This window comes from Miscanthus floridulus, chromosome 7 (assembly GCF_019320115.1).
Source record: "Miscanthus floridulus cultivar M001 chromosome 7, ASM1932011v1, whole genome shotgun sequence".
NCBI lineage: Eukaryota > Viridiplantae > Streptophyta > Magnoliopsida > Poales > Poaceae > Miscanthus > Miscanthus floridulus.
Genome location: NC_089586.1, coordinates 60368160 through 60440248, shown reverse-complemented (window position 1 = coordinate 60440248; position 72089 = coordinate 60368160). Strand labels below are relative to the sequence as shown.

General features: G+C 42.6%; 1 long non-coding RNA gene and 1 other non-coding gene across 6 annotated transcripts; one reads left to right on the top strand and one right to left on the bottom strand.

Annotated features, from left to right (window-relative positions):
* Positions 1–48959: 48959 nt before the first annotated feature.
* On the bottom strand, positions 48960–63685 carry LOC136463313 (uncharacterized). Of its 5 annotated transcripts, none has more exons than XR_010760976.1 (12): positions 62478–63685; positions 62077–62268; positions 61798–61950; positions 61495–61691; positions 61067–61157; positions 60386–60517; positions 51230–51412; positions 50853–51130; positions 50676–50745; positions 50390–50602; positions 49926–50306; positions 48960–49843 (listed from the first exon to the last, which is right to left on the bottom strand). It is a non-coding gene; the product is annotated as an uncharacterized lncRNA (long non-coding RNA). The 5 variants fall into 5 exon arrangements; XR_010760975.1 differs by having other exon boundaries at positions 61798–62268; positions 62478–62588; positions 62688–63685; XR_010760978.1 differs by having other exon boundaries at positions 61798–62268; positions 62478–62853; positions 63016–63685.
* Positions 63686–70746: 7061 nt separating this feature from the next.
* On the top strand, positions 70747–70855 carry LOC136468156 (small nucleolar RNA R71). Its single transcript, XR_010761695.1, has one exon. It is a non-coding gene; the product is annotated as a small nucleolar RNA R71 (small nucleolar RNA).
* The last annotated feature ends 1234 nt before the right edge of the window (positions 70856–72089 follow it).

Here is a 72089-nt window from a genome sequence, read left to right as displayed (position 1 = left end):
ACAGAACAAGCAAATAGCCCGGATTTCTCCTTTTTCCTGAATTTTTCCCGGATTTTCCCAAAAGGCACTAGTAGGAAACAAACTTTTTTTTACTATTTTTTTTATACTTTTCTCTGAACAAGGATCACAAAAGATGCAACCACAAAAATTGGCACCTACAACTGAGGTGGGATGTGGTCTACAGAAATTCAGCACGTTCTCTGAAAAGCGTGCAAAAACTTTGACAATTTTTTTTCTATATTTTCCCGAATTTTTTTGGCAATTCTGATGAAACCAAACAGGGCGAAGCCAAGTTTGGGTCGGGTCCAAATGGTGTCAAGAAGCTGCACAAAAAATTTCAGATTTTTCTGATAAACGAGCGAAAAGTTATGCCTGTTTTACCGAAGGTATCTCAAGGTATGTTTTCCGGGAGGCACAACACGGCGGCGGCAGTTAGGGCAAAGCGTCCCTAAACTCTAACACCGATCACAGCAGTAGGTATTCGCCTGATGATGTAAGGAGGGCTGCGATGCAGGCAAAATAAGAGCGGCTGGCAACCTATCTAGGGTTTGCGCGGCGGCGAGAAGTTACACAAGGCGGCTAGCGGGGCAAGTCGAGTAATGTGGTGGCTTCGACTTGTTGTTTGGGAACGGTGGATGGGATAGCGGCGGAAAACAAAATCACAGCAACGGGCGATTGAACTACGACCACGAACACAATCCTAAACCAGCAACAAGACTCGACCACGGACACAAACTCAACAACACGAATCTGAAACGAAATTGCAAAGGCACAAAGGGCGATAGGACAGCGGAAATTGAAATATTTTTGGGCTTTTTGTGGACTCTAGGTAATGAACAAATATGAATCTAAGGCAAACGAGATTATACCTCACGGTAAACCTGAAATATCTGATACCAATTGATGAGTACAGGCCCGATCTTCCGAGAGGTAGCCGGTAAGTTCGATTTGTGGAGATCTCGACGTTGGCGATCCGGCTTCAAATCAGACACGATTCGAACCCTGCAACCGTTACACCACCGCTCCGTTGGTTATCAACCAAGCACAACTTGATTGACCTCGCCAAGAAGGCTTTTCCTGCAAGCGAATCGAAGAGCACAAGCAAGAAGGTAAAACACGCAATCTGAAATTGCAAATATGAATGACGCGAATATCAATAGAGGGTTCAAGAACTCGGTTCCAAAGGACTAATCGACACAGTGGAGGAGATCAAGAACGGGGGCCCTGGATCACTGTAAAAGGATTTGTCACCACAGTTACAATGAACGATTCAGTTTCTCGAGGGAAAACTAAACTCTAAACAAAACCCAATTGTGTAGCAGCGGCGGCGGCTGTGTTTATAGTCTAAGACTCGACCTAGGGTTGGGGACGGCCAGGGGTTGGGCGCCCACAACTTGGGCTTAAGGCCCGACACGATACATGGCCAAGTTGGCCCAAATAGGTGACGCAGCACCTTGCCGTGGTCACACAGAATGATGCCACGGACCTTCTGGAGCTGGGACCAGATCCAAAACGACGGCATCGTCGTCCCCTTTCCAACGCATCCAAGAACGGCCCGTTTCGATGTCGTATGAGGAAGTTATGACCGAAACAGTAACGACGTGTCTGCTGAATCCGAGGACGACGTGGCAGCTGAGTTGGAAACGAATTGCAACTTGGGGAAGACCATGGCGTCGGTGTGTCCAGCGTGGCGATGTCCTCATCACCTAGAGAGGAGGAATAACTGATGATGTACCAGTGATGTCTGGTTGAATCAGCTCTGATCTCTCAATGTTGACATCTGTAAACCTCAGGGAGGATTTTTAGTTCATGTTTGTTGTAGAGAAATGAGCTAAGCATATGACTTTCTTACCATCAGTTGTGTGCTGAACTGGAGAATCAATAGTTTGGATATCAGCAACAATAGGCTAAATCAAACGTCTGGGATAGTAGCTCCACACCTAGGGTGGATTGGGACGCAATGGTTGATAACTATGAAAAGGGGGATCAGAAGTTGAACATCAGTTCGAGGAGAATATGGATTGTTTACCTGAGCAGCTGATGGTCTCGTTCTATGAAGTCTTTTCCTAGTAATAGCTTTCTGAGTTGTCCCTTGGACCGCCTTGCGCTTTGAAGATTGGTATGTCACGGTCATGGGGGCAGCATGAGTTTTCATCAATTTCTTCAGTGAAGGTGTGGCCGATCCTATTCTTGAGACTGGGCATGGTGGTTGATATCTATAGGATGACCTTTTCTATCTAAGCTTGGAGGATCAAATTCAATATTCTGAAAGGGTCGGTTAGAACAGTTGGTAGGAGAATTCACCAAGTAATTTCTCTAAAAAGGGAATAAAAAGTTACCTCACTATCAGAAGCAAATTCCCTGTCTAGAGCTATGCACAAAGGATGAACCAACCCACAGAAGAGGTGGGAGCACCATTCTTGCCACCAGGAATCAAAAAGAGTGGAAGATAAGATAGCCCTGATCCAGTCATGAAAGCAAAGGGAAGGAAGATCTAATCCCAATTGAAAGACTCTGGAGGCTTCCATCACCTCACTGATATCTTCCTGTGGCTTCAGTGTGTTCTTGAAGAATAGTTGAGGAGGCAATTGACCGAGGCCAAATTGACGAGCCACAAGTGAATGGTTGTAAAACTCATAAGTTGGAAGGTTGCCTAGGATGAAGGAACCTGTAGCCATTTTGCCACGGCCATGACGAAATTCAGCTGGAAGGATGCAGAAGGAATTGAAGATTGCGGCCGCCGTCTCATCCGAGTAGCCTGATTCAAATCAGAATTTGAATGAAAAGATCAACTCATTGTTTTCATCCTCATCGTATGACTGCTAAGTCAGGGCATCTGCATCAAACCCTCTATAATTTTTTTGAAGAGATGGCCAACATCGACATCAATTACTATGGTCGATGCACCTTCGCCGTAGCTCGTGCACTGGCGGGTTCTTCCTTCTTCACCCTTATATTCCTCATCAAAGTTGGAGGAAGGAAAGATGAGGTTTCTGAGATCAAGCCTTACAATCTTGTGCATATACAGGTTTAACTATAGCTGTATCAACCACCAAGGGCCACTGATAGTATGCACTAGTTCATTCTTCAATAATTGGACAGTTACCTAATACATCAGATGATAAGCAGCCCCTAGCAGATACTTTCTAAGGGGGACTTCCTTGCCTACTGCCAGATGCTCTGCCATAAGCTTATGGTTGTAAGTTGGACCACAAGATGACCCATAGAAAATGAATCTCTCCAACCACATATTAAAAAGAGCTACATATTCCCTCTCAGAGACAGTTGATTCGTCTCCAATATGGTTCATAATATAAATTGCCCATCCTAAGCAATCTGATATTTTGGCTAATCTCTTAGAACCAGCGATCAAGTATTCATAAGGCTGCATTGATCCAGTTATTCTAAGGCCAGTCAACATGTAAACATTGGTCAGGGTAATGGTCATCGGGCCATGACCGAAAACGAAGGCGTTCAGGGCATTGGACCAGAAATAAGATGCGAAAATCAAGAGTGAATCATTCCTCTCCATCCTAGACAATGAGAGTGTTAAACATTGATTCAAATCATACACCTCCCAATCTCTATCCTTTTTCTCGGATACCCTACAAAACCAATCTCTCCACCCCTTGGGCATTTTAGGCCAGTTTCTGAAGGGGGTTTTGATTGTCTAGGAGGACAAATCTACCATAGATTGTTTGAAGGGGATTTGGTTGGTCTCTTGGTGGATAAAATCAGATGGGTCAGAGTCACCCATAGGCCCAAGAAAATAGACATTAGAAGCAACAGCCGATGGAATCAAGACTTTGTTCCTCATTTCCAAGAAATCAGATGAAATAAATTTAAGAAGAAAGGAAATACAGGGTAGCAGCCAATACTTGGGGAATAGAAGCTTGGAGGCATACCTTAGGGACATGGTCGCTAGTCGCCATTAAAGCCGAAGTAGATTTGAATCTGACGAAGAACGCTTGAATAATGGCTTGATAAAATAGAGGATTTGCTAGGGTTTGAGGCCTTGGCGATGACAGCGTCGGATATTAAGATTTGCTCAAGAAAAAGGGAAAAGGCAAAAAGGCCGATGGAGTTGGAAGAGGTACTGTTGGGATATTATATAAAACTCAAGCTAGGAAGTCAGGAATCATACGTATATCTCAAAATAGAACAGTTGCGGTGTGGTAAATGGATTAATAGGGATTTTGGAATAAAATCAGTTTTATCCCAAAATTGGGGGGCATGTGTTTACACCAAAATTTGGGAGAAGAACACGGGAATTCGAAGGCTTTCAAAATTGTGCCCATCAAGGAATCAATTGCATAAGGATCAATATCAGCTGATTCAGATATGATTCTAGAATCAGATCTCTTTAGATGATGTCAGGAGATAGCGATGATGAGCTACGGTTGGCGCCAGGAAACTACATATCGGACTCTACAAAAAGGGAAAGATTAGGGTCCAAGTTATCTTAAATTAGGAATGTTTTCTTCTATGCCAAAGATTGTAACGAGTTGTGCTCGAGTAGGATTCATGTTTAGGCTTCAGGTATAAATATTGGGCCCTAGGTATTGTAAAGGACACAATCAATCAAATATAAGTTCCTTACTTTTTTTTGGCTCTGGCCACCCCTTAGGAGTAGGAGTAGAGTAGATCATAGTGAGTTCTTTAGCGAGCAGGGCTGCATCGGTAAGTACCATCATGGCTTATACTTCTGTTCGTACGGCTGTATCGATCCGGTCGACCTCCACTGCAACTCTGGTATAAGCTAGGTATCGACTCTTGTTTAGTTCAAGTACGACTGCATCGATCCGGTTGACCTCCATTGCTTGAACTAGATTAAGGTCAAGTTATCGGCTCTATCTAAGGGTGGTATCCTTTGGATAGATTCATTAAGTTACCGATATTGCTTATTGCTTTCATTATTTATTTAATTACAGCAATATCACTTCGCCCAATTGGGATTGATCTAGATCGGCCTTATATCCTTTTTAACCCATCATTTGTTAATCAAAACAAATCTAATATGCATCTTAAACAATGAGTTATGTTTTATCAGCTATTTTATATCAATCTTGATCATGCATAGTGTGTGGTTAAGGCATGTCTGGTCTTGAATAGATCTATTGTCTAACAAAAACCGTTCCATGGCCTGTTATCATGGCCTGTGTGATTCTGCCTCACACCCCACTGTTAGCACTGTGGAATGGGGATCGTTATTTGGTAGATCTATTCCTGATAGGGTATGACCTTAACTGTGCGCTATACCTGAATCGGCTGTTTTAGCCGATATCGAGTGCTTTCACATATGCAGCTTACGTCACGAGACCATTGAAGTAAAGATAGGTTGAAAGATGTATTAGCCCCATAATCTTATTATTGTATTATGGCATGCATGATTTGCCTCATGCCGCACTGATATTAGTAATAAGTTAGGGTCGTTAAATCTATTATTGTTTCTACGGCCTGCATGATTCTACCTCATGCCCCACTGGTCATAGCGATATATGAGATCTAATATGTTCATTAGATTTATCCTTATTAAATGGTTAAATGGTGATGGACTACTTCTTTATATAAAAGGAATTCAGTTACTTGTAGTCATTGGCTTAGCATAAACTGATTATTGTTGACATCTTATTGCCATTAACTAATATTTGTCTAAATAATGATATTCATCCTGAATGATAACCAATTTTTCTTACACAACCCCATGAGTTTTAACTGATTTATTCTTATGAGTATGCTGGAATCAGCTATTTAGTCGATCTGCTTCCATATCGGCTCTCAAAGCCACATATTCGGGACTGTCTAGCAACACCGGCATGTTCCGCCTTAAATTACTGATTAGATTTCTCTCCTTGTCAATTATAGGGTCAAATTGACTAGCACGTCTCAGGAGGAGTACGTAGGATCGACCACCCCTGCGTTGAAGCTAGGCGGATCTACAGCTCCATCGAGCAGACCCTTCTAGCTTGCTCGTGTGCCCTCGGCATAGGATGAAATTTCATGTCGACACTATGTAGCTAGGAGCAACAGCCCCTGTAATTGAGCATACGAATACAAGAGCAGTCACACCACTGGAGTAGGGATTAGTGCGCACCGTGCCCCGAACCAGGATAAATCTCTATATCTCATGTGCTACCATCCGAGGTTTAGAGGTTTTCTAGACCTATGTGACAAGGTCTTCTTCTTAATGCAATGCCTGGGGGTGGTCATACCCTCGCAGGTCCAGTTTTTTTACCATCCGATTCCATCTACATGATCACGTTGCTGGATATTGCCAGAGCAAAACAATCTGATAGTTGGCGTGCCAGGCTGTAACACCCTAAAATTAGCTACTTTCTAAAAGGAGAAATAATTTCTGTTAATTATTTTGTGCTCATAAAAACATAGGTAAAAGAAAATTTTATTTAAATTAAAATCCAACATAAGGGTAGAAACATGTTTGCGCATACATGCCGCTACATTGGTACTTTTGTGATAAGTGGTTTGGAAAATAAATTCAAACCTCAATCTTTAAAATATTATTTTCAAGTAGTGGTTTAAAAAGAATTTGAAAACTTGCAAAAACAAAAGTTAGATAAGATGCTTTGTTTTCAAAATCCAAAGGCTTGGAAAAGGTTTTAAGACGCATTAGAACAATGCCTCTCTTTTCAGGAATCTTTGCAACCTTTTTTTTTGGGATTAAATTCCTATTTTTTGGAGCCTTATCTTTTTTCTCGATCTATCTAAAAGTCTTTTATGGGAGCTAAAACCACTTTGGTTGTGTTCCTTATCCTTCCATCTATCCCTAGGAATTTTTATGCAATTTTTCGGAGCTCAGAGATATTTTTCGGAGCCTAAATAGTAATTTCTGATTTTCTGTAAATATTTTAATTCCGAAAATCAATAATTCCTAAAATATCTCCACTTTCCAAAATCTCCAAAAGCTACGTGTATATATATATATATATATATATATTGACGTAGCCCTCGACGCGAGGATTCCATAAGTACAACCCGTTTTTCAAGCCGCCACTCGTAGCCCCGTAGATCGGACGCCGAAGTTCTGCATCTCATTTTCGGCGAACCTTCGGCGAGGTTTGCCTGCCATCTCCGGCGTCCCCTATAGAAACTGTCACTACTGAGAGGTAGATCTTGTCATCCTCTACACAGGCACATCCTTCGTTTCACGAATCTATGCCCGTTTCATTGTTTCCCCATCCCTTCTCTTTTTTCTCCGACGAACTCACCATGCAAGCCCTTTCTTCTTGTTTGCAACAGCTCTGGCCAGCCCTTCCTCTCAGGTTCCGCGCCCCTAGCCTGTGGCCTTGTGCCACACCCGACCTCACCATCACCGCTGACCCATGTGGCCCGTGTGCGTTGCGCCCCGGCCCCATGTCCTCCGCGCACGAGCGGCAGGCATGGCCACCGCTTGCTGCCTATTTGGCCTGGCTAGCCGCCGCTGCTGCCTTGTGGCGCGCGTGTGCAGCTACCAGCCCCCATGGCTAAGGCCCCTGCCTCGCATTGAGTCCCCCTCCGCGAGCAGCAGCAACAACCTGCCATGGCCAAAGCAAGGTAGAAGATGATGATATTTACGAAATTGCCACTACTTCTTTTAATCCCCACCGTTTAATCGTTTTAGCTCCATTTCAGTTCATTCTAGTCGTGTTAGTTTCATGTCAACAAGATCTATGCAATAGAGTTACTAGTTTATGTGTCACATGTTTATGAATTTATTTTATTAAAATATTAATTGTGTTATAATTAATTAATCGTTGTTTAAGAAAAAATGATTTAGGTTTTTATTTCGATTCGATTGCGTGAGTTTCATTGCAATGTGTGATACGTGTTAGCAGCATCATCCAATATAACAAATGTTTCCGAATTTTAATATAAGGTATTAATTTAATTTGTATTTATTCAATAGCTTTTAATTAAAAGCAACTACTTAGGGTTAACTTCGTTCTTGTCGTGTTAAATCGTGCCAATGTAAGGTACGCATTAGTGCAATGTTTTTCATGTCACATGTTTTTACATATGTAGCTAAATATTGAAATGATTAAATATGCATGCAAATAATTTTATAATTAAGTAATATATGTTTCATATCTCGGCAATTCATGTATAATACTAATATGATTAATTGTTGATATTAATATGCTTTTTCAATTATAAGATTGGTTAGTTTAAACCCATTGTATATATGGTAAACTTGTATAGGTGCTCTCACATGTCAACTTGTATTTGCAAGTTAAAATTGAATTAGCATAAATGGTATCGAGATATTTATAAATAAAATTTGATTCGTTAAACATGTTGCATATGTGATAAACTCGTTTAGTTGCTTTCACATATACTTTATTTTGCAAAGATGTAGCTTAACTTGATTAAATTATATGACATTGTTTAAGAATAAAACATGGGTAGTTTCAATTCGGGCTCCGGGTTAAATTATGTTTTAACTAATCCAAATTAATAACACCTTCACATGGTTTTTCTTAGTTAAAATAAATCAAGCATTTAGGCTTTCCTTTTATAATATAGAACTTCGATAGTCGTTTCTTTTTAATGATAGTTCCGTTATCGATGATTCTTGCGTTCCTGTGATTGTAGCGACGATCCCTCTCTTTTAGTATATTGTTTTAAAGCTTTTGGTTATGATTGGTGTATTGTTCTTAGCTGTCTTTGCTTTGTCTGTATGTCTCTTTGTGCTTGGTGTTTGTTACGAGTAGAAGTGAACCATACGTAAGCGTTGGAGACCAGAAGTTGAGTGCCAAAAGCTGTAATATTGAAAGATGAAGTCTAAAGATTCTCTAAGCAATTTATTTTGGGCGAAAAGCAAGTTTAAGGCAAGTATAATATGAGGCTCCTTGTTACCTATTCACTTTAATGCAATCTCAATTCATATGCATATGTTAATGAACCGCCTAGAGTCTATTTACCTTGATATTAATTATCATGTCCTTGATTTACCTATGAGTTTTGCATGTGGGTAGTGTGCATAGTTTGCTCCAACTAATATTGACTAAAGAATATAATTAAAGATATATGCAACATGGTATTAAAAGATGCTTTTTAGCAACATGGACAGGAGGGGGCTAGAGCATTGGGCCTTTTTGGGTGCCCTAGTCTGCCCTCTGTAAGGACTGAATCTTAAAGTGGTAAACCAGGACTTACCGTACAGCCACGAGAACTACATGGCTCTGGTCTTAGCCTAGTATCTTGATCTATTCTAGTTCGTCAGCAGCTTACCGAAAGGGCAAGAGGGGGCACTAGTTGGTATGTTTCTTTTCCTACCAAGGTGTGTACTATGCCATGACCATAATGCCACTACTAGAGGAGGGCTGCATACGACTAGATGGTTGAAACCTTAGCTGCTGCTACTTATTAGAACGACTGGTGAAAAGCTTTGTAGTGATCCCTGTCGACTTATCTTAGAAGTGAGTCAAGAGGCTGATCACCTCGGGCAAAGGGCAATCACGACTCATGGTGAAAGTGTACAAACTCTGCAGAGTATAAAACTGATATATCAGCCATGCTCATGGGCACGAGCGGCCTAGATCCTTTTTGAGATAGATGGTTCTATGGATGGTTTGGGATATGATCAACCTTGATGTTAAATATACTTACACCTTGGGAGCTTAAGCATAACTTAGCAACATAAGTTTAACAAATAAAATATGACCAACTAAAAGTGCTTACTGTAGTTCAGCCATCTCTAGCCTTTTGAGCCTTGCATCCCCTCATGTTATACTTGTTGAGTATGGTGCACTCAAACTTGCTTTACAATCAACAAAAATCCTGGATGGGTACCACATGGTGGATTCAAGTGATGAGTCATCCAAGATGAGTCCAAGAGTACTAGGACAGTGCTTCCCCTAGTCAACCGTCCCTGTGGAGTATGGAGCCCCAAAGAGAAGATTAAGAATAGTTTCCGCTATGCTTCTATAATAGTTGTAAGTTTTGTTGTAATTATGTTCGATATATAGTAAAGCATTGTTCTTGATATTCTCCATATTTGTTGCTATATGTGTCGTGTGGACATCTTGGGCACACATATAGTTAACGCTTGGTATTCTTTGGAAAACTGGGTGCGACACAGGTAGGGGCCTTTTGCGTTTAGATTTGTTTTTGTGCTTTAGATGGCTATTATTCATAGGTCGAGTAAAGGCATGATCAAGAGGTGATTGGAGAAGGACGACCGTGGCGTAGCCACCTTCGTGCGACCAAGGGATCCATGACGTGGCAACCCCAAGATTCACATGCGGGCTTCGGCATCGTCATTGCCTAATCAACTCTACCTCATCAAGCTCAGAGACACGAATGAGGCAAGACTGCTTCAGTTGGCACGTCATGTAAGTTGCTATGCCGAGTCTACTTTTTCTCAATTCTGTCAGGAGTACCTCCTCGACATTGCACGCAAAGTCTGGTGGGAATCAAATTACCCAGATGATGCACAACCATCGCCATCACTAGACGCTATTTTGCCTAGATTCTTTGACAGGCTCAAAAGCACTGTGATGGCACACACATGGGAACTCTTCCCAACTTCTGTGATCAACCCTAATAGGGCTAGGACACCCCGAATAACAAAGACAAATCATGGAACCAACTAGCTAAGCATCAAGTGAAGTCAAAAACTGAGTTATTTGGTAAATCTTGGCTATGCCATGAATCTTCCATACCATAACCATGGATCTCGCCAATGATTGTAAGATGTACCATGCGACAGCCGCTATAGTGACTCTTTCACGGGGCACCCCTCGTGGGGACAGTCGGCGGCACTAGGACATTCGAAATGAACCCTTAAATGAGTAATGACTATTTGTGCCCATACTAGGATCTAGTCAAATATGGGACACCTACCTATGATTCAGGAGGCTCATGCCGTGTCACCTATGGCAATGACCCGATTACCTTGGTCAGAGAACCGCATCACTTTCAATGAAAGTGACCAACCCGAACACTCGGTCGATGTTGGCAGGTTTCCCATAGTGGTCAGTGCAGTTCTTGAGACTATCCGTGCCACTAAGATCTTCATGGATTGAGGAAGTGATTCCAATCTGATATACTAGAACACTTTCGAAAGAGTAAAGATCGGTACGGATAAACTACGCCCTCCAAGGGGCCCAATCGCTAGGATAGTACCAGGGAGATAGTGATGCCTCTCGGTGTCATAGATCTATGGGTCACATTTGGTGAGGTAGTGAACTATCGCCAGGAGATACTCTCCTTTGAGATTGTGGGTTTCTAGGACACTTTCCATGCCATGCTCGGCATACCGTGTTTCATCAAATTCATGGCCATACCTCATTGAGAACTACTCGCTATTGAGAACACGGTCCAAAACTTGGATCTGGCGCAGCGCGAGCTAGATTATGTCCTCATGCAAAGTTAGGACTCAGGGGCTCTGACATAAGCGCCACCGCACCTTGATTTCCAATCTTCACCTCCCAAAGAAAAGAGGTTGTTACCAGCACAATTCACACCCTCGGTACCAACTATGGCTCCATCATTCACACCCGAGGAAGACTCAAGGAAGGTCTGCTTGGAGAAGACTAACCCAAGCAGGACCACAAATATTGAGAGGAGCCTAAACTAGGCACAACAAGATGAACTCGTCAAATTCCTAATTGGCAATTGGGACATATTCGCCTAGAAACCCTCAGACATGCCCGAGATACCAAGAGAAATTGTCGAGCGTTCCCTGAGAATCCGAGCAGACTCCAAGCCGGTCGAGCAATGCTTGAGACGGTTTGATGATGAATGGCATAGAGCTATAAAGGATGAGATAGCGAAGCTCCTCGATGTGGGTTTCATCAGGGAGGTCTTGCATCTAGACTGGCTTGCAAACCCTTTCCTGGTGCCTAAAAAGAACAACAAATGGAGAATGTGTGTCGACTATATGGGCCTTAACAAGGCATGCCCCAATGATCCTTATCCCTTACCCTATATAGATTAGATCATCAACTCCACCGTAGCATCAAAGCTACTCTGCTTCCTCGATGCTTACTCCGGATATCACTAGATCCAAATGAAAGAGTCTGACCAACTAGCTACTTCATTCATCACCCTGATTGGAGCATACTGCTATGTCACCATGCCATTTGGGTTCAAGAACATGGGGGCTACCTACCAGTGCTACATGAAGCACTGCCTCTATGAGTAGATCAGTAGAAATGCCAAGGCTTACATCAATGACATCATCGTGAAGTCATCAAAGGCTGGGGACCTTATTCAAGATCTTTCGGAAACCTTCAATAACCTCTAAAAGTTTTAGATCAAGCTCAACCCAGAGAATGTACCTTTGGTGTACCATCTGATAAACTACTTGGCTACATCATATTGGCTCATAAGATTGAGACCAATCCAATGAAGGTTAAGGCCATCCTCGACATGGGACCTCCTCGAGCGCTAAGAGATGCCCAAAAACTCATGGATGTCTAGCTTCCTTAAGCCGGTTCATCTCTAGGTTAGGCGAAAGAGGACTCCCCCACTACAAACTCTTGCGCAAGATGCTAGACTAATGATGGACCCTAGAGGCTCAAAAGGCCTTCGATGATATCAGGGACTTCCTCACCAAGCCCCCTATCTTGGCGGCTCCCAACAAAGAAGAACCCTTACTCCTATACATCATTGCTACCACTCAAGTGGTCAGCATGGCTATAGTTGTTGAGAGGAAGGAAGAAGGCCACATCCAAACCATCCAACGATCAGTATATTTTCTCAGTCAAACACTAGCCTAGAGCAAAACTCACTATCCACACATCTAGAAGATACTCTATGGGGTGTACTTGGCAAAGAAGAAGCTGGTTCACTACTTCGATGCGCACCCGATTACCATGGTCACCTCCTTCCTACTAGGAGAGATGATCAACAATCGGGACACCACCGGACGGATTACCAAATGGTCCCTAAAACTTATGGCATATGGCATAAAAATGCACCACGAACATCCATAAAATCCTAGACCTTGGTGGATTTCATCGCCGAGTGGACAGAAGCACACTAAAAGGATCAAGATGCCCAAGAGGGGGGTGAATTGGGCTTATTCTAAATTTTTTGCAATAATTAAGCCCTACACTTAGCCCATTTCACCCTCTTGTGCCTAGAAATGTTTCTATTGTTTACCGCACAAAAGTTTTGCACACTAGGTTCCAATTCTACTCTAGCTTGGTAATTCTAAGAATGTAAAGACATGAATTGAATTGCTTAAATGTAAATGCTGAAAGTAAAGAGAAGGAGATGAACACGGTGATGTTTTTCTGAGGTATCAGAGAGTTGCCACTCCCCACTAGTCCTCGTTGGAGCACCCGCGTATGTGTGTAGCTCCCCCTTGATCCGCGCAAGGATCCAGAGCTCTCTATGGGTTGATTCTTTGACACTCCATCATGGTGAATCACCCACAACCACTCACAAACATGACTTGGGTCATCCACAAGCTCCGCCAGATGATCACCAAGCTTCCAGTCACCACTGAGCCATCTACGTGGTGGCGATCACCAAGAGTAACAAGCACAAAATCTCACTTCATCAAGACAAGCCTAATGAGAAAGGTGGATGCACACTTGTTACTCCCTATGCAGTAATGAGGTCCTTAATCTTGGATTATCAAATCTCAATCACCCCACTAGGCTCTTGCTCTTCCTTACACTCCAAAGGTGTTTCTCAGCTGAACAAATGAACAAGAGAGCTAAGTTGGACAAGTGGGGGAAGTATTTATACTCTCCACTTCAAAACATACTAGTTGGGGTCCAACTCAGCACATTTCGAGGTGACCGGACGCTCAGGTCAAAGTGACCAGATGCGTTCGGTCAGTAGCCAATGGCTACATGACTCTAGCATAGTCATAAGAGACCAGACTCTAACCAATGTTCAATCACCGCTCATCTGATTCATCCGATCAGCAATTTCCTTCTCTGGATGCTTACTGTTGTTGACTAGATGTGGCCTGTAGTGTGTTAGGTCATAGCGTTCGGTCCTTCATGATGCTGCTTGCTCTATAGTTGCGCACACCTGCGCATCTAATCCTAACTAGGAGCCAGCATCCGGTCGATGAGCAAGCCCTAGCTACACGAGCTAACGCTAACTGGACACAGCACCTATGCATCTGGTCCAGCATTCAGTCATCATCCAAGTCTGTACTCACCTCAAATTCTACCAACTTTGTGAATGGCATCGACTTCAACTAATCTATAGGCTGTCCTTGAGCTACCTAGTGCTAAGTTTGACAAGTGTGCACCACACCTAACCATTAGATTCACCTAGGTCAAGCTACTAGTTCATACCCTCCTTAATAGTATGGCCAAAAGAAAAACAAAGTCCTAAACTACTCTAAGTGTCTCTCCAACGTTAAACGACACTTAGAACTAGTCCGTCCTTAACCTTGTTGTCCATCCTTTGAAAACCGAAATGATTTCCATTGATAGGGGCATGAAAATCATAATTTCCCAATCAATCACCATTACCATGACCTAACTCAAGTTACCTCTGCAAAACACACATTAGTCATAGTTATCTTGTGTCGTCATCAATCATCGAAACCAAACTAGGGGGCCTAGATGCTTTCAATCTTCCCCTTTTTGGTGATTGATGACAACACAACCTCGAGTATCTATAAAGACGAGTGAGGTTCTCAACATGTTTGGCTCATATAAGCAATTGACAATAAGAACAAAGGAGGGTTAGGCATATGATCCAAGCCAACACAATGTACTTACGAGGTATGAAATAAGCATAGGTACACAAAGTAAAACTCATTTGTATCGCAGTGAAACGTGGAAGCAAAGCAAATGAGCATAATCAAGTGACATGACATATATATCAAGGTAGAGAGCACACATGTCACATAAGTCTCACAATCACTCATATTTTACATATAACATAATGCATGAGAGTAAATGTGAATGCATGAAGTATCACACACAAAAGAATGAGTCCATCTCACTCGCTCCCCCTAAATTTAACATACTCGCTCCCTCTCCTCCTTTGGTGTCAAGCACCAAAACCTAAGGGTTGGATGGCGGGGTAGGAGCTAACGTATTAGGTGCTGACTTGTCGTGAGAAATTGAAAACTGAGTTGCATCATCCTCGGACCCTAAACTTGGAGCGATCGGACCCTCTATCATTGGGAGTGGAGGTGAAGTGGTATGGGTCTGCTCAATGGACTCGATAGCTAGGACGGCCTGTGGTAATGCTAAATCTATGGTAGTAGACTAACCCTGTGGCTCAAAAGGTGTCACTGAAGGAAGTGAAGCCACAACTACCACTGGTGCTGTCGCTAAAACCTTAGGGGTGGGAGTGACTGTCAAACGTGGCTCGGACCAAGCAATAGAGGATGGCATCGTCTTAGTAGTCCCTATGACCAGAGCGGCTGTGGTAGAAGCTAGGACTCAAAACTTAGGTGGTGTAGGCTGTCCTGTGAGCTCACTAAAAGTAGCACCCAATCTCCTTGAGACAGGGATGTCTATCACTAGCACTGATGTGGACTGAGTAGGAGTGAAGTGCTGAGCCTACTCTGTCCCTGGTAAAGCGAACCACTAAGACACCTACTTGGTAGCTGAGGCAAACTATGTAGCCAGCTATCCCTGACTCTAAAATCCACTAGGCTATACAACTGGAGTCACTAGGGTAGTAGTAGCAGGCTGACCGAGCTGCAATGCAGGTTGGCGAGGAGCAATCCCTATGGCAGAAAAGACATGCTGCATGAACCCAAGAAGCTGTTGCTAAATAATTAACTTCTGCTGCTGCATGGCCTACTATAGCTACTGAAACTAATCCTAGCATGCATGCACCTAAGCAATGGTAGCTGCTGTCTCCTGTGCCTGATAAGCCTGGTCCTACCGCATGCACTTAAGTATAGCCGACAAGGCGGGGTCTGTCTATGGTAGCTGTTGCTGTGGTGGAGCTGAGCTAGAGCCACCGGCCTCTCTATCGTGTGCACGTGGTGGCATATGCAGGATAGGCTAGTAGTCCTCATCTAAGTTGTTAGTCAGGTCGCTCTCGACCATGTCCTCATGCTGTGCCTCTAGCTGCTCTAGCTTTGTCTCTACAATGGCCCTGATGGCCTCGTCCTGCTCAGCTACAGTCTCTGGCACCTCTGGTCTATGGCTCGACAGGCTAGAAGTCCTCCCACAACTGTGACGTAACAGCTGGCTCAAATCATACTATGGAAACTCTATAGTAGCACCGCTCAACTTAGCCACTGTCTCTAGGGACTTCTATGAAACTGCCTGCCTAATAAGAAATGTGTTCTAGTGAGCATATGGCAACTAACAATGGCCTCTAAAACCCTCTGCTAAGGTATCCTCCATGTTTGAAAGAATCACATCCCAAATGTCAAACACTATTTGGGAGACCAAGTGGTCGACTAGCCAAAGCTGAATGTGGGTCAGTCCCTCTCAGTAGCCACTCCTCGGGACCAAAGATCTCCTAATGTCTACATAAGGATACAAGCTATAGGCATAAGGTCATGTAGTGTCTGGCTTGATCCCTCTCCAAATGGCTCAATGATGCAAGCCTTGACCAAGTCTCTAGGTGGTACTAGTTCATCGTGAGGGTGTCTCGGTGGCTCTGTCTCTCCATAATACATCTCGTGAATCTAAATAGGAGACTCTAGAATCCTCAATATCTCTCTAGCCCTCTGGCTCTGTAGCCTATAGTCACAGCCTCTGAAGGCAAAGTGAATGAACCTGTGCCTCATGTCAATCAACAAGGAAGCATAAAACTCTTTGACCCATGATGGAACATACCAACCAGTCCATCCTAGAAGATCTGCTAGACCTAGCAGGTAGCTGAGGAGGGGACGGATTTGCACTCCTACAATAGTAACTATAGCCTCTAATGAGCAAACTCTCTATGATCTAAATGCCACACCGCTGTTGAGGTAGGTATTGTAGAAATCCTCCTACAACACTATGTAGAACTGCTCTAAAGCACGCTCATCCCATCTCAGCAGAAACCACTCCTCAAACTCCACAAAACAAAGCTACTGCACCTGCCTAGTTGTGGCTGCCCTCAGGTCCAGGTGTACCACTAGAGGTAGACCCTATGGTCTAGGAGGTGGATGAGAGCCAAATCTCTATGTCTGAGGCCTCGGTGACACCTAGGTGCGATTATGACTAGAGCATCAAAGTTGTGGCTGCTCTACCTGCTCTGCCGCCTCTGCCTACTGCTCTGTCTCCTCCAGAGGCTCAACCTCCTCCACTCGAGTGGCCTCTGGTGCATCGTACAGAGCAACACGTCGACCTCCAAGCAAGATATTACCAGGAGGACTACCAAGACTAGCCTCAAGCTGCTCAATTGCGGTCCTCAGAGCTAGTGACAACTGATCGCCAATGCGAATACCACTACCTCTACCACCTCTCTTAGCACGCTCTACGGCAATGGCCACTACTGCTGCTCTATCTGTCTCTATATCACCTCTCTTGTGCTTCTTCTTTGTAGTGGTCTTCTTTGGCCCCTTCCCCTTTTCCTATGCCATCAAGCGAGGAGGATGCCTCTCACCATCATCGCTAGGACCACCCCCGATGTTCTTGCAACGATCCATATCTAACACTAAAAGGAACCACTAAACCTAAGAGAACTCACTGCCAAAAGATACAATTACTGCTAACCACTGACACTCCCCCTAGATCACTGTTGTCTGTCACTCAAGAGGCTTGGCTTCTCTTCCGTACTCACGGGCTTGGCCTCGAGTTTATCTGCCACTGAAACACTAACAAGCAAACTCACTGCCCAACTCACCGTACAAGATAGAGTAGGAAATATACATAAGCAACATTATATACTAGAGGTGCGATGGTCCTTAGAAGAAGCAAGCAATTAGGTAAGTGAATAGATGGAATGGCTTGCTATCTTAGAACAAGTCTGGGACCAATGAAAGGATGAGACACTAAGTGTGGGCGCACCACATGGGAATCGACAATGACACTACATAGACATACGACCAACTAAAAGGATCAAGCAGTGAACTAGATGTGGTTTAGGCATTATAACGAACACTTGGTGGTGATAGGGGAACTCACCCAGGGAATTATGTCAATCGGCCAAGGGAACACCGAGGATGGGTGTAAGCGTTCGTTGGAGTCAGTTGACTGACCCTAACACTAAAACCCACTAGGCTATACAACTGGAGTCACTGGGGTAGTAGTAGCAGGATGACCGAGCTGCAATGCGGGCTGGTGAGGAGTAATCCCTATGGTAGAAAAGACATGCTGCATGAACCCAAGAAGCTGCTGCTGAATAATTAACTTCTTTTGCTGCATGGCCTATTGCTACTACTAAAACTGATCCTTGCATGCCTACACCTGAGCAATGGTAGCTGTTGTCTCCTATGCCTGATGAGCCTAGGCCTACCACATGCGCTCAAGTATAGCCAACAAAGCAGGGGTCTATCTGTGGTGGCTGTGGCTGTGGTGAAGCTGAGCTAGAGCCACCGACCTCTCTATCATGTGCATGTGGTGGCATATGTGGGATAGGCTGGTAGTCCTCATCTGAGTTGTTAGTCAGGTTGCTCTCGACCACATCCTCCTTCTATGCCTCTAGCTGCTCTAGCTCTATCTTAGCAATGGCCCCAATGGCCTCATCCTACTCAGCTATAGTCTCTAACACCTCTGGTCTATGGCTTAGCTTGCTTCAAGTCCTCCCACAAGTGTGATGTAACAACTGGCTCATATCTTACTATGGGAACTCTGTAGTACCACCGCTCAACTCAGCCACTGTCTCTGGGGACTTCTGTGAAACTACCTGCCTAATAAGAAATGTGATCCAGTGAGCATATGGCAACTGACGATGGCCTTTAAAACCCTCTGCTAAGATATCCTCCATCTCTGAAAGCATCACATCACAAATGTCAAACACTGTTTGGGAGACCAAGTGGTGGACTAGCCAAAGTTGAATATGGGTCAGTCCCTCTTGGTAGCCACTACTTAGGAGCAAAGACGTCCTAATGTCTGCATCAAGGATATGAGCTGTAGGTGTAAGGTCATCCAGTGTCTGGCTCGATCCCTCTCCAAATGGCTCAGTGATGCAAGCCTTGACCAAGTATCTAGGTGGTACAAGTTGGCCATGAGGGTGTCTTGGTGGCTCTATCTCTCCATAATAGATCTCCTGAATCCAAATAGGAGACTCTAGAATCCTCAATATCTCTCTAGCCCTCTAGCTCTATAGCCTATAGTCGTAGCCTCAGAAGGCAAAGTGAATGAACTTGTGCCTCGTGTCAATCAACAAGGAAGCATAAAACTCTCTGACCCATGACGGAACATACCGACCAATCCATCCTAGAAGATCTGCTAGACCTAGTAGGTAGCTGAGGTGGGGACGGATCTGCTCTCCTACAATAGCAACAATAGCCTCTAATGAGCAAACTCTCTATGATCTAAATGACACACCACTATTGAGGTAGGCATTGTAGAAATCCTCCTGTAGCACTATGTAGAACTGCTCTGAAGCATGCTCATCCCGCCTCAGCAGAAACCACTCCTCAAACTCCACAAAATGGAGCTACTGCACTTGCCTAGCTGTGGCTGCCCTCAGGTCCAAGTGTACCACTAGAGGCGGACCCTGTGGTCTGGGAGGTGGATGAGAGCCACGTCTCTATGTCTAAGGCCTTGGTGGCACCTAGGTGCGAGTGCGACTAGAGCATCGAAGTTGTGGCTGCTCTACCTACTCTGCTTGCTGCTCAGTCTCCTCTAGAGGCTCAACCTCCTCCACTTGAGTGCCCTCTAGTGCATCATACAGAGCAACACGTCAACTCTAGGCAAGATAGTACCAGGAGGACTACCAAGACTAGCCTCAAGCTACTCAATTGCGGTCCTCTGAGCTAGTGACAATGGCCACTGCTGCTGCTCTCTCTGTCTCTATATAACCTCTCTTGCGCTTCTTCTTTGTAGTGGTCTTCTTTGGCCCCTTCCCCTTTTCCTTGTGCCATTAGGAGAGGAGGATGCCTCTCACCATCATCGCTGGGACCACCCCCAATGTTCTTGCAACGAGCCATATCTAACACTGAAAGGAACCACCAAACCTAAGAGAACTCACTGCCAAAAGATGCAATTGTTGCTGACCACTGACACTCCCCCTAGATGACTACCGTCTATCACTCAAGAGGATTGGCTCTCTTCCATACTTGTGGGCTTGGCCTCGAGTTTATCTGCCACTGAAACACTAACAAGCAAACTCACTGCCCAAACTCACCGTACAAGATAGAGTAGGAAGTATACATAAGCAACATTATATATTAGAGGGCGATGCTCCTTAGAAGAAGCAAGCAATTAGGTAAGTGAACAGATGGAATGGCTTGCTATCTTAGATCAAGTCCGAGACCTATGAAAGGATGAGACACCGAGTGTGGGCGCACAACATGGGAATCGACAAGGTCACTGCATAGACATATGGTCAATTGAAAGGATCAAGCAGTGAACTAGATGTGGTTTAGGCATTATAACGAACACCTAGTGGTGATAGGGGAACTCACCTAGGGAATTATGTCAATTGGCCAAGGGAATGCCAAGGATGGGCGTAAGTGTTCGTTGGAGTCAGCCGGCTGTCCCTGACTCTGAAACCCACTAGGCTGTACAGCTAGAGTCACTAGGGTAGTAGTAGCAGGCTGACTGAGCTGCAATGTGGGCTAGTGAGGAGCAATCCCTGTGGTAGAAAAGACATGTTGCAAGAACCCAAGAAGCTACTTTTGAATAATTAACTTCTGCTGCTGCATGGCCTACTGCTGCTGCTGAAACTAATCCTAGCATGCCTGCACCTGAGCAATGGCAGCTATTGTCTCCTATGCCTAATGAGCCTGGGCTTACCGCATGCACTCAAGTACAGCCGGCAAGGTAGGGTCTATCTATGGTGGAGCTGAGCTAGAGCCACCGGACTCTCTATCATGTGCACGTGATAGCATATGTGGGATAGGCTGGTAGTCCTCATCTGAGTTATTAGTCAGGTTGCTCTCGACCATGTCCTCCTATTGTGCATCTAGCTACTCTAGCTCTATCTCAGCAATGGCCTTGATGGCCTCATCCTACTTAGCTATAATCTCTGGCACCTCTGGTCTATGGCTCGGCCGGCTTGAAGTCCTCCCACAACTGTGATGTAATAGCTAGCTCATATCGTACTGTGGGAACTCTGTAGCAGCACCGCTCAACTCAGCCACTCTCTGGGGACTTCTATGAAACTGCCTACCTAATAAGAAATGTGATCCAGTGAGCATATGGCAAATAACGATGGCCTCTAAAACACTCTACTAAGATATCCTCCATCTCTAAAAGCATCACAACCCAAATGTCAAACACTATTTGGGAGACCAAGTGGTGGACTAGCCAAAGCTGAATATGGGTCAGTCCCTCTCGGCAGCCACTCCTTAGGAGCAAAGACCACCTCATGACTACATCAAGGATATGAGCTATAGGTGTAAGGTCACACAGTGTTCAGCTCAATCCCTTTCCAAATGGCTCAGTGATGCAAGCCCTGACCAAGTCTGTAGGTGGTACTAGTTCACCATGAGGATGTCTCGGTGGTTCTGTCTCTCCATAACAGATCTCATGAATCCGAATAGGAGACTCTAGAATCCTCAATATCTCTCTAGCCCTCTAGCTCTATAGCCTGTAGTCATGGCCTCTAAAGGCAAAGTGAATGAACCTATGCCTTGGGTCAATCCACAAGGAAGCATAAAACTCTTTGACCCATGATGGAACATACTGACTAGTCCATCCTAGAAGATCTGCTAGACATAGCACGTAGCTATGGTGGGGATGGATCTGCTCTCCGACAACAACAACTATAGCCTCTAATGAGCAAACTCTCTGTGATCTAAATGCTACAATACTATTGAGGTAGGCATTATAGAAATCCTCCTTGAGCACTGTGTAGAACTACTCTAAAGAATGCTCATCCCGCCTCAGCAAAAACCACTACTCAAACTCCATAAAATGGAGCTACTGCACCTACCTAGCAATGGCTACCATCAGGTTCAAGTGTACCACTAGAGGTGGACCCTATGGTCTAGGAGGTCAACGAGAGCCACATCTCTGTGTCTTAGGACTTGGTGACACCTAGGCGCGAGTGTGACTGGAGCATTGAGGTCATGGTTGCTCTACCTCCTCTACCTACTGCTCGATCTCCTCTGGAGGCTCAACCTCCTCCACTCGAGTGCCCTCTAGTGCATCATACAGAGCAACACATAGACCTCCAAGCAAGATAGTACCAGGAGGACTACCAAGACTAGCCTCAAGCTACACAATTGCAGTCCTCTAAGCTAGTGACAACTGATCGCCAATGCGAATACCACTGCCTTTGCTACCACTCTCAGCATGCTCTACGGCAATTGCCACTACTGCTGCTCTATCTGTCTCTATATCACCTCTCTTGTGCTTCTTCTTTGTAGTGGTCTTCTTTGGCCCCTTCCCCTTTTCCTATGCTGTTAGGCGAGGAGGATGCCTCTCATCATCATTGCTGGGACCACCCCAATGTTCTTGTAATGAGCCATATCTAACACTAAAAGGAACCACTGAACCTAAGAGAACTCACTACCAAAAGATACAATTGCTGCTAACCACTGACACCCCCCCTAGATCACTGCCATCTATCACTCAAGAGGCTTGGCCTCTATTCTGTACTCATGGGCTTGGCCCCGAGTTTATCTGCCACTGAAACACTGACAAGCAAACTCACTTCCTGAACTCACCATACAAGATAGAGTAGGAAGTATACATAAGCAACATTATATACTAGAGGTGCGATGGTCCTTCGAAGAAGCATGCAATTATGTAAGTGAACACATGGCATGACTTGCTCTCTTAGATCAAGTCTGGGACCTACGAAAGGATGAGAAACTGAGCATGGGCGCACCACATGGGAATCGACAATGTCACTGCATAGACATACGTCCAACTGAAAGGATCAAGTAGTGAACTGGATGTGGTTAAGGCATTATAATGAACACCTGGTGGCGACAAGGGAACTCACCCAGGGAATTATGTTAATCGGCCAAGGGAACGCTGAGGATGGGTTTAAGCATTCACTGGAGTCAGCCGGCTATCCCTGACTCTAGAACCCACTAGGTTATACACCTAGAGTCACTGGGGTAGTAGTAGCAGGCAGACCAAGCTGCAATGCGGGCTGGTGAGGAGCAATTCTTGTGGTAGAAAAGACATGCTACATGAACCCAAGAAGCTACTACTGAATAATTAACTTCTGCTGCTGCATAGCCTACTGCTGCTGCTAAAACTGATCCTAGCATGCCTGCACCTGAGCAATGGTAGCTGCTATCACCTATGCCTCATGAGCCTGGGCCTACTGCATGCGCTCAAGTATAGCCGGCAAGGCGGGGTCTGTCTGTGGCTGTGGTGGAGCTGAGCTAGAGCCACCGTCCTCTCTGTCATATGCATGTGGTGGCATATGCGGGATAGGCTGGTAGCCCTCATCTGAGTTGTTAGTCGAGTCACTCTTGACCATGTCCTCCTGCTGTGCCTCTAGTTGCTCTACTTCTATCTCAGTAATGGCCCTAATGGCCTCGTCTTGCTCAGCTATAGTCTCTGGCACCTCTGGTCTATGGCTCCACTGGCTTGAAGTCCTCCCACAATTGTGATGTAACAGCGGCTCATATCGTACTATGGGAACTCTATATTTACACTGCTCAACTCAGCCATTGACTCTGGGGACTTCTGTGAAACTGCTTGCCTAATAAGAAATGTGATCCAGTAAGCATATGGCAACTGACGATGGCCTCTAAAACTGTCTGCTAAGGTATCCCCCATCTATGAAAGCATCACATCCCAAATGTCAAACACTATTTGGGAGACCAAGTGGTTGACTAGTCAAAACTAAATATGGGTCAGTCCCTCTTGGTAGCCACTCCTCAGGAGCGAAGACCTCCTCATGATTGCATCAAGGATATGAGGTATAGGTGTAAGGTCACGTAGTGTCTGGCTCGATCCCTCTCCAAATGGCTCAGTGATGCAAGCCCTGACCAAGTCTATAGGTGGTACTAGTCCACCCTGAGGGCGTCTCAGTGTCTCTATCTCTCCATAACAGATCTCATGAATCCAAATAGGAGACTCTAGAATCCTCAATATCTCTCTAGCCCTTTGGCTCTATAGCCTGCAGTTATGGCCTCTGAAGGCAAAGTGAATGAACCTATGCCTCGAGTCAATCCACAAGGAAGCATAAAACTCTCTGACCCATGATGGAACATACCGACCAATCTGTTCTAGAAGATTTGTTAGACCTAGCAGGTAGCTATGGTGGGGATGGATCTCCTCTCCTGCAATAGCAACTATAGCCTCTAATGAGCAAACTCTCTATGATTTGAATGCCACACCACTATTGAGGTAGGCATTGTAGAAATCCTCCTGCAGCACTATGTTAGGATGTGCTTTTTCTACCAATTTTGCAACCCGCATAATCTGAATTAGAATAGCCAACTAGTTGGAATCTAGCTCCTTTGGGATACCAAAGACCAATGCTTGGTGTGTGCTCAAGGTACCTAAGGAATCTTTTAATGGCAACCAAGTGAGCCTCCTTAGGATTAGCTTGAAATCTAGCACACATACACACACTAAACATGATATCGGGCCTAGATGCGGTCAAGTATAACAAGCTACCAATCATAGAATGGTAGAGAGTTTGATCAACTGATTTACCTCCCTCATCTAGGTCGAGATGTCCATTAGATGGCATTGGTGTCTTGATTGGCTTAAATTCATCCATTTTAAACCTCTTGAGAAGATCCTTGGTATATTTTTCTTGAGAGATGAAGATCCCTTCTCTCATTTGCTTGACTTGAAAACCAAGAAAGAATGTAAGCTCTCCAATCATTGACATCTCGAACTCCTTTGACATCAATTCACCAAACTCTTTGCAATAGTCTTCATTTGATGAGCCAAATTGATATCATCAACATATACTTGACAAATGAAGATCTCTCCCTCAATCTTCTTGGTGAATAGTGTGGTGTCGACCTTCCCAATGGTGACGCCCTTCTCAATTAGGAAATCCCAAAGGTGCTCATACCAAGCTCTTGGGGCTTACTTTAGCCCATATAGCGCCTTGGATAACCTATAAACATGATTAGGATATCTAGAGTCTTCGAACCCGGGAGGTTGATCAATATTGACTAGTTCATTTATGAAGCCATTTAAAAAAGCACTTTTAACATCCATTTGATATAATATCATTTCATGATGGGATGCATATGCAAGAAGGATACGAATGGCTTCAAGTCTTGCAACTGGTGCAAAAGTCTCTCCAAAATCCAACCCTTCGACTTGAGAGAACCCCTTTGCAACTAGCCTTGCCTTGTTCCTCACAATGATGCCTTGATCATCTTGCTTGTTGTGGAACACCCACTTTGTTCCAATGACTCTTGCATCTCATGGTTGCTCTTCAAGTGTCCAAACTTCATTGCAGGTGAAGTTGCTCAATTCTTCATGCATGGCATTTATCTAATCCAGATCTTGAAGAGCTTCTTCTACATTCTTAGGCTCAGTACAAGAAACAAGCGAGTGATGTTCAATAAATGAAGCAATTTTTTGAGAGCGAGTCATTACACCCTTTGAAGAACTCCTTATGATGAGATCTTGTGGATGTGCTTGTAGTAGGGGTGAATTTCTTCTATCAACCACTTGAGGAAGAGGTTGTGGAGCATCAACATCTTGAGCTTGTGCCACCATTTGGTCATGGGAGACGTTAGTATCTTCATTTTCTACTCTCCCATCTTTATCATCATTTTGTGGCACATTTGATGAAGAGGGTAGATCAAACACTTGTACATCATCTTTGGGCTTGATGTCTCCAACTGAAATGTTCTTCATGGCCTCCCTCAATGGTTCATCACCTACATCATCAAGATTCTCATGTGCTCCTTGGGAGCCGTTAGATTCATCAAATTTCACTCATATATTTCTTCAACCAAGCTAGTGGCATGATTAAATACTTGATATGCTTTGGACTTTGATGAGTAACCAACAAGAAAACCAATATCACAACATCTTTGGAACTTTCCTAGGTGTTGCCGCTTCTTGTAGATGTAGCATTTGCAACCAAACACCCGAAAGAATGAGACGTCTAGCTTCTTCCCATTAGCAACTCATAAGGGGTCTTATCAAGAAACTTTTAGAGAATTAGGTAGTTGGATGCATAGCATGCGGTGTTGATAGCTTCCGCCCATAGATCTTGAGGTGTATTGTACTCATCAAGCATTGTTCTTGCAAGGGTGATTAGTGTCCGGTTCTTTCTCTCTACTACACCATTTTGTTGAGGAGTGTATGTTGCGGAGACCTCATGCTTAATCCCAACTTCATCACAATATGCTTCAATGTTTGTGTTGTCAAACTCTTTCCTGTTGTCACTTCTTATCTTCTTGAGCTTTACTTCAAATTCATTTTGTGCTCTCTTGGCAAACTTCTTGAAATATGCGGCCACTTCGGTCTTATCATGAAGGAAGAACACCCAAGTGTATCTAGAGTAGTCATCAACTATCACAAGACACTAGAGATTGCCTCCCAAACTCTTGTAATTTGTTAGTCCAAATAGATCCATGTGGAGAAGCTCTAGCACTCTTGTTGTTGACATGTAAGCTTTGGTTGGATGAGTGTTTACAACTTGCTTGCCAGCTTGACATGCACTACAAAGCTTGTCCTTTTCAAAATCACATCCTTCAAACCTCTCACCAACTCATTTTTTATTAACTTCTTGAGTGAGCTCATCCTAACATGTGCAAGTCTTCTATGCCAAAGCCACCCAAGTAATTTTTTAGTGAATAAGCATGTCTTCAAATTTGCATCTTTGGAGGTGAAATCCACTAGATATATGTTGTTGTATCTAAAGCCCTTGAATATAACTTGATCATCATCTTTCTTTGACATAACCACTCCCTTCTCGGTGAACAAACATTGAAAACCAAGATCACACAATTGACCAACGGATATCAAATTGAATCTCAATGAAGCAACATATAGCACATTTGATATTGAGTGATCATTTGATATTGCAACTTTGCCCAACCCTTGTACTTTGCCCTTTGAATTGTCACCAAATGTAATCCTTTCTTGACCATCTACTTCTTCATCTAGTGAGGTGAACATACGAGGATCACCGGTCATATGTTGAGTACAACCACTATCAATAACCCAATGACTTCCACCGGTCTTGTAGTTCACCTACACACATAAGAGATCAAACTTGTTGTTTAGGGATCCAAACTTGATGAGGGCCCTTGACTTTCTCAACTAGTGAATTAGCAACCCAAATTTGCTTAGGCCTATTCTTGTTGGTGGACCCAAGAACATGACTTTCATCTTTCCACTAGAATCTTTTCTAAGCATGTAGTGAGCATTGAAGGCAAAGGGTCTAGCATGCTTGGGCAAGGGTTGTGGTAGTGGAGTTTCACACTCATGAGCAAAGTGACCTTCTTGTCCACACTCAAAGCATCTCTTTGGCTTAGGCTTTGACCTGTATTGTTGTTGATGTTGAACTTGAGCCTTCTTCTCTTGATTTGCCAAGAACCCAATGCCACTTCTATCCATCTTCATCATGGTGTTCATAAGTAGCTCACTTTGGAGATATTGACCTCTTGTGAACTTGCTCAAACCGGTCTTGAGATGCTCTTTCTCCAACTTAAGTTTCTTGTTTTCTTCTATAAGTTCATCATGGTTCTTCTCCATCTTGAGTTTCTGATTCTATTCTCTAAGCATCTCATTCTCAAGTGCCATATCATGATTATTGTCAAGATTCTCTATCACAATTGTGTTGGTGGTTGATAGCTTTTCAAGATCCTTCTTGAGCTTTTCATTTTCATTCTTGAGCTTGACATAATCATCATAGTTGTCGGATTCAACCACTTTCTTGCCTTTGCTACTAGAACCTTGCTCAATGCCCTCAATAATCAAGTCATAACATAATGTGGCTATATCAATCTTAACAACATTGTTAGTAGCATCATGTGGCTCATTTGGCAATAACTCATGAGAAAGAACAAGATTATCATGACTAACCTTGAGATTAGTGTACTCTTCTTTTAGCAAGTTGTAACTAGTGGTGAGCTCATTGTGTATCTCCTCAAGTTTATCATGTTTTTCTCTAAGCTCCATTTTAGAAGTTTTGAGTTCCTTGAGTTTGGATGACACAATTTTGTTCTCTTCTCTAAGCTCATCATTAGCTTTTTTAGCTATGTCATACTTTGCTAAGAGTGAGTCATTCACAAGTTCTAACTTCTCATTTTTAGATCTTGTCTTTCTAATGATTTTAGTGTATTGGTTTAACAATTTCACAAGATCATCATAAGAAGGTGATTCAAATTCTTCATCACTATCACTACCATTCTCATCATCACTAGCATTGTCATCACCACCACTACCATCATCATTTTGTACCTTTCATTCACCCTTGGCCATGAGGCATAGGTGTGTAGAAGATGATGATGATGGTGTTGGTGAAGGTAGTGAAGACCCAATCACAAGAGCGGCCACCTTCTCCTTCTCATTTTCACTTTCATCATTGGATGAGCGGCTTGATGATTCAATGTCTGTGAGCCAATCACCAACAATATAGGCCTTGCCATTCTTCTTCTTCTTGTGAAATTCCTTCTTCTTGCCATCCTTCTTCTTGTATGGCTTGTTCTTCTTCTTCTCAACATCATCATCACTTGAGTCATCTTTCTTGCCCTTGTACTTCTTCTTATACTTGTCTTTCTTGAGTTTGGGGCATTGATGAGATAGATGACCAAGATCTCCTCAATTGTATAAATCCATTTAGGAGATGGGCTTCCTTCTACTACTAGTGAAGAATTTCTTCTTCTTGCCATCAAACTTGACACCATTCTTGTTTAGCTTCTTGAGCATCTTGGTGGTTCTTCTCACCATGAGAGCAAGGCTCGCATCATCAATCTCATCATCACTTGAGGTATCATGATCAACTTTTGCTTTGCCCCTCTTCTCTTGGCTAGCCTTGAATGCCAAATCTTTCTTCTTGGTGGAAGAGCCATATTGTGGAGTGATGTGCATGTACATCTCATGTGCATTGATCTTCCCCAATAATTGTGTTGGTGTAGTGGTGGAAAGATCGCCTTGATGAAGCACCATCACAATATGCCCATACTTGTTAATGGGGAGGACACTCAAGATCTTTCTCACAACATCTGATGGTTGCATTTGAGTGAGTGCATGCCCATTGACCTCCTCTACAAGAACATTCAAGCATGAATACATTTCATTAGCACTTTCACTAGGAAGCATTTCAAATGAATTAGGCTTCTTCATCATGAGGTGATAGTGTTCCTCACGCTCACTCTTGGTTCCCTCATGGAGCGTATAAATGTTCGACCATAGTTGATGGGCGTATTTGTGGTTCCACACATGGTTAAAGACATCCTTGCAAAGGCCTCTAAAAAGAGTGTTTTTAGCCTTTGCATTCCACTTCTCGTAGTGAATCTCATCACCTCAAAGGTTAGCGGGATCCCTAGGTGTTGGGAAACCTTGTGAGGTGGCTCTAAGCACTCCAACATCTAGAGCCTCTAGGTATGCCTCCATGCTAATTTTCCAATAAGGAAAGTCATCTCCCTCAAAGACCGTAGGGGGGTCCATCCTCGTGGGACATCTTGCTCTAGGTGGTTAAGCCTAATTCAAGGAGCATGAGGCTCTAATACCTATTGAAAGGATCAAGATGCCCAAGAGGGGGGTGAATTGGGCTTATTCTAAATTTTTTGCAATAATTAAGCCCTACACTTAGCCCATTTCACCCTCTTGTGCCTAGAATTGTTTCTATTGTTTACCACACAAAAGTTTTGCACACTAGGTTCCAATTCTACTCTAGCTTGGCAATTCTAAGAATGTAAAGATATGAATTGAATTGCTTAAATGTAAATGCTCAAAGTAAAGAGAAGGAGACGAACGCGGTGATGTTTTTTTGAGGTATTGAAGAGTCGCCACTCCCCACTAGTCCTCGTTGGAGCACCCGTGCAAGGGTGTAGCTCCCCCTTGATCTGCGCAAGGATCAAGTGCTCTCGACTGGCTGATTCTTTGACACTCCATCGTGATGAATCACCCACAACCACTCACAAATATGACTTGGGTCATCCACAAGCTCCGCCAAATGATCACCAAGCTTCCAATCACCACTGAGCCATCTACGTGATGGCGATCACCAAGAGTAACAAGCACACAATCTCACTTGACCAAGACAAGCCTAATGAGAAAGCTAGATGCACACTTGTTACTCCCTATGCACTAATGAGGTCCTTAATCTTGGATTATCAAATCTCAATCACCCCACTAGGCTCTTGCTCTTCCTTGCACTCCAAAGGTGTTTCTTAGCTGAACAAATGGACAAGAGAGCTAAGTTGGATGAGTGGGGGAAGTATTTATACTCTCTACTTCAAAACATACCAGTCAGGGTCCAACTCAGCACATTTCGAGGTGATTAAACGCTCAGGTCAAAGTGACCGGATGCGTCTGGTTAGTATCCAATGGCTACATGACGCTAGCACAGTCATAAGAGACCAGACTCTAACTAGCATCTGATCACCACTCATCTAATTTGTCTAATCAGCAATTTCCTTCTCTGGATGCTTACTGTTGTTGGCCGAACGTGGCCTCTAGTGTGTCAGGTCACAGCGTTCGGTCCTTCATGAGTGCTGCTTGCTCTATAGTTGTGCACACCTGTGCATCCAATCCTAACTAGGAGCCAGCATCTAGTCAATGAGCAAGCCCTAGCTGTGTGAGCTAACGCTGATCGGACATGGCACCTGTGCGTTCGGTCCAGCATTCAGTCATCATCCAAGTCTCCAGTCACCTCAAATTCTACAAACTTTGTGAATGGCATCGACTTCAACTGATCTATGGGCTGTCCTTGAGCTACCTAGTGCTAAGTAATGAGGACATCACTACTTCATCGCATACAAGCCAAGGAGAGGAGGAGGTCCAGCATGGGCATCCAATTCATCTTTTTCATGGTGGAAGCCCAGTCCAACTCAAGTTCGAGTCCGGCTCGGGCTCCAGGACCAGTCTGCCTTAAACTAGTCACCCTAGGACGCATCTGGACTCCGTTTTCGACGATCCATATATGGTTGGAAAGCTAATTTGATAAGGAAGCCAATACAAGTGATTTCACAGTCAAAAGACCTTCATAATCAATAGGAATCATCGAAAAAAGTTGGCATCCAGAATCTGCCAGGGTGCTACTGACACCAGTCTTTTGGTCCAGTTGGATCGTGTATCGTGTTTGGGCCCATTAGGGGGTGCGTCCAGGGGGGTGACTCCCAAGACTCTATAAATAGCAGCCATTGCTCTCCTTAGGGTTTGGGTTTTATTTAGTTCTTGATTTTCTCGTGAAACAGGGTATCATTTTGCTGCAACTGTGCCGCCAAGGCTGCTTGCTATGAACCAGGACCCTAGTTCTTGATCTTGTTCGCCTATGGCAATTAGTCCTTTCAAATAAAGACTTGAACTCCTTCTTATTTTCATAAGCCTCATATTTATTTGCATTTTCATATTGCGTTCATCCTGTTCTTGCTTATGTTCTCGATTCGCTTGCAGGAAAGCCTTCTCGGTGAGGTCAATCGTGTTCGCGTGGTTGATAACCAACAGAGCAGTGGTGTAATGGTTGTGGGGGTCCGAATTAGTCTTGGTTTGAAGCCTAGATCAGTAAATGTCGAGTCTCCACCAATCGATGCTATCATACCTTTCAGAAGATCGGGCCTAGTCTACATCAAGTGGTATCAGAGACCTTGTTGCCCAGTTAGGTATAACTTTGTTTCCCCCTTTAGATTGTTACTGTTTTTGCATTACCTATAGTCCACAAAAAGCCAAAAAAATATACATTATCACATATTCCCTGTCCTATAGCCTCATTGTGCCATGCAATTTCATTTCTATTTCGCATTGTTGAGTTTGTGCCCTAGGTCAAGTTCTGGTTGCTAGTTTTAGATCAGTTTTTGAGTCCAGTTTGTGTTTTCCCCTTTGTTTTTCATCATAATCCATGAACATCTCCAAGTCTTGTTGAGTTTCCTTTGTATTCATCAAACCCTAGTCCATGCCATCTTATTTGTTACACTTGTCTTCACTGTTTTCCTCAAATCCTTGTTGCCGTGACCAATTTTGCGCGTATTGTTCCTGTTTTGTCCTCTAATTCGGAGTGTGTTCGTAAAACTGGTCTAGTTTTCGCATACAAACTCGGATTTCGACGTTCCATATATCAAAATCGATCAGAAATTTTTTTGGATCCATTCATCCCCATCTTGGCAAAGTCAGAGATTTTTATTTTGGTCAAAAAGTGGTCACAAGATCCTCTTTTCGTGGTCACAAGGTCTTTGTCGATTTCGAGCATGTCTTCTAAAATTCCGCAGGCCATGTCTTTCACTTGTTTAAGCTCATATTTTCTATGGTTACTTCTTTTGTGCTCCTAAGTGAAGAAAAAATATCAAAAAAATAAAAAGAAAAAGTCAAAGAATCCTAAAAAAACAATGACAGCCCAAAAATAGAGAAAAAAGAGAGGGGCAAAAGTGGAACAATATCTAGAGAAGCACATAGAGAGCGCCATTTGAGCTATGTTTGCAGTGTGCTGATTTCTACCTTGTTCCTAATCATATTCTTGCTATTCACATCACTTGATACATCTGGTACTTGGAACTTGAGTAGGCCAGCAACTAAGACAAGTACTTGGGATACTTATTCAGCTTTGCTATTCAGTTGTGAATTTTGTTATTCCTTGCTACTATATTGTGCCTGTCCAAGCTCCACTTTCTTCTAACCAAGTATAGGTTTGCCTTGCAAATGTTACACTCAAGCTACAATGGTATTCACAGTCACCGACCGATTGCACCACCTGTTGGTTTGGTAAGAACACTTGTAAGACTGTGGTAAGACGCTTGAGAGTTGAGTGCCTTATTTTTCCTTGTCCACAACCTAAGTAGTTGGTAGAGATAATACTATTTGTGTTGTCTTTTTCTTTCTACTAACCATGTCTGGAAAAGCCGGAGGCAGCTGGCCAAGGAAACGAGGACACACCTATAGATTTCAATGACTGTGTTTCTAAGAATGAGCTTCGTGCCGTTCTTGATGTCAAGTTCAATGAGATCCTTCAACAAATCACCAATTTGGCCAAGAGGATTGAAGATGTTGAACAACGACATCCTGAACCACTTCCTGAAGATGATGATGATGATCTCTCTAAGGAGGACTGATGGCGACGCGGAGGTTGAAGCCGAAGCTCAACGACGTGCTGAGGATGCACGTAACCGTAATCGGTTGAACTTTAACCGACGCGGTATGGGAGGTAACAACCAAGGTAATAATGATCCTTTCTCTAAAACCAAGTTTAAGATACCTCCTTTTTCTAGTTCTGCTGATCCTGAAGCATATTCAGATTGGGAGATGGCTGTAGATAAAAAATTTAGCTCCCATCAAGTACCTGAAGAATATAGAGTTAGACTTGCTACTAGTGAGTTTACTAGTTTTGCTCTTTTCTGGTGGAATGATATTTGCAATAATGCTAATGCTAATGCTCAAATACCTCAAACCTGGACTGTACTTAAACGACGAATGAAATCAAGATTTGTTCCTCCATACTATCAGCGTGATCTATGATTAAAACTACAACGTTTAAATCAAGGTAGTAAAACTGTTGAGGAATATTATCAGGAGCTTTTAATTGGTCTAGCACATAGTAATATACAAGAGGATGATATGGATAAGTGTTCTAGATTTTTTAGAGCTTTGGCGTCGTGAAATATAGGATGTTCTTGACTATAAAGAATGGACTAGATTTTCCCAATTATATCATTATGCTATTAAAGTTGAAAGGGAAGTATAGGGACGACAACCTAGGCGATCCATGACTCCATCTCCATCCATTCCTTCACTGTCCAACCGAGGTGAGTAAATTTTCTAATGTGTAGACACCACTAGCGCCTGTAAAGAAGATCTCCTATCACACCTCCTTCCAGTGGATCTGCTACACCTTCCTCTAGCAGCTCTTCTAAAGTTGTGTGCCACCACTGCAAGGGACATGGGACATATTGCTAAAGAATGCCCCAGCAAACGCGCATATATTGCTACTGATGATGGTGAGTATGCGAGTGCTAGTGATGAAGAGATTGAATTTGCACTTGCAACTGATCTTTATGCAGATAAATTTGCAGGATAGTGCTGAAGATCCTGATGAGGTAATTGATAGTGTAGCATGCACTGCAGACTACAAATCAATCCTTGTTCAGCATGTTTTGAGTACACAAGTTGAGCCAGTAGACAAGCTACAACGCCATAATTTGTTTCAAATGTTCCTCATTGTCAATAATTTCCAGTGTTCGTGCTATAATTGATGGAGGGAGCAGCAATAACTTGGTAAGTTCTGAGCTTGTCAAGACTCTTGGTTTATCTACACTGTGCTTTTCCACATTCATACCATGTTCAGTGGTTCAACAATAGTGGTAAGGCAAAGGTAACACAATCTGCTCGTGTGCATTTTTCTATCGGATCATACCATGATTATGCTGATTTTGATGTTGTGCCTATGCAAGCTTGTTCACTTTTGTTAGGCCGCCCTTGGCAATATGATAATAATGTTGTACATCATGGTAGGCAAAATAGATATACTTTTATGTTTAAAGGAAAGACCATTGCTTTACTTCCTTTAACATCCTGCTGAAATTATGCAATATGAAAAGGAACTTGCTGAAAAGAAAAAGAAAGGCCTTGATAACGACTCTAGCAAACCATTAAATGAACCTTCAAGTAACATGAAAGAAGTTTTATTTGCTCTAAAATATGTTCTTGCTGTTCATGAATGAATCATGTTATGCTCTAACTTGTACATCGCCTATATGTCCACTTGGTCCTACTCCTAGTGCTATGCCTCTTGTTGGTACTAACCTTTTGCAGGAGAAGGAGGATGAATTCCTAATAGGGAAGCCACCATGGCAGCCGCCTTTGCGAAGGATGGGGCGCCAAGATGAACGTCTTCTTCCAGAACCATCGTTGCTGTCATCCAATGGAGGTGACGATCTACTTCAGTCGAGGATGACTTCAATTCAACAAAGGGAGGATGATGAGGACATCACTACTTCATCACATACAAGCCAAGGAGAGGAGGAGGTCCAGCATGGGCGTCCAATTCATCTTTTTCATGGTGGAAGCCCAGTCCAACTCAAGTTCGAGTCCGGCTCGGGCTCTAGGACCAGTTTGCCTTAAACTAGTCACCCAGGATGTATCTGGACTCCGTTTTCGACTGATCCATATATGGTTGGAAAGCTAATTTGATAAGGAAGTCCAATCCAAGTGGTTATCACAGTCAAAAGACCTTAGGAATCAACGGGAATCAGTTGAAACAAGTCAGGCATCCAGAATCTGCCAGGGTGCTACGACACCGTCTTTTGGTCCGTTCACTAAGTTTGACAAATGTGCACCACACCTAACCATTAGATTCACCTAGGTCAAGCTACTAGTTCATAACCTCCTTAATAGTATGGACAAAGGAAAAAGAAAGTCCTAAACTACTCTAAGTGTCTCTCTAACATCAAACGACACTTAGAACTAGTTCGTCCTTAACCTTGTCGTCTATCCTTTGAAAACCAAAACAATTTCCATCGACAGGGGTATAAAACCCATAATTTCCCAATCAATCACCATTACCATGACCTAACTCAAGTTGCCTCTGCAGAACACACATTAGTCACAGTAATCTTGTGTCATCATTAATCACTGAAACCAAACTAGGGGCCTAGATGCTTTCACACACAATGACCTAGCTGTAGCCGACTTTGAGTACTAGAACATGTACTTCGATGGCTCTTTGATGCTTGCAAGGGGCGAGAGTTGTCTTGGTCTCCCCTAGCGGGAATCGAATGAGGTATGTGCTCGATTTAAATTTCGAGGGTGCTACCAATAACATAGTAGAGTACGAGGCCCTCCTCCAAAGGCTGCGAACCACTGTCACCCTTGGGGTTAGGAGACTCATCACCTTGGGTGACTCTGAACTTGTCGTCGGGCATGTAATGAAGGCCTTAGTGTGGCACGACCACAAGATGGAAGCTTACTATGCTGAGGTCAGAAAAACTTGAGGCAAAGTTTGATGGACTCGAACTAGGCCATATCCCTCGAAGGGACAACGAGGAGGCTGATAGCCTTGCTAGAATTCGGCTCAACCCAAGACATGCCCCAGGTGGCGTGTTCCTCGATGAGCTCACAAGACCTTCGGCTCACTAGAATGTCAAAACTCAACCTCCTCCTAAGCCGAGCGTACTTATCATTACTAGGGCCATAGGCTCTAACCTAGACTGGGCATAGGAACTCAACAACTATCTATGACACGACATCCTCCCTATCAATAGGGATGAAGCCAATCAGGTATGTTGGAGAGCTAAATCCTATGTCATGAGGGATGATGAAATCCATCACTAGAAGCACTGAGCAGAATCCTACAATGGTGCATACCCACAGAAGATGGGATAAACCTCTTGCAAGATATCCACTCAAGGGGCTTGTGGACACCATGCAGCACCAAATACTTTGGTGGGTAAAGCCTTTTGACAAGGGTTTTACTGGCCTACCACTGGCTAAAGACGCGAAAGCATATTGCTGAGAACATGTGAGGGATGCCAGTTCTTTGCCAAGCAAAAGCATGTTCCCTCCCAAGAACTCCAAACAATCCTGAATCACATGGCCCTTCACTGTTTGGGGACTCGACCTTGTCAGGAAGCTCCCGCCTACCTATTGGTATATTTAACGCACACAGATAAATCCAGCAAGTGCACGGATACCGCTGTAGCTTTCACCTAGAGGTATTCCAAGTATCGTATCCATAGAGAAATGTGTAAGACTGACTACAGCAGAGGATGCTTTCCTACGCAACCGCATCCCTACTGTGCGCCTATAGACAGAAGGTGGACTACAAAGGACCAATGAAGCTATATAGTATAGGCTATATAGAACTTATGTCACTCACATGATCTACCACCTTCTGGAATACAGGGTGCATCCATGATTAACCTAAGTCTAAGCACCATGCTTACACTTGTGATTAATACTCCACTCCCCCTAGGAAGAGAATAAAGCACTTAAAAGAGAGTCATGAACCTAAAGAACAATATAAATAAGATGCTTACTTGAATCAGAAGTTGATTACCAAAGAAATCTTAGACACAAGCTCAGATAGAACTTAAATCCACCAAGGTACAAACCATAGAGAGAGCACCATCAGGCCGACACCTCCTCCAAAACTCCTCCCTCACTCTCTATCTCACTATTATTTATAAGACTAGATCCTATGGAGGACTAATCTTCTCTTGATAGCTAGCTCTGATCCTGGCAAGGATAATACGAATTAGGGTTTTAGGATTTTCCTAGGGAGGGGGGCACATGACTGTTTATATAGGCTAAAGCATCCAACGTGAGCCCTCGTATCAAATCGACTTAAAGGATGGCGTAGATGCAACCAAGGAGGTGGTGGAGAACCTGACATTGCGATGCGGAAGGCTGATAGGTGGACCCAGGGTCTGCTTGGCCTATAGGTGGGGCCAGCCGGACCCACATGGTAGCACCTCGGGGTTTGCTTCGGTGGATAACCTCCTAGAGTCTTCTAGAATCTTTTGATGAATAGGTTCCCCTTGATGGTTTTCTGGATAAACCCTACTGAAAATATAGATTCACCTAAAACTCATGGAATTTATTAGTTTAAACCCCTATACCTATGTTTGGTGATGGAATTAAATATATATGCAGGTTATGTTGACAGTTTATAATTGATGTTAGTGACCGTCAACAATTTCCCCCAAGCTTAAACTTTGTCAATCCATGAGCAAATCTAAACTCAGCAATGGATCAGGAGTTGCTACAATGTTTTTACACCTCAAAAGTACATAGGTGTTCAAACAAAAATTCCCCTTTGGATTAGAATAAACTAATCTGACTTTCAAACTTACCCATATTATCTTCAACCATGGGGCTTCTTAGCCTTCACTTGGGTCTTGAGCAAATGAAAGACATAATGATCAAGTCAAGCACTATGTCTCAAGTTCTTTGTTCCACCATTGTTCTGAAGTTTTTATAAGTTTTCAAAAACTCAGAGATTCCATTGTATGACACCCTCAAGTCTCTCAGTATATGTGGTATTTGTGGATCCTCACCAAAGGCAGTAAAGATGTTATGCCTTTTTCTCTTCCTACTACTAAGGCTTATGTGGACTTCATAGGTAGGGAGAAAGCTAGAGTATACTTGCAATACATATATTGTAAAGTCAAACAACGGATCCAAAGAGAGTTGAGTCATACAATCAAATCAAGATGTGTATGTGTGTGGATATATATGGTGGCTAACCTAATTCTACTATGCTCCTTGAAAACATATCTCTAATTTGAAACTTGAAAATAATTTGCTAGAGAGTAGGGGCTATCTTATTCAGTCTATCTTTCTCTTCTTCTTTTTTCAGGTGAGCATCTAAGTACCCATTGTTTTAAATATCTCGGACACTTGTCCATTTTTTCTCCTCTCTTCTTTTTTATGAATAACTTTTGTATAGCCCCATGTCTCTTTTCTGCAACAAAACTTTGAGAGAGGTATCAACAAGAACTTTGGAGCATTTATTTTGAGTTGATAGAAAACTTATCAAGCATGTTTTGTGTTCACTCCTAGTGTAGGAGTAGAACTTTTTTTTGGATCTAGATGGAAGGCATGTTTTTGCGCCTACCCCTAGTGTAGGAGTAGTGCATATGTGGGTGGTATGTACGTGATCTTGATTTTAAGAGCATGACAAATCTCTCATAAGGGTCAACAAAGCTTGACAAAACTCAGTGCAAAAACAAGCAACATATATGTGGAAGTTTTCCTAGCCTAAATAACATATATGGCTCTGGTAGGAATTCAAGCTTTGTCATATAGGAACTCATCATGTAGCATTTTTGTGTTTTTCAAAAAGTAAATCTCTAGAACTTTAGTGTCACTTGGAACAAGATAAACAACAGCATTCGCTACCCATGAATTTCAAGTTCAGAGTAAATCTTTATATCAAATCAGTCGTATCCAAAACTCAGGAGAATTCGAGGCTAAAAACTAGGTACTTGAAAGAAATTACAATAGAGCAACTATTCATCATTTCCATTTAAGAGATTATTCTAAGTCCTCTTTGTTTTATTCAGCTCGTAAAAACAAATTAAGCACACCTTTTATTTTGTTTTCAATTTTACTAGATCACACATTATTACTATAGCTATATATATTTATTATAAAGATAACTTTTTATTTTGTTTCATTTATCAATTTTTTTAACTATTGAAAAGAAACTACAATTAAGACAAAAAGGGGAAAGAATACTTACCTAGATACACGGGAGTGCTTCTCCCCTAAGCTAGCTCTTTCGGTGAGGGTTCGGTGTTGTAAGTCCTTTGATTCGGACTTCTCCTTGTGAAGTTCATTGATCAAATACCTCGGTTTGCTCTGAAGATGAGAATTCTTGAGGTGGTGCCTCTAATGGTGATGTCACCTTCTTCCGCTAAACCTGTCTTGGTTGTGAGTTTTGATTTTGGTTTGACAGATTCAGGACCTTCACTTATAGAAATTTGGGGAATCGAATGTCTTCCCCCACACTTTGCTTGAAGCATGTCCTGCTCATAAAGACAAGGTAGAGATCAAGTGCATGGGCTCTATTGGTGGGAAAACACCAACAAAACCAAAACATTATTTATTCTTCTCTAACCTTAGGCACATTGAATATGATGAAGTTGATGTTACGTGTTTTGTTCAATTATGTCATGGGTGATAAGATCTGAAGATTAAGCATGCATGTAGCATTTAAGTTAATTTGGCTAAAAGTATTGAATTGCTTAATCCATGGAAGGATTATCTATCTTCACATAATGTATCGGACTTTACATGATTATCACTATCATCTTCCAAAGATAGGATGTGTACTTTTCAGTTTATTTGGTTAAGACTATGAGATCAAGAAAGTGGTGCTAGGAACAAGCTTAAAGAACAAGACATGTTGAGCTAATCTGGTTTGATCAGGTAAATTGTAACTCAAACATATTTTATTTCTTATTTATGTGCCTACTAGAATCAAGGAAAAGCTTTTTAAATAATGACTAATTACATTAGGATGTTACCTTTGTCATTGGAGCGTAATGTCACCATATGACGAAGGGTAGATGACTCGTGATGGTCCTTCCCTTTTGCTTGAAGTTTTCCTTGTTCGGCTAGTCTCGCAGCTTGAGCTGTTCATAAGCTTCTTGTTTCCCTAGTTCACACCTTTTCTTTCTCATACTTTTGTCATGCCATCTTTCCGCTCTTCGATCTTTTGACACCTTGTTAGACCTTTTGCCTCACTCATTATTTTATGCCTGCAAAGGAATTAGTGGACAATGCATACCTGAAGGAATATACAATTTTGAAACACGGGTTGTTTGTCCAGAATTTTGTAATTTCCCTCTATGCTAATGAAAAGATAGTGTTAAAATTATTTTACCATAGTTTTTGTTTATCATGTTCTATACATGCATGGCTTCAAGGCAAAGGTGACTTGTAGCTAAAGACAAAGTGAATGATCTTTGATACTTACAGTTCTTTCATCCATGATGAATGAGCTGTCTTCTTGTGCAAAGTTATTGAGGTTCGTCATGTGCCTTGCTTCATCTCCGATTTGAATTCATCTTGTGACTTACCCAAATTGAATTGAGAATTTTCTACAGGGGTTAGTCCAACAAAATGACCAGTATCTACTATAGCATATTCTTGGTTCAAAAATCAACCTAGACACCATGTCTAATTTGATTTAGGAAGGCATTTTAATCTAATCACCATGCTTAATTTAAAAGCCTTTGGAAGTACGATCAGCACCCCTAACCTAAGCTCCATGCTTAATTTAAAAAATGTATGAACATACACCAAACCTTAAGCATACTATAGCAAACAAAAGTAGCATGAAAGCATTATAGATATTTATTAAAATAGAGATGAAAGAGCATGATTGTTATTTAGAAAATAGAGCATAGCTTAAAGGTAGAGAACCAAGATGAATTAGCAACATGTCATAAGATTTTTTAGAGAAGTTCATCCCCCACACTTGAATTTTGTAAGGCAAAATCAAGTTTGGATGGATGTGATTTAATGTTGCATGATGGCTGGTTGGACATACCTAGCGTTGTCATCCTTCATTCTTTTTGCTTCAAACCTGGAATGGTTAGTGACAAAAATACTCGAAGAAATATTTTCACAATTATATTTCTAGGATTATTTCACAAGGGTATCACAGCAAAAGGTGAAAACTCATATTATCTCCTGAAAGTGCTTGTTTTAGGACAGGAGCTCGTCCTTGGGAAACCTTCGAATTGCACTCAAGTTGGTGAAGTGGTTTCTCTTCCAACATCAACCTTTGTGTACCTATCTTCATGATTCATGCCAATGAGATTTGCAATATTTATGATAAACATATGCATCTACAACCACCCTTTCAAAATCTTTAGGAACAGAAAGCATTAGGGGGTTGAAGGTCTCGTGTGTGGCAATGTTGGAGAGACCAATTAATTCAGGAGATTTCTCATGCGAGCATGGATTTGATGAGGTATTCATGAAATAACTTACATACTCATCAATGTCATCTTTCTTTTTAGACTTTAAGGGTGTTTCTTCATGAATGTCTATAGGCAGAAACATTATCTCCATCATTCCATGCCTATGACATTCATTGGATGTTTTATTGTTCAAGATTTTCCATGGATTGGTGGCTCTCGGGTTGATCTCGTCTAAGGCCTCCTCCAAACTTGGATGAGTCATGTTTATTGAAGATATTGATTTAAGCTCACCGTTTGGATCTAAGCCAAGTTTGGATTCTACCCATAAGACTTCATCCTTGTCCATCCATTCTTTAGCAACGGCATACAAGTTCTTAATACATTCCAGCCATTGTCATTGCTCTTTTTGGTCATCCTTGTGGCCTTCATGACTCCTATACTTTGGGTGTCTTGGTGGATTTCTAGGATCATCATGAGTTTCAGGAGAAAGAGCATAAGAGGAATCATCAGGGGTTAAGGATGGGCTTGAATGGGACATCTAATGTGGGCATATAAGGGGAGAAGATAGGAATTGCTTCTAAGTGACTTGTCTCTCCTTCTATGGGTTCACTAGATATGCCATCCATGAATTCTTCCTAATGTCCTATATGGGAATAAGGACGCTTTCTAAAAAATCCCTTCTTGAGAGGAATTAAATTATATTCGCTCGAAGGTCTCTTGTAAACTGAAAGTTTAAGCTTTTCCCAAAGTCATAAAAAAGATCATCCTCACAAGAAATTTCAAAAGATTGAATTTCTTCTTCCTCTGGAGGATTTGGATTTTGGGGTATAGATGGTTCAGGATTAATAGCTAAACCTTGGGATTGGAGTGGTTGTGATTTGACTATCAAAACTTCCTCTTCTTGTTTGGGAGATGATTCCTTCTCTTTCTCAAGGAGTTTATTATGATTGCTAGTGTAGGGAGTTTTTCCACTAATCTTATCAAGCATAGACCTTGCTTCACTAGCAGATAGATGAAGGAAAGCTCCTCTAGAGGCTACATCAAGGGATTCCATGGAATCCTTGCTAAGACCCATGTAAAAATGTTGAAGGAGCATTGGGTCTAGAATAGCAAGGTCTAGGCCAGTGATGATGAGGTCATTAAAATGGTCCCACTGATGTGCCAAGAGATTCTTCTTCTAGTTGTCTAAAATTTAGAACATCTTTTCAAAGGCTAACCACTTTAGAGATGGGAAAAAACATAAACAAAATTTAGAGCATAGTGTTTCCCAATCTCCTTGCATACTTCCTATGGTTTGACTGTACCATTGTTAGCTCTTCCTATCAAAGAGAATGGAAACAACTTCCATCTTACAGTTTTGTCAGACATGCCAACGATATGCATGCACATGTCTATTCAAACTCTTGAAGGTGTGAGTATGGGTTTTCATCACCTTATCCCGAGAAAGATTTATCCTAAATCAATTTTATAAAACACGGGCGTAGCTCATAGCCAGGTGTTAGGATGGGCTCTAAAGATTTTGGTGGCTCTAGGCTTGCGCTCATGGGTTTAGCATATTGATAGATAGGAGTAGAATCCATGCTAAACGAAAAAGCAAAAGAAAGAATAAAAGATAAAAGGTTAACCTAGGCTTGTAGTTAATTCAGCAACCATTTCCCCAACAACGGCACCAGAAAGCTTGTGGGTATATTTAATGCACATAGATAAATCCGCAAGTGCACGGATACCGTTGTAGCTTTCACCTGGAGTTATTCCAAGTATCATATCCATAGGGAAACATGTGACACTAACTACGGTCTAACTTAACTAAGGGTAGCAACAAGGTTAGGATAAATAGGAGCATAGAGAGGATAACTAAAGTTCTTTAGTTCTGACTTGGGTAAGCTTATGTCTTCTACTACTCAACTAGGGACATTACTAGGGAAAGACACCAGCAGAGGATGCTATCCTTCGCAACTACATCCTATGTGCGCCTATAGATGGAAGGTGGACTACAAAGGATCAATGAAGCTATATAGTACATGCTATATAGAACTTATGTCACTCACGTGATCTACCACCTTCTGGAATGCAGGGTGCATCCATAATTAACCTAAGTCTAAGCACCACGCTTACACCTGTGATTAATACTCTACTCCCCCTAGGAATAGAATAAAGCACTCAAAAGAGAGTCATGAACCTGAAGAACAATATAAACAAGATGTTTACTAGAATCAAAAGTTGATTACCAGAGAAATCTTAGATGCAAGCTCAGGTAGAACTTGAATCCACCAAGGTACAAGCCATAGAGAGAGCACCAACAGGCCGACACCTCCTCCAAAACTCCTCCCTCACTCTCTATCTCACTATTATTTATAAAACTAGATCCTATGGATGACTAATCTTCTCTTGATAGATGGCTCTGATCCCACCAAGGAGAATATGAATTAGGGTTTTAGGATTTGCCCAGGGAGGGGGTAAAGGGCTATTTATATAGGCCAGAGTGTTCAACGTGAGCCCTTGTATCAAACTGACTTAAAGGACGGTGTAGATGCAACCTAGGAGGTGGTGGAGAACCAAGATTACGATGTGGAGGCTGATAGGTGGGCCTAGGGGCCTGTCGGTGTGGGACCCACGGGATACCCCGTAAGGAAGGGAGAAGAACTAGCCTAACTAGGATTCTTCCCCTGTAATCTTAGTAGTAGTATTATTCTATAAACTTACTAGGAACTCTCATTGTAAACCGACTAGGACTCTAGCCTCCTAACTATATAAAGGAGGGCAGGGCTCCTTGGATCAGGGGTTTTTTCAGACAACAATTGTACAACACAACACTTTACAATCAATCCAACGCAAAGGCTAACACCGACTGGACATAGGGCTATTACTCGATCAAAGATCGAGGGCCCGAACTAGGATAAATCGACTATCTCTTGCACTAACCATCGAGTTCCGCATACGCTGAAGCCCGAACATACTACCCCGGGGACCCCTATGGCAGGCTATCGGTGGTCAAACATCGACAACTGGCGCACCAGGTAGGGGCTTTTGGTGACTTTGCATCCGAGAGCTCGATGGACCTCGCTAACATGATCTTCTCAATGGGATCAACCTTCATCTTCAGTTCATGGATCTACGAGGCAGGCGACGACGGCAAGCTCCAAGGCCGTCTCCTCAAAGATTTGGATCATCATCAGGACCTTTCCATTTTGGTGACAATGACAGATCAGCTTGCCAGAAGATTCATGCAGCTTGTAATGTCCAATCCAATTCGGATTCCATGACTTCACGCATCCGATTCAAACTTAAGTTCTGCTTCCGAGACGAAGTCTTATCCGAGTTCTTTCAGAAAATCGAGTTCTTTTCTGACAAAGCTCTAGAACCTGACGTCAACCTATCAAGAATACTACTCGGAGTACACTCAGAGTACTTCAAAGAAGTCAGGTCCTCTTCCGTTCAGACCCCATAGCATGGCAACATCTTATCAGACATGGCCTGAAGGATCCACCTATCCCGTGCTTAGAATGCCACTGAAAGGAGCCTAGGAAGGTCTTGTTTTAACTATAACATCTCAAGACTACATCATTCACTGGCTAGGTACCATTCCTGAGGATGACGGCACCCAACTGATCGATGATACGACAACAACATCTCTACCCTACCAAGAAGGAGATTTGATCTATGACCTTGAAACCTCTACTGAAGTTTTCAACAGCTCAAGCAGTATGGAAATCAACGACGATGATAGAACAACTCACACTAGAGAAGTATTCATGATTCGTTGTCCTTGATCACCTTTGATCCCCCTAGAAGTACCCGACGTGAGGTCTTCAGATGAATCTGAATCCAACATATCACCATTTATCTAGGGGCATGATGGTGAGACTGAGAGTCAGAGGCAAGCGAGAGAAAGAAAGAACAAATTGAAACAAGGACGTCAACGCCGTGCTAAGCAGCGAAAGGACACTTGGATCAAATATGAATCAGACCTAGCTGAGTACAATAGAAGAAAATCAGAACGAGAGGTCAAAGAAGGACAAGCAGTGAATACACCCAACGACAAGATCCGAGAAGCATTAGAAGAACTCAGAGCAACTTCACATCCCAATGAAAAACAAGAATAGCTCTGGGACTTTCTTCGATCAACAGTCTTTAGGATGCACGATGGAAGGGCAACATCTCATGAATAGGAAGATCAAAATCAAAGGAAGTCTGCTTTTGAAAGACTTGGACCAAGTGGAAGTCACAACGGAGAGAGTCAAAGAAATCATAGTCAAAACAACCGAGTTGAACAACCAAGAAAGGACAGAAGCAAAGCACCTACTCGGATAGCCAAGCAGAACTACTCTCACCAAGACAACAGTTGGCAAGAAGGGGGCACTGAATCAGAATACACAGAAGCTAGAACACACAATAGATTCCCCTATTTCACAAACAGACTAGCTTCAATATGACTACCTCACAAGTTCAAACCGTCCAACCACTCCAAGTACGATGGCAAGACTAAACCAAAGCAATGGCTTAGGATTTACTCACAATCAATTGAATTGGTCGGAGGAGATGATGACATCAAAACCTTGTTCTTTCCCATGGCCCTAGAAACCATGCCACTTTAATGGTTTGACAAATTGAATCCAGGATCAATTAGAAATTGGGAAGACTTGCAAAGAGCTTTCTGTGAAAATTTCATGGGAATTATTACACGTAAACGGCGATTACCCTCGAAATCAAGCGATTACTCGTATACGGCGATTCGGCAGTAGTCATCAACCAAGTCAACAAAGATTGGGATTGCACCAAAGAAAACATGGGTGCTTACTGTGCTGAAATCCAAAAACTCAAAAAACATTTCCATGGATTAGAAATTCTACATGTCATATGGGATTCCAACATTACAGCAGATGTCCTTGCCAAGCTTGGATCAGACAGGGCAGAGGTCCCACCCGGTGTGTTCATAGAGGAGTTATTAGCCCCCTCTATCAAACAACCCGGTGAGATAACCCCTCAAATCTTAGCCAAAGGCACCCAGATCTTGATAATCACCACTTCATGGACCTAGGTTTTTATTGATTACATCAAAGAGAATAAGTTGCCAGCAAAAAAACAGGAAGCCACACGAGTTGTTCGTAGAAGCAAGAATTACATCCTAGTAGGAGACAAGCTCTACAGAAGAGCCGCATCATCAGGAGTACTCCTAAAATGCGTCTCATTTGAAGAAGGCAAACAAATCCTAGATGAAATACACTTAGGTTGCTGTGGAAATCACGCCGCTTCAAGAACACTAGTCGGCAAAGCATTTCGCACTAGTTTCTACTGGCCAACCGCTTTGAAAGACACAAAAGAACTCGTCAGAAGATGCAAAAGTTGTCAGATGTTCGCAAGACAGGCTCATGTGCCAGCCCACAACCTCATCTGCATACCACCTGCTTGGCCCTTCTCCTACTAGGGGCTAGATCAAGTAGGACCTCTCAAGAAAGCAAAAGGCGGATTCGAGTACATCTTCATGGCAATTGACAAGTTCACCAAATGGATTAAATTCAAACCACTAGCAAAATACAGTGTAGCCAAAGCAGTCGAGTTCATCCAAGACATTATGCACCGCTTTGGCATGTCTAATCAAATCATCACGGATTTGGGTTCTCCCTTCATGGCCACAGAATTCCAAAGTTGGGCATAGGACTGTAGTTTCAAAATAGATTACGCATCAGTCACACACCAAGAGGCCAACGGATAGGTCGAAAGGGCAAACGGACTCATACTAGCTGGATTAAAACCAAGACTGTATGAAGAACTAGTAGACTATGGATCAAAATGGATTGAAGAATTACCCAAGGTTGTATGGGGGCTATGGACTCAAATAAGTAGAGCCACCAGATACTCACCTTTCTTCCTGGTGTACGGATCAGAAGCCGTACTACCCGCAGACTTGATCTGGACGTCACCAAGGATAGAGCAATACGACGAAGGAGAAGCAGAACACACCAGAAGATTAGAACTCGATAGTACAGAAGAAGTCAGAGTAAATGCTACCCTGCAATCAGCAAGATACCTCCAAGGACTAAGACGCCACTACAACAAGAATACCTAGTCTCGATCATTACAAGTCAGAGACCTAATACTAAGAAGAATACAAAAACCAACGGACACCACAAACTACTCAGTCCATGGGAAGGTCCTTTTATCGTCAAAAAAGTCATCGGACCGGGCACATACAAGCTCATAACTGAAGACAGAAAAGAAGTCAACAATACATGGCACATCAGTTAGCTACAAAGATTCTACGTATGAAAACAACTCAAGGGAAAATATGTATACAAGACACAAGAGATCAACATTCATGATCAACAAAGATAGCGCTCACCAAAATCATATGTATCATTGTGACATATCAATATTCATGATCAATAAAGATGATTCTTTCTTGACAAACATATGTCTCATCATGGCTTTTCCCGAGTTGTTTCTTAAAAGCAAAATGGCTGAAAATATGCCTTAGCATCCCGGCCAAGAGCAAAATAGCTAAAAAGACGCTTGAGCCTGCCGATGAGGGTAGCTAACAAGCTAACACCCGAACTAAAAAGCAAAATGGCTGAAAAGACGCCTAAGCATCCCGGCCGAGAGCAAAATAGCTAAAAAGATGCTTGAGCCCACCGATGAGGGTAGCCAACAAGCTAACACCCAAAATAAAAAGCAAAATGGCTGAAAAGACACCTGAGCATCCCAACCAAGAGCAAAATAGCTGAAAAGATGCTTGAGCCCGCCGACTAAGGTAGCTAACGAGCTAACACCCGAAATAAAAAGCAAAAATGACTGAAACTAAGCCTAGGCATAGACCACAGCAATTTCAAATCAAGACCCTCTAGCTACTTGTTCCAAATAGCAAGAGGCTCGGGGGCTACACTGGAGATACCCAAGAACACAAAGATCTACATATAACGAGTTGTTTACATGGCACAAAAGAAGGCCAGACAAGCACTACACTAGAGATACCCAAGAACACAAAGATCTACATATAACGAGTTGTTTACATGGCACAAAAGAAGGCCAGACAGCACTACACTGGAGATACCCAAGAACACAAAGATCTACATATAACGAGTTGTTTACATGGCACAAAAGAAGGCCAGACAAGCACTCGATAGATCAAGAAAGGTTGTCAACACAAAGATCTACATATAACGAGTTGTTTACATGGCACAAAAGAAGGCCAGACAAGCACTCGACAGATCAAGAAAGGTTGTCAACACAAAGATCTATATATAATGAGTTGTTTACATGGGATAGAAAAGTACTCAACAAATCAAGAAAGTTTGTCAAGATAGTGCGCAGAATTGCTTACAAGGTAAAGGCGAAAGCAAGACAAAGTACTCGGCAAGTCAAGTAACTCTGACCAATTGGACAAATCATCCAAGGAATAAACAAGACATCCAGGCAAAAAAGACATTAATAAAAAATCTTCATTCAAAAAAATAGTATAATGTCATATTACAAGGCACGGGCATAAAGGTCAAATACATCAAACATCATCATCAGGAGAAGAGATAACAATATTAAGACTATCTACAATTCTACTAGCTAAGTCTTCAACCTCAGGCTCCATCCTCTCAACGGCATCAATGTATTCTTGACTATCGGCTTCCTCTGCTATCTTGGACAACGGTGCCTTTGGAGCAAGAATCCGGACCTAGGCTAGGACATTTTTGGTACATAGTTGGGCGCACCTCTTCACGAACTCTTGGAAATGAGTCAGAATTTGAGGAATTAACTGAGCCCAAGATTGCCCATCATCCGCTGGAGTTCGGAGAACGTCGGCTACTGAACGAAAGGATTTCCACAAAGCTGTCCAATTTTTAGTAGCCGCCGCCAACTTGCCAGACAAGTCTACAATAGTTTTTTGGGCCTACACAAGATCTCTATCAGCTCCACGCCTAATCAACTTAGCAAGCGCAAGTTCTTCCTCAGCATGAGTAATTACCTCCTCAACCTTATTCTGACTAGAACGAACAAGAGTCTTCATCTCATCAATGCCCTCTGAGAGCTTCTGCCTTTCAACTCAGAGAGCTAGACAAGGCAACAAACAACAAGTCAGCAGAAAAGAGAATTTGAATATAGAAGGCAACAACAAGAACCCACAACACCGTTGCACTCCTTCTTCATGACCTCCAAGTTCTTCATGGCCTCTGAATTCTTTAAAGCCTCCTAGATAGCAGCATCCCTCTGCTTCTCGGCCTCAACAACCCAGGCACAAAGACCTTTTTCCTCCTTCTGATGCATTTGACACTTAGCCTCCATCTTGGCCTGGCAGAGATCCATCTCTGCCTTCAGGGCGCTCAACTCAGAAGACAACTTCTTCTCGGTTTCCGATGAGAAAAAGAAGCTGGTATGATCCTGAGAGAAGGACTGAACAAAGAAGAAAGAGAGAAAAAAGGCATAAGAATAGGAGAAAGACAGACATCTAAAGAAAGAACTTTAGAAAACTTACTTGGAGTTTTTCTCCAAAAGAAGTCACATAGGTCACGAAGTCTCCCTAAGAAGCGGTCAACTCTGACAATCGATGAGTGGGATCAAATTGATGAACCACATCTTCAGTAGAAAGAGGAGCGGAGGGAGAAGACGGCCGATGCGGAGAAGGCAAGATCAAGGACACATCATGGGAAGTCCTAGCTAGCTCCCTAGATGAATCCACCGCAATGGCCATGGTCACCTCTGGGGCAACCAAGACAGCAGCAGCATCATCACCAGAAGGCCTTGTCACCCCCACAACCACTTCACCAATAGTTGCTGCAAGTCTTGCGGCTTAGTACTCGGTGGTACAACAGAGGGCTGGCAAGAAGTCGATGGAGGAATGAGAGAGGATGAAGGCCTGAAAGTTGATAAAGAAACTCACCAATGAGAACAAGAGAAAAGGAGAACAGAAGCAAAGAGGCAAAACCAGAATCCACTCACCCGGCTATCTTCTTCTTCGTGAAACAAAAAGAAGACATCGTGGGAGGAACCACGGCAGCAAAAACATCCCCGCCACTCGGTGGTAGGAGTGGTGTAGCCGGTATTGGAGCCCCGGAAGAACTTGGTACCAGAGCTACGGAAGAACTCAGCTCCAGAGCTATAGAAGAACCCGGTGCAGGAGCCTCAGAAGAGCTCATACCCGATGACCGCTTACTACAAAAAGATCAAGACCAAATTCAAAACAAAAAGAAGGTTTCAAGTGCAGGGAAATAAGAAAACAACTCACCGCCGCATGATAAGGGGCACATCATTGTCCTCTTCTTCCTCAGTCTCGACCAAGGCCACCATAGCGCTAGCTGAAAAAAAGAACAAAAGAACTCGGTTCAAGACAAAAACAAGAAGACAAAGGGACAGAGTGTATTAATATGCTCACCTAAGAGCATGCTAGCTACAACTGGAGTACCTTGACGAGTACTTGGCTGGCGAGACTTCTTGGAAGTAGGTAAACTAGATGAAGAACCATCTGCTTGCCCCCCTCCTCGAGACACTACGAGGACCTCGAGGGACTGGACGAGGAACATATTCTTCATAGACATCAACAACTCCGGAAGAAACTCTAGGAAACACGGTGGTGATTGGGAACTTATTGGTTACAGAAGCCCCAGCAAGGTTCTCCCCAATATTCACCATGGCAGGGAGGACATCAAGGGGGATCGGGTCAACAAAGTTGCGCCCCAATTCCTATGAAAAGAATAAAACAACAAGACAAGGAAAATTAAGCAAAAATGGATACAACAAAAGAAATACAGAAAGTACCTGCACGAAGAGAAAATGACTTACAGCCGGAGGCAGATTGTTGGCAGAGAACTCAAAGATAGTAAGTGGGACAATGCTTGCTCCTTTTAGCATCTTCTGGAGATGCTCGAGAACCTCCTCGTTGGTCAACTCAAGGGCAGGGACCATGCGTGAAGGATCCTTAGCCCCAGAGTACTCAAAGCCATGGTTCTCTCGCTCCTTCAGAGGCTGAACACAGTGACAAAGAAAGCTCAAGATAATACCAAAGTCGGTCAAACCCTGTTGTTTCAGAGTACTTATCCTATCAAGAAATGGCTGGATCGCCTGAACCTCAGTCGGTGTTAGGGAGTTCTTTTCCCACCAGTCATTAATCGAGGGACCAGATTCAGAATGTACGACTAGAGAAGGAATCAAATTGGCAGAATAGAACCAATCAGCACACCAATCCCTCACAGAATCAACTAGGTCATAGTCAAAGAACTTGCTTTTAAGACCTTGGCGAAACTGAATCCCACAGCCGCCAAGAACGTTGGTGTCTTCACGATGGGGTTGAGGCTTCAAACGAAAGAAGTGATGGAAAAGAGAAAGAGAAGGAGAAATTCCAAGGAAAGCTTCATAGAGATGTACGAAAACAGAAAGATAGAGGATAGCATTAGGAGTTAGATGGTTTAGACTAACCCCAAAATAACCAAGAAATTGATGAAGGAAGGCGGAAGCAGGAAGGCAAAGACCGACATGGATAAAAGAGACGAAAAGGATAATCTCACCAGGACCTAGAGCAGGGACCCGATGCTCGCCTGGAACTCTCCATTCAACAATGCCCTTGCTCTAGATCAGACCATCGCTGGCAAGCTCGCGGAGCTGGTCTTCAGTTGTTGTTGGAGCCGGCCAAGCTTTTTGGGCAACCCTCATGGCCATGAACTCCTAGTTCTCAATCATGGAAAGAGATGACTCCTCATCCACGAAGGTTGCCTAGGACTTGCTCACAACTTTCTTCCTACCCATGTACTAATGGAGGCAAGAAGGAACTAGGGGAAGAGAAGGTTTGGATGGCGGTGCTAAGATGGCGGTGGCAATGGCGACGGTGGATTTCTAAAAGCTAGGGTTTCAAGGCAAGAGAAGGGCGGTAAAGAAAAAGAAGATGAAGGATCTTTAAATAGATTTTATAGTGATAAAAACGGCCCACCAGGCCTGTTAAAGCACCATGTGAGAATGCAATGGTCCATTTACTGACATAGCTAAAATGATGGAGGGCACAAATCCACACAACGGTACAATTCAACAGGCAGATTTCAGACTTATCCATCTAGCACTACGGCGGAGTTATCAGATTACTACAAAAAAACAACCCATCAATCATGAAGAAAAGAAGGGCTACCTCACAAGGAACATAAGAACTCAGTTCTTATGGAAAGAACTCAGGAATCTCATGAACAACCAGGACTACAGCAGAAAAATAAATGACAACTCAGAAGACAAGATTCTTTCCATTACAAGCAACTTCAAAAATACAAGATTGCACATCTTACAAGACCCAACGAACTCGGTACCATGAAAAGCAAAGTAGCAAAGAGGAACCCGGACATGGCTAGGCTCTGAAACGACTACGTGTCCCAAATTGCTACTCAAAAGGACAAACTGCCCTCGGCTACACTATTTTCTTCAAAGGACGGACGCAGTGCATCCAAGGCGGAAATCAGCAGCACGGTGGGACAACATGGAGTAGAGAAGGCCGGCAGGCATCTGTCTACCCAAGACTGATGTGAAGCTGGATATGGTGTTGATCTGCACCGAACAGTCTCAAGGCAGGCGACGAGGATCAACCCAGAACTGCTAGATGAAGGAACGAAGCCCACATCACAAGACTTCCTCGAACTACCGCCGCATACATCCTGGTACATTGCTGCTGTGGGATTAGCCTACCTCTAATCCCTATCACAAGACTTCCTCTAGCTATGACAAGACACACAGGAACTACAAAACATGCCCGGGGGCTGCTCTACTTCACAAACTACCATATTCATGACAACGAAGGTTTCAACAGAATGTTCAATGGATGAAAACAAGCACTCTAGGAGGGTATTTATAGATCGAAGGAGCGGTGCACATGGACTAGGAGTACCAACTGAAATAAGCCTAACAAAGGACACAGTGAAAAGACTAGGGCTCAATAATGGAAGACTCAGGCGAGAGGGAACAGTACTCGAAAGACGAGCATATTCGGAAGAATATACCAACACAGTACAACCCGTGAACAAAAGGCATTTACACTCAACCACCACCATACAACTACATCTGACAACAACAGACTACCAGAGAATACGCCAAGACCCTACATCCGAGTTCTTCCTGAACAAAACAACCCAGATATATGCTCGGGGGCTACAAAAGGAAAGGTATACAATTCTTTCGAACAACTCAGATTCAAGACCCTCCAACTTTTTGATCCAAATAGCAAGAGGCTCGGGGGCTACACTCAGTGAGTGCACTTTTTCCTTCAAAAAAGCGCACGTCACTTAGAACACTTCTTCAAGACAAACGACTTCAAGGCCACAAGATAAAAAGAACCCAGACATAGCTATATCCGAGCTCTTTTCGACAAAAAGAACCCGAACATAGCTAAATCAGAGCTCTCTTCAACAAAGAAACTGGGTATATGCTCGGGAGCCTTTCAACGAAGAATCAGGGAGATTTCAAGAAAAGACCCTCAAGCTCCTTGTGCCAAATAGCAAGAGGCTCAGGGGCTACATCCAAATGGGGGTACTTTTTTCTTCAAAAAGGTACACACCACGCGAAGATCTCATGAAGCGCTGCACGGTTTCGCTCAAGAAAGCACTCGAACAATGCTTGTTCCTGCTCGACAAGACTTGAAGGAACAAGACAAGGCTTCTAGAACTCAACCATGAATTGCTCGGGGGCTTGTCGGTGCGGGACCTATGGGATACCCCGCAAGGAAGGAAGAAGAACTAGCCTAACTGGGATTCTTCCCCTGTAATCTTAGTAGTATTATTATTCTATAATCCTACTAGGAACTCTCATTGTAAACCGACTAGGACTCTGGCCTCCTGACTATATAAAGGAGGGCAGGGCTCCTTGGATTGGGGGTTTTTCAGACAACAATTGTACAACACAACACTTTACAATCAATCCAACGCAAAGGCTAATGCCGACTGGACGTAGGGCTATTACTCAATCAAAGATCGAGGGCCCGAAAAAGGACAAATCGACTGTCTCTTGCGTTAACCGTCAAGTTCCGCATACGCTGAAGCCCGAACATACTGCCCTAGGGACCCCCGTGGTAGGCTATCAGGTGGTGAAACATCGACAGGGCCACCTAGCTTATAGGTGGGGCTGACCGGCCCCACATGGTAGCCCCTTGGGGTCTACTTGGGTGGAGAGCCTCCTGGAGTCTTCTAAATCTTCCCACTCTGTTTACATGGTGGAATTCCGTAATTTCCTTAGATGAATAGGTCCCCTTGACGGTTTTCTGGATAAACCCTGCTAAAACATAGATTCACCAAAACTCGTGGAATTTATTAGTTTAAACCCCTACACCTATGTTTGGTGATGGAATTAAGTATATATGCATGTTATGTTGATGATTTATAATTGATGTTAGTGGCTATCAATACTACCCCCAGGGCTTTGATCACTTGTTTGTCATGGTCGACAAGTTTACCAAGTAGATCGAGGCTAAACCCATAGCCACAGCCTGCTCATCAAGGAGGTCATACACCAGTATGGGGTCATGAACACAATCATTACAAACAGCAGCACCCAATTCACAGGAAGTGCATTTGTCAACTTCTATGATGAATAGTAGATCAACATAAGATGGGTTGTAGTGGCCCACCCATAGACCAATGGATAGGTAGAGAGAGAGCGGTTGCATCCTTCGAGGCCTTAAACCTGGAATGTTCAAGAAACTCAAGAAGTTCAAGGGTAGATGGGTCCGGGAGCTGCAACCAGTTCTGTGGGGCTTACGAACCACTCCTACTAGGCCGATGGGGTTCACCCCCTTCTTCCTCATCTATGGTGTAGACGCGGTACTACTCGAGGAGATCAGGTACTCCTCTCCCTAAGTCCACGCCTATGATGAGGACACAGCAGAGGAAACCTTATAGGATTCCCTTGATAGGCTCGATGAGCATTGCAGAACGACACTTGTTTGCTCCGCAAAATATCAGTAGCAGCTTCGCAAGTACCATAGTAAGCACATTCGGTGACTAAACTTCATGCAAGATGATCTAGTCTTGCGTCAGGTACAATCGACCAATGGGGAGAAACAAGTTTTTGCCTCCTTGGGAAGGACCAGTTTATTGTGGCTGAAGTGCTAATGTGGGGAATGTACATGCTGGCAAACATGAAAGGTGAAGCCTACACGAACGCCTGGAATGTCGACTTGTTGTGATGGTTCTATGTGTAAAAAGGCAGCCCTATACTAGGGTATAATTCACGGGTGGTGTGACCACCAACCCATCATAAAGATAGTAGACTACATAAGAAAAGTCAATTGGTATGCCCTCGGCTTAAACTAAGCACCCCAGTAGGTCACACTAACTTGCCGAGGCACTTGGGGGCTACAAGTTCAAAAGTTTTTTCTGAGAGTATACCGTGATTGGGCGATATGTATTGTGGACTCCTATCCATCACCGTGATACATTATGCTAACCTATTATGATGATCCGAGGGCTACAACCAATACTACACGAGCCACGAAGCAACTACTTAGGAGAACACAAAACATGAAATGCAAAACTCTTTATTTCAAGGCTAATGCAATTTATACATTGTTGATGGTAGTTAACGAACATTATAAACTGTCAATATAACATGAATAAGGGCCATGAAAGTAATCACCAACATAGACTTAGGGGTGTAAACTAACAAATTCCATGAGTTTTGGTGAATCTATGATTTCAGCAGGGTTTATTCAGAAAACCATCAAGGTGGACCTATATGTCAGAAGTAATCATGCTTATCCATGGCATAAACAACTCTAGAAGGTTTTAGAGGACACCACACCGAAGGAGACTATGAGAGGCAGCCAGGTGGGGCTAGCCGGTCCCACCTACAAACTAGCCGGCCCTAAGGGTCCACCAGTCAGCCCCGGGTTTCAACGTCGGTTCTCCACCACCTTAGGGTTTGCATCTATGCCGTCCTTTTAAGTCAGTTGATCCAATGGCTCAGAATGGATGCTATGGCCTATATATACCAGCCCCTGCCACCCCCTGGATATCCAACCCTGATCAAGTTAGCCGAGAAGATAGAAACCCTAATCATCCTTAGAGCTCCACCATATTCTAGGGCATAGCTAGCTAGGCTAGGTATAGAGGGAGGCAAGCTTTGCTTGGATTCCTAATCCTATCAAGAGCATCGCTTCGTATAGCCCATTGTATCCTCTTTTGTATCTATCATTATTCATATGATTGCTACAATTGATTCGACATTATTCTTAAAACTATTCATGTTCCTAGTTATAATGTTCATCGTCTACTTTGATTATATACTTAGTATAGCTAGATTGTCTTTATGTTCAAGCATAAGTTCATATAGCACTCGCTCTGGTGTACACGGGGTGAGTGGTCGATATTGTGTAAGCGTGGTGCTTATATGTTGTTTACCTACGGATGCACCCTATATTCTAAGCCATGTGGTAGATCGCGGATGTGACACTCCCATTGAGTCCTTTGTAGTCCACTCCCTGAATATAGAACAAGTAGGATCTAGTTACGAAGGAAGACAAGCTCTATTCTTAATCTTCCATAGTAATATACCTTATGTGTAGATATGAAGTTGATCTTAGCCATGACTATTAGGTGTAATTACACTAATCAATGTATGCTTTGACTTGTAATTAAGAATGACTTAGGAATTATTCCTCTAATATCCTACTTAGTCATGCTAATGCCATAGAAAGGAGTACTCTGAATGATTAATTATCATTTATCGTTACTTATCATATACATTTATCTCATGACTTACCCCTATTGTGAGTAGAAGTTGGTTATGGTTTATCTCTCCATCTTGCATATAAGTTATCAATATATTCCAACTACCCATCATTCCCTATGGTAAAAATATAAATGACTGATACCTAGAATACTCTCGGGTGAAGTGCTACTATGGTATATTATCTAGTGAGCATGTAGATCCCTATCATTCATACATTTATTCTTTCAAGTCACAAGTAAATACCAATAAGCATTTATGACGTTGTTGCTAGAGATTAAATTCAAAACCTTGATCTTAGTAGTGACATTCAGAAATGCCAACACACATCATAAGGAGCAGAGCGGATTACATCCTCTACTCTCTCAGATTCGGTAATGGCGCTGGCCACACCCCTGAACTCCATGGCTAGAGCACCGACATCATTAGGGCTTTCCACTAGTGGAAACCCGATTGCCATGTCATGAAGGTCCTCATTGCTCTAGAGGGAGGCGGCCGCCAATGCCAGCATGGCTCCACGACGAACCGTGTGACGAATCACTTCTCTAAACTGCCTCGGGACATTGTCGAGATGGTCCTCCACACTCACCCCCGCCGGCAAGAGCACGTCAATGACACCTCTACATGCCTCCAGCAAGGCAGCATGAAGGTCTCGGTGTTGATTTGCTTTAACCGCCATGGCAGATGAGTCGGCCATAGCAGTGTCATGGTCGCGCTCCGCCTCCATCACCTACTCAATCAAAATGACATTGGCCTCATAGCCCCACTGCCTTACCTTGGGCAGCGGCCAGTTGCTCTTGGGTGGATGGAAAGCACAAGCAGAGCAACTGCTCATCAAGATAGGATACCTCTGGAAGGACAAATAGGGAATCTCACCAAGGAACTTACCAAGAAGTTGCGCTTGGGCTTTAGCACAAGACGTCCCAGCGGTGGCTGCCTCCCGCTCTAACCTAGCTATCGCCGCTTGCATGGCCTCTAGTTGCGCTCAAAGATGGCCCGCATCATACTCAACCATCGTGGTTGTCGGTGGAGCCACGACCTTCACCGCCATGGTGCCGCATGGCGATTTGGAAGGAGGAGGACTCGCGTCATCAAGCATAGGAAGCCTGCAAGGACACCCAGTGAGAAGAAACACCAAATCCCAAGTTCACCTAATTCGAAGTCGGTCGAAGGACTTACCTGACAAAAGCAGGACAGATGGGTGGATGGAGCTCGGCCACCGCCCACCTAGAAACCTCCATCCTCGAGCTCCCCACACTCTCCATTAGATCAGATCTAAGGGGATAGAGGCAGAGGAAGTCGAATAGTTAAAGAAATGGAGGTAAGCCCAATAGTGCGCAGATGAAATTATGCCCATTTATGCCTCCCCCTTCTTTATATAAGCAGGAACAGCGCACGAATGGCATCCCGACCGCACACGCTTGTGCATGGGAAAACAAGCCATGAGCACCGATGCTCTAGCTTTTGGTAAGCAAACTCACCCATGGGTCCTAGTGATCTGACATGTTGTCACCCGAGCCTGGTGCTAGGCGAGTGATCTGACACTCAATTGTGTACTTGGACCAGCTCACCCCCACAGCAGGTGTTAGCGATAGTGATTCATTCACTATCGACTCTGCCCCTTCTAGAGTTAGGGGGGTATTCAGGGAGGGTTACTAGTCTAACCTTAAAACCTCTGATAGTTTGTGTCACAGTAAATCTCCCAATACTCGGATGAGCTCGAAGTACCTTATTTTAGCGGATGTGTGTCCCTTTGTGGGAAGCAGGAAAACTAGTTGGCCCATGGCTATAACCAAAGTACAAGCTCCTAGAATCTGGAAAAAGAGTTTTATGATGTGCCCCTGCTGATCAGGCTTTGTCCTGCTGCTTCCTTTCAGTGATAGCAGACGTTCACTCATTCTACCCGTCACCAGCTCAAAGAGTAATATGCGCAACTACCCACGGCTGCTCATGCGTTCAGTTACTCGCCCACAGTGGTTCCCGACCTAGGGAGACTATTATATTGGCCTCAGGGCTCCGAGACAATGTCCTCGCTCTTCCCACTAATGAGGTTCACTGAAAATTCGGATCACGTTACTTAATGGGTCTCGAAGAAAAACATGATGCCCTTAGTGTCTGTTAACAAACGACCCATGTTAGGTCACCATAAAATCAACTGGCATAGTGACGCATGAGAGATGGAGGTGCATCTACCCCATCCTCATTATTGCTCTACAGCTAGGACTTAATGATGCGCAACCACTAACTATACACCGAAATACATTAGGAACTGACTTCCCGAGTGTTGGTATTTGTTAACGCAAATAGATAAATCTGGAAGCACATAGATACCGTTGTAGCTTTCACCCTGGAGTATTCCTAGGTATCAATTTCCTTGGGGAACGTGAAGTGTACTAGAAAGGATCAAGGTCGTCCATAAAAAAACTATTTTTGTGGGTAGAGGGGTTTTGTAAGGTTTTCCCAAGATAGACTAGATAACCAAGGTTCAGGCTTTCTAAACTTACTTGGGAGCAGCGGTTCCTTTCCAATCCTCAAAAAGACTAGAAAGGGGTGATCGGGGTCAGGCCTCCAAAAGCTCTACGAAAACACCAAACCAAACATGGTGGAATACAAAGGCCTGGTCAAAGTTGTCACCTCTGGGCTACCTAGAAGCTATCCGTAGGTGTGGGAGCAAACTTAGGTAAACTCTAGCCTAGACACCACATCTATTCTAGCGATTACTACTCTAGTCTGGATCCTTAGACTAGGGCACTCAGTCGAGCAGAGATTCCGTAAGTAAGGTAAAGCAAGAGCTGAATTTAGTTAAATAGAAAGCTTGAAATTACCAATGTATAACCTGGATATTACTCAAGAATTGAGTCAGCTCCGTAGAGGTACAAAGTTGAGGATGATCCGACTGACCCGGCTCCTTCTCCGCTCTCTTTCTCACTCTCTCCCTATTTTCTTTTACTACAACAAGGTAGGAGCATCTAGAGGGACACTACTACTAACAATACTAGTATAGTGCCCGTGCTACTACCACGGCTTCATTTCAGGGATGCACATGAAAATAACCAAGTAATTATAGAATATTTTGACCAAGTACACAAAAAATTGTTTACTCACTGTCACAGTTGAAATCAATGGTATACGTAAGATACAACAATCATATAAATAGTTGAAATCAATAGTATAAGTAAGATACAACTGTATAGTTTAAAGAAATTAAATGTGCAAAAACTTGCTTATATTTAGGACAAAACTTAATACCTAATGATGTTTGCTGGTATAGAGGTAGCTCTATACTTTACACCCATTATCGACTCAAGCCAATTGTTTGTGCGCTCTGAAATTGAACCATCCAAGTTTTGAACGCCACATATGTCATCCTAGCTTTGTTTCCTACAGAAAATACACCACTGATTCATGTCACCAGCTTTTGCTAATCAGAAAAAAGAACATCTTAGATTTTGAATCCAATGCAGTTGGGGCAAAATCAGAAAACAAAGTAGGCATTATAAAGTGAACAAGCCTTATTCAGACAAGGTACCCAAAAAAATCTATGCAGCCATACCAAGAATATATTAAATTATTTATTATAATCTATATGAAAAAAATCAGGCTGTATGCAAACTATTTGAATCAGGCTCCTAGCTAGAATAATCAGAATCTCCTAAACTGGTGCACTTGACCAGGTGCATAAGAATTACATCTCTGAACTGAAAAAAGACCGACTCTGAACTGAAAACTGAGCAGCAGTGTAAAAACAGCAATGTAAACTCCACTAAGCCTTATTTTGATTTTGAATCTGTGAACTGCATGCTTATAGGATCATCTGAGCTTGGCAGAACTTTATAGGATTTTCGGAGTTGGTAACCGCATGTTTATATCAATGTTCCAGTTTTGGGATAGTGTCAGTTTCTTTTTCCATCCATGCACTATGCATAATACCTCTTTTCCATACAAATTTCAAGTTCATAGCACCCTTCAAAACCTGACTTATGGTCTCTACGTTCATCATGACTTGAGCACTCTTCAAAACCTGAAAGGTTGGAATGAAAATAACTAATTAAATAAGCCATGAAACTGAATTGAAAAGTGCTCCTTGTTCCAAAAAAAAAGAATTGAAAAGTACTCCTTGTTCTGTCCCGGAAAAACATACAATTGATTAAATGGCTAATATATAGTGCACCCTATAAAACATCTATTGCTTGTCCCCCCTCTCGCTATGTAGTGAGAGGGAATGCTCCTCTCATACATTATATAAAACATCCGTGTCTACAACATTCCTAAAATGGACATCCTAAAAAAGAGGAATGTATTTTCCAGACCAATCTAATTGTAAACCTTGGAAATGAAATTTAAAGAGATACACATACATATACTACATAATAAGCAGCAGATCATGTAATTCGTCCAAATGATGACTCATGATTTTGTACAACTTTTGACCAGGCTAGTGTGCGATCGGATAGGCAGGTTTTGAATAGACCATGATGATCGTCATGGAAGTGCAGGTGCCACAGAGCCTGGAACCAAGTGGCAGGATGAATTCCGTGTCAACCATTTTATCCTGCTGCACATTGAAGGCATTTTTCATAGCAGGTAGCAGGCAACAAAGGTACCTACATTTCAGCAGTAAGTATAAGATCACTGCAGAAATGCTGCTTGAGTGGCCTAACCTGTCATAAAGAGGATTCTGTCCTGGCATCCAGGCAGCACATATCCACAGCAAGCGCTTGCAAAACATATTTTGAACGGTGAAGCTCTCCTCCTAAAACCTTCCTTCACTTCATCCCCATATCCAACTCTACCAACTGTTCATTAGCCACCATCTACATACACTACTATCTTATAAGTTTATCTCGATTAAAATTGTATTCATTGGCTAATAGGTCAGTACTGAACTGAGGAGGCCAAAATTCAGCTCACATTGAAATGAGAGAAAAACATAAACTCACCAATGTAAAAAATTCTGCACAAGATACTACTTCAAACATTTTTCGATTTTTTTTCCTAACATCGACCACTACATAGATTGTGGTATGTCATTAGAAAAATTACTTATCGAAAAGAAACTCAGGTTTAAGATATCATGGAAACCATCCTGCATTGCCCTTGCATTCACCTTCTGCCCAACCATTGCTTGAGATCTGTGTTTCAGAGAAAAGAGAGGACAAATGCAGGCCAAATGATCATATTACAGAACCCATAACATCGATGAACAGAAATTAAAAAAAAACTTGGTTCAGAAAAAAATAATGACAACTAAGTGGTCGTGTGTGTTTCTGCTACAGGCATACATTTAAAAAGCACTAAAATCCATGATGAAATCACTCAAATCCTCACTGTATATACATACCTGAATCTGGCTTTCTACAGGAGGATTTCCCATGCAATGGACGACAGCTCCATACCCTTTCATATTTAGCACTGTTCTTATTCGAGGGAGAATAGTTTTATCACTGCCATCCTTTAAAGCAAATAGTTTAAACAAAATCAGAACTCCATCAAAAATCACAACAGAGTGAAAAGCACCAAAGTAACTTGAGTTCTCAAATCCATGATACACCTTTTATTTTTGGTTCAGGTTACTACTTCTCTGTTTAGAGTGAAAAGCACACCTCGTCCGCTCCCGGCCGCTCGCTGGCTACGTCCTCCACCTGCGGTGCCGTCCACGATCTCGGCCGCGATGCCTCCGTCGAGGCCGCCCGGCTCACCGCCATTGTCATTCGATCCTGGAACAAGATTAATGCAGTGCAACAAGAACTATCCAGTAACTCATGATCACGGAATTAGAAACTTCTGAACAGAGAAGTAGTAACCTGAACCAAAAATGCCCTCAACGTAAACTTATGTAGCAACTAATACTACTACATAGTCCGTACCAGCGTACATACCAATGGATTCAAACATTCTTTTGAGAATCGACGCAGAGAAAAGGAACATCCAGGATTGATGTTCCATCCACGTAGCCCGTTCAGGAAACCGATCTACAGGCTGCAATAGTCGTGCTGACTCCCTCCAAATCGAATTCATGGATGGAGTGCATGGAGAGAAGAGAAGGCGAACTCATGGGAGAAGGAGCTGGAAGTGCTGGCGGCTCCGGTCGTGGCCGCTCGCCGCCCACCGTCCTCCGCTACCGGCCGCTTGCTAGCAACGTCTTGGGCGGGTTTAGGGTTCAGGCGTATCGTCCTCCGCTGAGCTTCCTCCGTCGAGGCCACCCGTTCGCCGGCAACGTCGTCCGCTCCCGGCCGCTCGTCGGCTACGTCCTCCGCCTGCGATGCCGTCGACGCTCTCGGCCGCTCCATCGTCGAAGGCATGGAGTAACCCACGGTCCAGGTCACACGTGGGCGCGGCGTGCGTGAGGGGGTCGCGAGCGTGAGGAGGGCCGCGATTGTGAGGGGGGCACTGCAGATCCGAAAAAGTAGGACCGTAGGACGTGATTGAGTAAAGAGTGAGAATGCGTGGGTATGTTTTTAGTGTGCTCTATTTATGTGTGTTTTGTGGAAGTAGACGTAGTTTAGTTTATGACTGTAGAGGTGAGATTTGTTTGGTGGCTGTAGGATAATTTGAAGTGATGTATTATAGGGGTAGAGATAGAGATAGAGATAGAGATAGAGATAGAGATGGAGTAATGCTCAATTGTAGAGGTGTGTTTATAAGTGGAAAAAAGATCTCTAATTATAGTGGAGGGGGAACTCTATTTTTATTTTTTAGACAGCATGGAGGAGTTGCCGACCTCCCCAACGTCGGTAAGCATCAGAAAAACTCGCTCTCCAATCTCCTCCACCGACACACGAGATGGGCTTCTGCATGTGGACCGAGCCAAACTGTCGTGCATCATCTTGGACTTGTTCCTGCATGCTCTCTGCCACCGCCTCTGGCCATTGGCTGTGCTGGTCGCCGGCTCCTGCCTGGACCTTGCGTTTGGGTGCTCGCGCTGCTTGGATGGTGCTAGCTGCGTCTGCTGCCCTGTCGGTCGGTGGCCTGCTGGCTGCATGGGCTCCAGCGGGACCCAACTGGTCCTGTCAAATTTGTGTGGACAACGAGCAGAGCAGCTACTGCTGCATGCACATCGACATTTTGAGCACTTTTTTAAAATTCTCAAAATTGATATCTTTTTATTTCAAGCTTCAAATATATCAAATAATATATCCGTTTCGATTGACAATGGTGTGCTCCAAATATTTATTTGAGTCGGCTTTGCAACATCAAAAATTCGAATTCCTTTTCATGGCCGATTTCCGTCAAGCTGTATATTTGCTTATATAATATTTTTGACACGTATTTTTGACAAATCCCGCAAAACAACTCTAGAGTACCAAAACTCGTGGAACTTATTAGATAAAATAATATTTTGCTCTAATGTACCATGGAATATTGTCATTTTAGATTAATTTGGCGGTCAAAATATGTCAGTTAAGGACCACCAACAAGCTCTCCCACACTTGAATCTTTACTCGTCCCGAGCAAAGGTTAAGATAAAGTAAACATAAACATAATTGTTCAAGATATGAAACAAGCATAAAGATTATTCCAAACCATATCTTATACCTGTGGGATATAGTGGAGTGGCTAACATATCTTCTTGAGCGGTTGAGAAGTGGAACGGCTCTGAAAGCAAAGTCATCTCATCCCATTTTCACATCTTAGTAACTTGGAGTTTTTGCAAACCTTTTTTTTTAAATAAAAGCATAGTTCACAAGTACTCCTCAATTGGTACTCTCAGATCGCTCAGTGGTACATGATTCCTCACCAAGACATATCATAACATTGCCTTGTTTTTCTTCCTACTTCTAAGAAGATTATGTGGAGCTCAGGTATGAAAAAGTATGAAGGCATACTTGCATTTCTGTTGGTATTTATTAACTCGTCACTTGTTTTAAGTAGTCACCTATGATATGCCTATATCTCCTAGCATTACTTGTACTAGGTTGTCATCCCTAATGATTGTGCAAGAGATGCTTGTTGGTTTTACCTAGTATTACTACAAGAATGATACTAAGTAGTTCTTTATTATTTCATGTGACTAGAAAGAGTATATAGATATGAATAAAAAGGAATCTGCAAGCGCACAGATAATATACCATTGTAGCACTTCATCCGAGAGTATTCCAGGTATCGTTATTTATATTTTTACCACAGGGAAGGTATAGTAGGGACATGTATTGATAATTTATACTATTGATGGAGAAGTAAACCATAACCAATGTTCTACTCATAACAGGGGTAAGTCATAGGATAAGATATATGATAAGTATTGATTAATAATAATGATAAATCACTCAGAGTACTCCTTTCTATAACATTAGCATGGTCAGGTAGAATATTAGAGGAATAATTCCTAAGTTATTCTTAATTACAAGTCAAAGCATACATTGATTAGTGCAATTATACCTAGAAGTCATTGCTAAGACCATCATCATATCTATACATACGGGATATTACTAAGGAAGATTAAGAACAAAGCTTGTCTTCCTTCGTAACTGCATCCTACGTGCATACCTATATTCGGGGAGTCGACTACAAAGGACTCAACAGGAGTGTCACATCCACGATCTACCACATGACCTGGAATATAGGGTGTATCCACAGGTAAACAACGTATAAGCACCATGCTTACACAATGTCGATCACCTACCCATGGATCCTTAGAGTGAACGCTATACGAACCTATGCATTAACATGATGATAATCCAACTATACTAAGCATATAATCAAAGTAGACGATGAACATTATAACTAAGAACATGAACAATATGAATAATAATGTCATAACAATTGTAGCAAACATATAAAAGTAATAAGACATACAAAAAAGAGGGGGTATAAAGATTATACCAAACCACGCTCTTGACATGATCAGGAATCCAAGCGAAGACTACTTGCCTCCCTCTAGACCTAGCCTAACTAGCTATGTCCCTAGAATTTATAGAGCTTTGAGGATGATTAGGGTTTTTGTCTTCTCAAATGACTTGATCAGGGTTTGAATGCCTCAGAGGGTGGCAAGGGCTGATATATATAGGCCAGAGGGTCAATCCTGAGCCCTTGGATCAAACCGATTTGAATAAACGGTTTAGATGCAATCCTTAAGGCGGTGGGAAATCAACGTAGCGAGGCGGGACTGACATGTGGGCCCTAGGGGCCGTCCGGCCTGTAGGTGGGGCTGTGGCCGGCCCTCCGCTTCGGTGTAGAGTCCTCTCGAGTCTTCTACAACTTTCTAGGGTTATTTTCGCTATGGATAAGAGCGATTAAGTCTGACATCTAGGTCCACCTTGATGGTTTTCTAGATAAACCCTGCAGAAAATACAGATTCATCAAAACTCATGGAATTTGTTTGTTTAAACCCCTAGACCTTTGTTGGTGATTATATTTATGCCCTTATGCATGTTATATTGACGGTTTATAATAGTTGATAACTACCATCAACAAACTCCCCTAAGCTTAACTTTTGCTAGTCCATTAGCAAAGCTAAACTCAGTAAATGGATCAGGAGTTGCATCAATGTTTTTACTCCTCAAAAGTACACATGCGTTCAAACAAGAATTCTCCTCCGAATTAGAATGAACCGATCTGACTTTCAAACTTACACATATTACCTTAAACCATGGGGCTTCTTAGCTTTCACTTGGGTCTTGAGCAATTGAAAGACAACGATCAAGTCAAGCACTATGTCTCAAGTTCTTTGCTCAACCATTATTTTGGAGTTTTTATAAGTTTTTAAAATAAAACTCAGAGCTTCCACTGTATGACACTCTCAAGTCTCTCAATATATGTGGTATTTATGGATCCTCACCAAGGCAATAGTGATGTTATGCCTTTCTCTTCCTATAACTAAGGCTTATATGAAGCTAATAGGAGTGGAAGTAGCATGAAATAGCATACTTGCAACACAAATATTGTAAAGTCAAACCTCGGATCCAAAGAGAGTCAAGTCATACAATCAAATCAAGATGTGCATGTGTGTGGATATATGGTGAATATATATGGTAGCTAACCTAATTCTACTATACTCCTTGAAAACATATCTCTTTTTTAAAATTGGAAACAACTTTGCAAGAAAACATATGCTATCTTATTCATCTCTTTTTTAGGCGGACATCTGAGTACCCATTGTTTTAGATATCTCGGACACTTGTCCATGTTTTTTCATCTCTTTTTCTTTTTATTTCTCTTTTTTTATGAATAACTTTTGCATAGCCCCATGCTTCTTTTCTGCAATGAAACTTTTGAGAACTTGGTGGATCTCCTATCAAGAATATTTTTTTGGTGTTTACTCCTAGTGTAGGAGAGAAACATTTTTGGGTGGATCTAGATGGAATGGCATGTTTTTGCGCCTACCCCAGTGTTGGAGTAGTGTATATGTGGGTGGTGTGTACGTGATCTTTATTTTAAGAGCATGACAAACCTCTCATAAGGGTCAACAAAGCTTGACTAAACTTAATACAAAACAAGCAACAAATATATGTAGAAGTTTTCCTATTCTAAATATCAGATATGGCTCTAGTAGGAATTCAAGCTTTGTCATACAGAAACTCATCATGTAGCATTTTTATGTTTTTTCAAAAGATAAATCTCTAGAATTTTAGTATCACTTGGAACAAGATAAACAACAGTTGAGACCTTCTCATATCATATCTGTCAATTACCTAGACTTAGATCAAGCATATGCTACTAGTCCTGTCCAAAGCTCGGGAGAATTCAAGGCTAAAAACTAGGTACTTGAAAGGAATTATGATAGAGCAACTATTCATCATTTCCATTACAAGAGATTATCCTTAGAGTCCTATTTATTTAGCTCTTAAAAATAGAAAACTAGACACACTTTTTATTTGATTTTATTTTTCTAGATCACACCTTACTAATATATGTAAGGCAAAGATAAATTTTTATTTTGCTTTTAGTTATGCATCTTTTTTAACTAGTATATAGCAAACCCACTAATAGTAAAACAAAAGGGAAAGAAATACTTAGGCTAGATACATGGGGGATGCTTTTCCCCCAAGCTAAATGTTGTCGTGGTCTTTCTTAGAGCAGATTTGCCAGTGGATACCCTTCTCGTCCTGGGATGGAATGAGATGAAGACAACCAGGTGAACTTGCTCTTGATCTTGGTGCATTATCCTGTAAAATATCAACAAGAATACCAAAACTCGTGGAATGAGATAGGATATGGGGTTAGCGGTCAGCCGTCCAGAGATTAGTTGTTCTTGAGGTTTAGAAATATTTCTATTTTGCCAGAATTTTAGCAGGATGTTTACCTAATATATACTTTTTAGATTTTCTTATTTATGATATGTAGATCTGAAAATATGTATGCATGGTATATTTTTTTAATTTTTATTCCACCATAGTGAACATTCCCATAGGTATTTATACCGTAGATTTGTTCACATGGGGCTTTAGGATTTATAATGCAATGATAAAACCTTTTTATTTTTCTTTTCTAAATGCAATGCTAATGCAGAAAAGTAAATATGCTAAAGTGAAAATAATTCATGCAATGTGGGAAAGTAAATATGGATAACTACCAACGTTACCTCACGGTGAGGGTTTGGATTTTTATGTCCTCTAGACAGAACTTAACTGGAGAAGAGCCCTTTATTCTTTGGGTGCATCATTCGGTCTCGAAGATGGAGACCTTGATGGTTGCACTTCTTGTGATGTTGACACATATGACATCACCTTTTCTTTCCATACCTACCTGGTCTGTGGACTTGACTTTGGCAGAGTAGGTTCATCTTTCATAGGTTCTTCATCTTCTTCGCATTCATGCCTTAGGGGTTGATTCTTTCGGTGTTGAGATGATCGACGTCTCCTCCTAGAGTGGTATTGAAATAACATCATACCTTTTCTCTAGGGAATTGGAAGTGGACTTGTACTGGATCTGACATAGATGATTGCGTTGGTAGTGTTAAGGGACGGTCTTCCAAGGATGATGGGTCTATCATCTTCTTCTTCTCCCATGTCTAGAACCATGAAGTCGACATGGGCATATTGGTCATGTATTCTTACCATGACATCTTTTGCTATTCCCTCTAGAAATCAAATTGATTAATCCGCCATCTACAGTTGCATGTATGTAGGGAACAAAGGTTCATCACTAAATAAATATTCATACATTACTTTAGACATTATATTGACACCCTACCCAATGTTGTAGACGGTCTTGAGAATATTCTTTGTCCAATGGTACACTCGATCAGTGGGTACACCTGGATCATCCTTCTTAGCAAGGAATGGTGAAGCGAGAAGGTGGTCGTACTCTAATTTGAGTGTGTTGATCATGTTGACTGATTCTTCTTGTGGCTGTCTGACCTTGTTCTTTCTTCTTCTCCTGTTGTTCTTCTTCTTGGTCACTGTTGTATCTTCGGATAGGTATGGCATCTATGGATGTCTAGAAGATTATAGGATACGATCCTTCAAAGAAAACTTCTCCTTTTTATCCTTGATTGTGAAGCAGATCTTGGCACTGTCCGCGTAGATGATGACTTTTGTGGTTCTAAGGAAAGGTCAGCCCAAGATGATGGGTGCCCTTTCATCTCCATCTATTTCCAAAACCACAAAGTCTACAGGAACATATGATTGTCCCACTCGAACAATGGCATCTTCAAGAACTCCCTTGGGATAGCTGAGTGACTGATCTGCAAGCTGCAAATACATATTTGTGTACAACAAAGTATCTCCATTAATTTTATCATAAATTACCTTAGGCATAATGTTGACACTTGCTCTGAAGTCACAGATAGCTTCTTTAAAAAATGTGTGGTCCAATAGCGATGGGGATGACAGGTCTCCCTAGACACTCTTCTTCTTAGGCAAGGTGTAATCTATCCACCTTCCCGTCGATGGTTGTATACAGTAGTATGCTGCATTGTGAATATCGTTAAGATTTGTAGTTTCTAGATCTTCCAGTTACCCTAGAATCTTACCTTTGTTGGTTGGAGGAACAGCAGCAGCCTAGCTGAGCTATTTATGATCCTATCATTTTATTAAAGCTATGCTAGTTCTTAATGGCAGAGGAGAGGTTATCCATTTTATTACTTATGTTTTCTAATATTCTATCATTAGAAGCTAGTTTTCTAGATAAGCTCTCCATAATTTTAGCTTGGCCATAAATCAATTCTCTTAAGGATGGTTGATTAAAATTATTGAAATTATTACCTTGAGGGTTACCTTGGTAATTTAGCCTTTGTTACTGACTCCATCCTTGATTCTATTGAGGATGATAGTAATTGTTGCTGACGATGTTCACATCCTCATGAATTTCAGGGTAGTTGTTCCCTAAATGCCCAGTATTTCCATACTCTTCACACGTCATGCGGGAATTATGAATGTGCATGACTTTTTGCTTCTCATTGGTTCAGGTCTTCAAGCTTCTTCATCAGCAGATCCATCTTGGCAGACAAGCATGTCTACTTCCTTGAGTTGATGCATACCTCCACCTCTCTTGCAAGTCTAAAAACTGTTCTTCATTCCAACCTTGGTTGGAGTCCATCTTCTCCACAAGAGCTGTTATAGTTGGAATTCTGAGTGATAGGAATGCACCTCTAGCAGCAGCATCCATAGTCTCACTGGGTACTATTAGTCAACCCATGGTAGAAAGTCTACATGAGTAGCCAATTCTCCATCCCATGATAAGGACATTATGATATGTAATCTTGGAAGCGTTCCCATGCCTTAGGGACAGATTCATCATGTTTCTCTTGAAAACTTAAAATTCTCTCACGCAGAGCATTGGTCTTGCCTATGGGAAAGAATTTTGCTAGGAAGGCAGTGGAGCAGTTATCCCATGTAGTATTTCTATGTTTGTTGGCTAGAACCATTACTTTCGCCTTCCCCAAGAGTGAGAATGGGAAGAGATGAAGTAGTATGACATTTTGGGTCACTCCCTTGATGGTGAAAGTGCTATAGATCTTCAGGAAGTGTTGGAGATGTGTACTCGTATCTTCATGTGCCTTTCTACAAAACTGGCTTGCTTGCACCATGTTGATGAGGGCTAGCTTGAGCTTGAATCCATTATCTCCAACATTGACTGTTGGTCCAGTTTGGATGTTAGCTATAGTTGGAGTAGAGAATTCATGGAGAGTCTTATTAGCCATTGCTTCAAATTCTGGTGTTAAGCTTTGCCTTATCTAGTTGTCTTCTGATTCTAAAACTAGGACTTTCTTGAGTTTAGTTCTAGTCCTCTTGATTAATGCTTCTGGATCTTCAATGTAGTTTGTTGGAAGGTCAAAACGGTCATACATTACCCTGCATAAGGTACATAAGTAGACAAAACAAGGGTAAGCCTGTTTGAGCAGAGGTCAATGATTTTCCTCGATCACATCAACAAGTATAAGTTTATCAATACTTCCTTTGCTTAGCTACGTTCCCCAGCAACAGCGCTAGAAATGCTTGTTGGTACTTATTAACCTGTCACTTGTTTTAAGTAGTCACCTATGATATGCCTACATCTCCTAGCATTACTTCTACTAGGTTGTCATCCGTAATGATGTTGCTAGAGATGCTTGTTGGTTTTACCTAGTATTACTACTAGAATGATACTCAGTAGTTCTTTATTATTTCATGTGACTAGAAAGAATATATATATATGAATGAAAAGGAGTCTGCAAGCGCACAGATAATATACCAGTGTAGCACTTCACCCAAGAGTATTCTAGGTATCATTATTTATATTTTTACCACAAGGAAGGTCTAGCATAGACATGTATTGATAACTTATACTATTGATGGAGAAGTAAACCATAACCAATGTTCTACTCATAATAGGGGTAAGTCATAGGATAAGATATATGATAAGTATTGATTAATAATAATGATAAATCACTCAGAGTACTCCTTTCTATAGCATTAGCATGGTCAGATAGAATATTAGAGGAATAATTCCTAAGTCATTCTTAATTACAAGTCAAAGCATACATTGATTAGTGCAATTATACCTAGTAGTCATTGCTAAGACCATCATCATA